The following is a 72,089-nucleotide window of genomic DNA, read 5'->3' as shown; positions in this document are numbered from 1 at the left end:
GCCATATTCTGTATTTGGAGAGGTAATATTGAGTCAGCATATGACTTTGACAGCATTCTGAATAATAACTCATTTAATTTGAGACTCACTAGTCAAATTGACTCCAGGAAGGTTGAATTTATTGATGTCAAGATTCAGGTTGTGAACAACAGACAAGAAAGTACTCTACATACCCTACATAGGAAAGAAACAGCAGGCCACAGTTTGTTAATTGCATGCATGAAGTAGCTAGCCAAGAAGCCTTATAAAGAACATTCCTTATGGCTAATTGGTTAGAGCCAAGCAAAACTGCATCTTTGTTGAGAGTTTTAAGTGAGAAGCAGCAGTGATGAAGGAGAGGGTTCTGGAACGTGGCTGTACCAAAAACAGCATTGAAGAGGCTATTAGTAGAATAACCCAAGTGGACAGACACTCTTTACTAATACCAAAGAAAGGGTTGGAAGAGGATAAGGAGCCGATTAGGTTCACCACTATGTACCATAGCAGGGTAACAGTTAAGTTAAAAAGATTATCCGCAAAAATTGGTTTGTATTGCAAACTGATGAGATATATTCCCGGATATTGGAAGATCATCCCAAATTCACATTTGGAAGAAGTCCCTCCTTGAAAGACTCCTTGAGCCAGAGCCCAGTACCCCAACCCAAAATGACTAACTGCATTCAAGAGTTCTTCATTTGTGGGTCTTGCAAAGCCTGTAAAAACAGCAATATTTGCAAGAATGTTAGTTTTCCATCTGCTCTGAAATTGTTTACCAAGAAAAACCTAACATGCAATTTGGACTATTGTGTTTATGCCATAAATTGTCCTGTGGGGAATACCCTGTTGGAAGTACCATCCATATAGCTAATAAGGGAGTCCTGGAACACAGGAGAGCAATAGTTCATGAAAATAAGGCTTACTCTGTGGTACATTTTTAGACCTATCATGAAAAGAAGGTCAGAGAGGAGGTAACGGAATCCTTGAGCTGAGAAAACCTGAATCACAAATGATTATAGAGTTCAATTCCTTACAGCCTATTGGATTGAATATGGATGATGAGTTAGCTGTACACCCGTTGTGAAAGGTGGTAATAATGCAAAGTAATAATGGTAGTATGCAGTATTGTATCTCTTTACCTGACAATTTTTCCTTCCAGGTTTAACAATGTCTGGTTTTAATTGTTTTTATTCGGGTTTTGATCACATGTTTTAGGTGAGATGTGCAATTTGAGACAAGCAGGAAGTTTCATCGTAGAGTTTGAATCCTGAGGTTTGCATTGATGAATTGAGAGTCAGAAGACTCAACAAAACTGCCCACTGAGGTCTTATTGATGATTCTATAGGATTGATAAAGTGGTTATTTTCTGTTAGGGATGGGTCCAAATATGCTCGTAGTTGTGGGCTCTGATATATTTGAGTAAGCTGTGGCCTAGTGCTCTAGGAAGTGTGTTACAGGCCAAACTGGCCGAATTGTGCTTGTGGATAACTGTCATATACTCATGTAGTTTACTCTCTCTTTAAAAAGCTGAGCTCATTTTGAAATGTGGCACTCTTTGGATTGGCAAATTGTAAGAGAGATGTTAAAAATATTGAAGAATATAATTGGAGGATTATAACTTTTGGTTTAACTCCTTCGGTGCCAGGGACGTAATGGTTATGTCCACCAGCACAGTGCTCCTGTGCGGAGGCCGTAACCATTACTTACTTGGCATGGAACTCAGAGGGAGCGCGAGCGCTCCCTCTGTGGGCTTTCCTCCCACCCCCCAAGACAGGGATAGTAGGGGAAGCCCTTCTCCTGTCACCCCCGACCCCTCTGACCCCCTCAGTGATTTCTGATGAGGTCAGTGTGCATTCATGCGCTGACCTCATCAGAGGCCACTTCCCCATTGCGCTGGAAACTCAGCTTTCCGTGCAATCGGAAGAGAAATGCTTTGCATTTCTCTTCTGATCATGTGATGGGGGCCTGAGAGGCTTCAAAGGGAAGGAAAGGAATTTCCTTCTCTTTGAAGTCTCTCAGAGCATTTCAGAAGCCGGATCGTAAATAGATCCGGATTCTGAAATGCCCACTAGCCACCAGGGATTTATTGTGAAAAAGAAACTGGCATAAGGGGAGCGAACCCTTGGGCAAGGGTCACTCCCCAGTGGGGAAATTTGTTTCATGGCCTTCCCTGCACCCCCGGGGGCAGATTGGCCTATTGTTATTAGGCTGATCTGCCCCGAGGGGGGCAGAAACCACTAGGCGCCAGGGATCTTTTTTTTTTTTTTTTTTTTTTTTTTTTTTTAGAGGTGGGGAGCGACCTATTAGGCAAGGTTTGCTCTCCTGGGGGGCAAATTGGATTTAGACCATTTCTGCCCCCCTTCAGGGCAGATCAGCCGATTTTTGTTAGGCCAATCTTCCCCTAAGGGGGGCAGAAACCACTAGACACGGGGATTACTTTTTGAGCCAATTTCATACAAGGGGAGCGACCCCTTAGGCACGGGTCGCTCCCCGGAGGAGGCAAATTTATTTTAGGCCATTTCTGCCCCCCCTGGGGGCAGATCGGCCTATTGTTATTAGGCGGATCTGCCCCCAGGGATCATTTTTTTTTTTAAAAGGTGGGGATCAACCCCTTAGGCAAGGGTCGCTCTCCTGGAGGGGCAAATTTAGTTTTGGCCATTTCTGCTCCCCTTGGGGGCAGATCGGCATATTTCTATTAGGCCAATCTGCCCGGGGGGTAGAAACCACTTAGGCACCAGGGATTGGTGTGTGTGTATGTGTGTGTTTTCTTTAGGGCACATTACTGTTGGCCATATCTGCCCCCCCCTTGGGGGCAGACTGGCCTATTTTTGGAAGGCCCATCTGCCCCCCTAGGCGGGGAGGCAGAAAGCCCACCAGAGACCAGGGACATTTTTTTTCTCCAAAATAAGAGGGTGGAGGTATGGACATACCCCCATGCCAAATAAATGGGGCAAAAGTTGTTCTGCCCACCAGTGGGCAGTTGGGGCAATTACCCCTGATTCACACCCGGGGGGCGAAAGTCTACTAGATGCCAGGGAATGAAAAAAAAATAGTGGGGTGGTGGCTACCAACCAGTATGGGCCTGGTTATGCCCCCACCCCAACTGAAGTGGGTAACAGTCTTTCATCTCTCCCTCGCACTCTAAAACAGCTTATCCCACAGCAAGCAAGAAGACATTTGATTATTTTGGGTTTTGGTTTTACATTTGGCCCATTTGGAATGGTGAGGGCTGCACTTTATGGACTTTGGGATGCTGCCATGTAGAAAAATTAATCTGAAAACTAAACATCTAGGTGATTCGAGGGTGGTGTGTTTCACATGTACCCCGCACCATTTTCTTACCCATAATGCCCTACAAACCTCCAACTTTAAGTATAATTTTTACAGGGAGACTGAGGAGAACGTTGAGTGGCATGAAATTTGTCCACACTGAAACACACTGTCTGTTTTTCAAAGGGGGGGAGCCATGCAGCCTACCCCTTCCCCACCTCATTAGGCCCTGAGGACCCCAGGGTCATATTTTGTTGAAAAGGAACAGGGGCCAAACAGCCCGCCTCTTTGAGTCAATTTTGACATCAGGGACCTCACTGCCCCTGGGCCTGCATTTAATATAGGTGGGCACCTGGGTACCCACCTATGGCACCCAAACACATCACGTTTGGAGCCTTGAGGGGAACCCAAAGGCCCTCACAACCACACTGGGCCTTTGAAGGCTCAAAAAGGGGAGTGCATGCCCCTTCCCCTTACAGAATGAGACCCCTTGGTGTGCTCCCCAAGGCCTATAATGGCTCAGGGAGAGGGGCCACACACACACCCCACACCCTACCCTTAATTAAAAAATGTGGCCCCAGGCCACCATTTGTTTTAAAATTCATGAGAGTTCTACATGATTGTGGCATAAAATGTAATTTTGTTTTAGTATTTTGGCCCCAGGGGATCTTTCCTTTGGGTCCCCCCATGGAGCCAAGGGGAGCAGGCTATCCCTATCCTTCCACCTTGTGGTATTGTGTTTGCTTTACTTCAGGACAGTAGACTAAGGCCCTGATTTATACTTTTTGGCGCAAAACTGCACTAACGCAGTTTTGCACCAAAAAGTTTAGCACTGGCTTGCACCATTTTTGTGCACCAGCCGAACACCATAGTTATGGAATGGTGCAAGCAGGTGCAAAGGGTAGGCTAGCATAAAAAAAAAAATGATGTTAGTTGTTTTGGGGTGGTAGAATGGAAGAAGGGGGTTTTGCACCAAAACATGACTTTAGGCAGGTTAGAGTAAAAGAAAATGACATCATTTGACAAAAGAGTCATTTTCTGATGCAAAACCATCCATACCACATGACTCCTGTCTCAGAAACGACAGGAGACATGCCCACCACCCCAATGGCCAGCACAGGGGACCAGAGTCCCCTGGGCATGGCCATTGCACCCAGTACCATGTAGGAGGGTCTATTTCAGAACCCCCAATGGCACTTAAAAAAAAAAAAACTTACCTGTACTTACCTATACTTAGCTGGGATGGGGTCCTCCATCCTACGCTGTCCCTCTGGTGTGGGTGCGGGTGTCCCTGGAACCTGGGGAGGGCACCTGTGGGCTTATTCCATGGTGTTCAACCATGAAAATAGGCCCACAGGTCCCCTAATGCCTGCCCTGACCCAGGCGTTAAAAGCAAGCTTTGCACCATTTTTTGATCCCCTCCTCCCTCCTGTGCATAATTTTAGCACAGGGGGATAAATATGGCGCTTAGGCCATAGAGTCCTTTTTTTCACAGGAATGCCTAGTTTGCATCTCATTGACGCAAAGTAGGTTGCCACGTCCAAAAAATGACTTTAACTCCATAAATGTGGTGCTAGACAGGTCTAGCCCCAAAGTATAAATATGGAGTTAGTTTTGCATCGAATTTGAGTTTAAAAAAATGATGCAAATTTGGCACAAAACAAGTATAAATATGCCCCTAAGTCCCCTAGTCTAGTAATTGCTGCCAGCTACATTTTCCTGACAGCCAGTCAGAGCACTCGCTCCCATGGGAGTGCAGCTCCTACTGGAGCGAGATGGTCCAAGGGAAAACATCCTCCCTTGGCCAACAATCAGAACACTCTAATTTTAAACTGGCATTCCTGTGAGACTCTCTCAAGCCTCTTGCAGACCCAACCATCCAGATATACTGTTATATTTCAAACATAATTTCTCAAAAACTACAGAACTGATTTATACCAAATCATAAAAAGCACAAAATACAGACCAAGATCTAGCTTCTTATCAAATTTTGTGTCATGTCATTCAGCAGTTTTTGCTGTAGCCCTGCCTAAAGAAGTCAACAGAAAATGCATGGGGATTTTGCGTTTGAGACCCCCCTTTTTTCTCAGCCCACACTTGATGGATCACCCTGAAATGTGCCCAAGCTAGGGAAAAAAGAGCATATTCTTTGGAAAGTTTCATGTAGATTTTGTGAATGGTGCCATAGAATTAGCACCACACAAATTGTTTTTTGTATGTAAACACTGGCCTAAATATAACTACCCAGTGGTGGTCCAGTAGGTTGTTATAGCTAGGACCTAGTTTCCATAGGAAAAGCATTTTTTGTTTTGCTAAAAACTTAGGCATCATATGACAAATCTCCATACATTTTCAAAACAAATTTTACACGTACTTCAGCTGCTGTTTTGAAAGTTTGGGGTGATTCATCAAGCATGGACCCAGAAAGGGGGGACCAAATGGGTCCCAAAACACGTTTTCCCCAGGCAATTACCCATAAGGATTTTAGACACGATTACAGCCCAAACCTCTGTACAGAATTACACTAAATTTGGCAGCAACCTAGATCTTGGTCCAGAAAGATCTCTTTTTGTAATTTGGTGTAAGTCCGTTAAGTAGTTTTGGAGTTATTAAAGAACAAATGTTTATGTATATTTAGAGACACAGATCCATGCACCAACAACAATGCCATGATTGGATGGCAGCAACCCGATGGGAGATTTTTGACTGTCATTTTGTGAATCAAGACAACATTCCTGGGGGCAGATTAAATTAAAATATAATATAAGGGGTGAAGATGGAGGTATCTTGATTCGATAAGACTGATGGAGGTGTCTGTGAGAGAACCCTCATGTGCAATAAACAGTCCAAAAATGTTTTTTTTGGTGGGGGAGTACAAGAATATGCTGACCCTCTGTGGTGCTTAGCGTGGCCCCTTGAGTGAATCCACAACAGATCCACAGATCCAGACCCCAAATAAAAAATAATAAACACACTCACAGACCCACTCACACACTCACTCATTCACCAATCCATATACTCTCGCAACTACTCACAGACCTACTACCACACCCACTCATAGACCTACACAACCCACACACACACACTCTCACACACTCATTTACACACTCACACATCCACTGACAGACCCACAAACGCACTACCAGACCCTCTCACAGACCTAAACAGCCACTCATACACCCATTCACACACAAACCAACTCACAGACATGCAGAAACCACTACTGCACCCACTCACAGTCCCACATAGCCACTCACATACTCACTCACATACCCATTCACACACTCACACACCCACTCACACATTCACTCAAACAAGCATTCACACAATCACTCACAGGCCCACAAGAACTCTACAGCACCCCCTCACAGACCCATACAGCCACTCACACACCCATACCGTCAACAATATATCCACTCCGAGACCCATGCAGCCACTTACACACCACTCACAGACCCACAAAGGCACTTACACACCAACTCACACACCCATACAGCAAAATCAGACCTTTTGCAGATCCTCCCACAATATAACAGGCAGATCCCTTATTTAGCAGGGGATCCAAAGCGAATCTGTGGATTCGAGTGAGAAATTTAAAAAAAAGATTTAAAAAAGAACCAGTGTTTGGGAAAATGGTTGGATCTGAAAAGAGCCTTTGTGTCTATGACGTGTAGATGATAATTACACTTAGAACAGGATGCAGTCTTTTAAGTTGTTGAGGAACACCTTATTCCCCCCATCTGTGAAATGGACTCTGTCTTTACAATAAGTTACATCCATATCAAAGTGTAGGTTGGTATTGCATATAGAGCTCATGCTGTGGTCTTGCAGAAAAGCAGAAATAGTTTTATTGACATGTATCCTGGATTTCTCTTACTGCAGACACAATTTGTTTGACCACCGCCACTTCTGTGTTTGGCAGATGTTGGAGAACACCAAGGCAATATGTGGAAAAAGTGACAATAATGTACCAAAGGAAACCTTCAGTAGAATTTCCAGGCCTAACCTAGTAATTTTGCCTAGGTCATTGTCACGACAGTGCACTATCATGCAGTCTTGATGTTGACAAAACTTTCAACCAAAGACAGTATTGATGCCACCTTTAACCCTCTCTGGCCAACCCAAGTAACGTCTATGTTAGGTAAACTAGCTCCCTGTCACTGCCACTCTTTCTAGCACTCTCTAGGTCAAAAACCAAAACTATGGCCCACAATCAAGACTGTTACCATTTTGGAGACAAGCAGGAGTGTCACACAGTAGAAGGATGCAGCAGAATGAGGCAGGTTTGAAGGTGAAATGCAGTTAAAAAGGAGGACAGCAAGTAAAATATATTTAAAAATTGATCTAATAGTGGAGATGTGCAGAGAAATAAAATTAGGTAGTGACTTTCAGAAAAAATGTAACTAACTCTGTGATTGGCTTTAGAAAAATACAAAAATGTTTTGTTATTTGAGATATGCTTGGACTTGCAGTCAACCACACCTGCTACAGGTAATGTGAATCTAGTATGCCATAAGAGTAAGTCTTGTGAATGTTTAGCCTACTGATAGACAGAGACTATTGGAAATATGTTCACTATGGCACTGAGCTAAAAGAGTGTGGGGAAGGGAACAAAAGACACTGCAGTGTGAAACTACAAACCAGACTGGTGTACAAAAATTGCTCAGTATGGAGTGTAGGTCTTGTAATTGACATTTATTTTACAAAATACCATATAAATGAAAAGCATTAACAGCAGATTTTTGATTGTTTTTAAGGGCTTCTATGTGGATCTAGGAATTCATTGCGAGCCACACAGGGGGCCGCACTGAGCCCAGCAGTGTATATCTGTGGATCCAGAAGAAAAACAACCAAATTGGGCTTCCTTACAGGAAACATGCTAAAGGTTAAATACAACATTGTGACAATTTAAAAGTGCTATAACAAAAATAAAAGATGAAAGTTGCTGAGTACAGCAGTATGAGTGAGAGCACCGTGGGAAGAGTAGCCATTATTGATACTTTTCTATTGAGAGTGGAGGAGGATTGCCATATTTTATTTGAGATTTACAGTGGAAAACAGATGTCAACTGATATTAAAATAAAAGTTGGATAACAGCAAATAGATTTTACCCGTATGTGAATTGATCATACTATAAAAAAGTATATTTTAAAAAAAACCTACAAGTGTATAAGCTGATATAAATGTGTAGCTTCTAGACACTACAGTAAAAAGAAAAAAAAGGAGGGAGGTTAGATGAGAACATTAAGTAAAAAAGTAGTGAGCAACAAAGGAGGAAGACAAATTGTTACATTAAACAATATAATTGCTTTATTAAGCCAGTATAAAAGAATATGTTTGATATTAGAAGTGGGTGCTTGTTTATAGTATGTAATTTCATAGTATGTAATTTGCACCCACTCACACATTCAGGCAGGCACTTACACACCTAGTTACACTCCTACAAAAGCACCTATGTTCCCACTAGTCATATAAACAAATGGGTACTGACACACTCAGTCACACATCCATAAAGCCATTCACACACTCATGTACTCACCTACACATCCACTTACATAGTCATTCACACACCCTTGCAGGCACTGTCATACCCAGTGACACACTTATATAGCCATTCATGTACCCAGCACACACTCAGACAGTCAGTTACACATGCACTTACACACCCATAAACCGAATTGTCTACCCAGTCAGCCACCCATACAGGCACTCACATACCTATTTACAAAACCATCACAGATACCAATCCATACAACCACTTACATACAATTTAGACACCCATATAGTCACAAATATACCTAGTCACACTCTCACACAGCTACGTGCACATCCAGAGACACACCTACACAGAGAGGCACTGATACACTTACTCACTTATCCACTCAACCACTGACATGTCCAGTCACACACCCATGCAGCCACTCATATGCCCATTTCCAATACTTAGACACTTACGCGGCCTGTTGCACACTGACATAACCACTTATGTAGCTACTCACTTGCTTATAGTATGCAATGCAGTAGTATGTAATGTATAGGTTGATGTATTCTATATTTGCTTTTCAGATATGTACTTTTGTTCAAAGAGGAATGGAAGATGGAATGGTGAGGTGAAAACAATATGCTTGTCGACAGCATCCATAAACTGGGCAACAGATGACATTTTGATTGCAATTGGCGTATGGCATTTGCTACAATAAGTGACCTTGTCTTCAAGTTTTGGTGAAGCAGCAGGTTTGGTAACCGTTTGGGCAAGAGGAAAGGGTCCCACAGATGGCCCTGCTGCTGAAGATGATGCACAACCTTCCCCCCTCATCATATGATGCCCTAAGGTAACTATACCTTGTGCCCCCGCCATGCACAGTTTGCTCATCTATAATTTTAGTGCAAATGTTGCAGTGATATTATCAGTGTTTCCTACAAGGTGAAATGAGTGCCACAATATGTGGGGTAATTGCCAGTGGATGGCGAGGGTGTGAGTTATAGTTACCTTAGGACATGAGTTATAGTTACTTGCAATAACTCTAACTACAACTGCTGAATTTATATAGTTTTGTGTGTGTAAAATCTGAAGGTTATTACAACGTCCCTTTAACCACTGATTTTTTAGTGAATTTTCTAAAGTTTTTTTTTTTTTAAATTCTATTTAATAACTATATCATCCTTGTAACCTTTGTTTTTTTAGTATATTTTCTATGTGTTTTAATGCTATTTCCTAACTATAATGTCTCTGCAACATTTGATGTTTTTCAGTGAACTTCTAGGGTTTTTAAAAATATAAAGTAATATTTAATTACCTAAAGTTAATTCAACTGCACACATTCTTCTGGCATACACGACAGGGGGTTGGCCGCAGACCCCTGCATGTTGCCAACCCCACACTGTGCACAGCCTTCATCCGTGCACAATGAGGGTCAGGCCACGAGCCCTAGCCTGCAGCCAGGCCCTGTGACCAACCCCCCAAAGACAGACAACCCAGGAGTGGGGCATGCAGCTCCCCTCCCTGGGCTGATTTAGGCTTTGGGGATCCAATCCCTCTTGGTCTGACACATTTTGTGGGAGAGGAGGACATGTGCCCCCGTCGCTGTGCTGATCTTGGTCCTGGGGACTCCATCCCCGGGGCCTGGCACATATTTCTAGGAGAGGGCAATGTTCCCCCCCTTCCCGTGCCTATATGGCCCTGAGAACCCCATCCCTGGTGCCCTCCACCTTTTTAAATGGGGAGGGGGCCATACAGTCAGTCACCCTCTCCTGGCTGATATCGGCATCGGGACCCCATGCCCTGTCTCCCACCCAATAAAGGGGGGTGCCATGGGTGGCCTTCAGGGCACCCACTATACTTTTTTGGGGGGCTGTGGGGGATCCCAAGGCCCCAGTCAGCTCCCTACCTTCAGTGGGGGCTGGCATGGCTCCCACCCATAGGGAGCAGCTATAAATGCTGCACCCTGGGAGTGGGAGCAATACTTTCATCTGTTTCCCTACCCGCTTCAATGTGGGCAGGGAAAATTATGAAAAGTCTGCTCTCACCTGCTGGCTTTGTGTTTGCTCTCACTTGGCGTAAGCTTTGAAGTTGCTCCCGCAAAGCAAGAGCGACCAGATGTTTCCCTGCCCGTGCCTGTGCAGACAGGGAAACTGCTATGTCCTATGTGTGGCTTCAGGAGATAGCAGGAGCTGGCCCTTGGGGATGGAGCCCCATGTCCATTATTGACTCCAGGAGGGGGGCCACGTGGCATCCATCACCATTTAATGCACGGGTCACATCTAATTCGCAAAAGTTTCCTATCCTCTTAGTATCAGCAGTCCACAGTGGGGTTCGAACCCCCAATTCTCCAATAACAGGCTCTCTGGTAGTAAGCTCCCTGAGTCCGGGGACTCACAAAAAACCAGTAGCAGTTCGAATTATTATTGCCAGCAGTACTTTATTCTCAAGTCTTATGGTGACAAACAAGCCCAAAGCATCTCCTTGGTCATGGGTCAGGAAAAGTATAGACCCCTCGTATTTTAAACTCAACACAGTGCTCTACCTGCATACATAAAAAAGGGAAAACGGGCTGTGGATCATACCAAGATAACAAATAAAAATGCAAATGTCCGCCATCTTATTAGAGAATTTTGGAAGCAGTTCTACCTATGCCAAATAGAGTTACGTTCACCAAGATTGTTGGGAATACAAATAATACTGTATCAACCATCTGCAAAGAAGAATACTCATAAAAGATATTAATAAAAATTGCATTTTCAGCTCAATACACATACCATTCTTAAAATGGTAACAATCTCCCATCGAGGAGGAACAGGAGGAAACACAAGAGGTGCAAGAAGAAAAGACAATGTAGGAGGTTTGATGAGAAAGTAGATAAAGGGCGAAATGTCTCCAAAATAATGCATCAAAACACTGTAGTAAATCTTTTGTACTTTTTTTTTAGTGATGTTCAGATAGAAGTACTCTCATTAGGCCTTTCATTCTGCCCAACTTTATTTTTTGATTATACACAAAGCCACATTGACTTTTTCACTTTACTTGAAAATTGAAACTCCAAAGATGGTTTGCCACAAAGCCTCTTCTTGGTCAGCCTAATATTGATGGAAACCCCTCTAATTTGAGAATAAGTGAGATTGATGTTTTTGTGCACTTTGAGTAGAAGGATAATGAGAATGTCATACTGGATAGCTGCAGAAAACGCAACATGGAAAGATCAAATATTTCCACCTAAAAATAGACCCTTTTCTGCAATGTTTATGGCTGTGGAATTTGCCAGCACCCAGGGAAACCTACAAAACCTGCATATTTCTGAAAACTAGACACCCAGGGCATGGTCAGGGTGAGAATTCTTGCGGGGCTTTCACCAGTTTTCTTTTTATCCAGAAGCCCATGCAAACTTCAAGCGCTGCCTGAAAACTCACATTTTCCTCAAATTTCTGTGACTGAATGTTCTCGGATTTGTGAAGAGCCACAATTTTTTTTGCACCTAATGTTCTTCCAAGTCTCCTGATAAAAACGGTACATCACTTTTGTGGATGGGCTTAGTGCTGTGACAGGAAAGGGCCCAAAAGGTAATATGGACAAATCAAATGTTTCCATTCAGAAAACAACCCTTCTCTGCAATGTTGGTCCTTTCTGCCCTAGCTCTGCTGACCCCAAGGGAAATCTCCTAGGCCTGTACATTTCTGAAAAGTAGACAGGGTGCCATCACATGCGCGGCTCTCATCTATTTTTTTTACCCAGAAGCCCATGCAAACTTAAAACTCTGTCTAAAAACTCACATTTCCCTCACATTTCTGTGATGGGAGGTTCTGGAAATTGTGGGGAGCCACAAATTGCGTACAACCCAGTGTTTCCCCAAGTCTCTTGATAAAAATGACACCTCACTATTCTGGATGGGCCTAGTGTCAGCAATAGTAAAAAGGTGCAAGAAGCAACACGGACAGATCACATTTTTCCACTCCACAAATGACCCTTTTCCGTGATGTTAGTGGCTGCTGAATTTAGGTTTTAGCTCAGCCAGGTCCCAGGGAGACCTTCTACAACTGCACACTTCTGTAAACTAAACACACGGAGCAATCCAGGTTGGTTTGATTTGCGTAGATCCCACCAGGATTTGTTTACTCAAAAACACTTGCAAACTTCAAAAATTGTCTAAAAACGCACATTTTCCTCACATTTCTGCAAAGGAAAATAGTGGAATCCACAAATGTCCTACCACTCAGCATTCTACCAAGCCTCCTGATAAAAATGGTACCCTACTTGTGTGGACTGGCCTAACGCTAGCAACAGGAAAGGACCCAAATCCCAATATGGTGACATCAAGAATTCCTGTCAAAAAATGACTAGATTTGGCCATTGAGGTAGCTGTGTTGTTGAGACCTGGGTTCAGCGGCCACCCAAAGAGACCTAGCGAGGGCTCCCATTGATCCTGGTTTGATCCATTCCTGTCACTGACACTTGACCTAGCCAGTCAAGTTGGGTAGCATTTATTTCAGGACAAATTAGGGAACACTGGGGTGTGGGAGTTTGTGGTCACTGCAAATTCCATAACTTTACATCCCAGAAATGGACGAAACATGTGTAAATTCAGGCAGAATTTGAGATTTGGAGGACATTGTGGAAACCATGTGAGGCACATCATCCTGGACTCCCCCAGGTGTCTAGTTTTAAAAAATATCTTGATTTGGTATGGGTCCCTGGGTAACATCCAGACCAAGTCCAAATACGATCGCCACCTCTATTGTCAATTTTGCAAGGTTTGAATTTTAGGGCCTTTTAGTATTGAGATTTTAGTGTGAGCCAAACACCATATTTATCTAGACAAGTGGTGGTATGCTGGGTGGTAGGAAATGTATAATTCCTCACAGATTCTGCAACTTTCTTTCACAGAAATGTGTGGAAAATGCATGATTTTAGGCAAAGTTTGAAGTTTGGGGGGCATTGTGAGTATGAAAACATTGCTGGGTCCTTGCAAGGTGCACCTTCCAGGAGTATCCTTTGTGTCTAGTTTTCAAAATGGCTGACTTTAGATGGTTTCCCTGAACGACAGAGCATGGCCCTGAGTACTGCAACCATTCACCATGGCAAGTAGGAGGAAATTAGGACTTTCTTCAACTCTGCTGCTCCATATGTCAAATATGCAGCCAAAAGAATCTACTTTTCCTCTTGCTTGCCATGGGAAAGGGGCTCTGCACCCCATTTGGAGAGCAGAGGGATTATTGGGGTTTTAGGGCTGGAGAATAGCCCCAGCAACTGGCTGGTCCACCTGCACACATCTTTCCTCTACAATAATAAAATATATCCCTGGTGTCTACTGAGCTATCCACCCCATGGAGGGAGCAGATTGGCTGTGAACACCTCATCTTTCCCGCAAAACTGCAGTTCCTGAGGTCTAGTGGGCTTTCTGCCCTGTGGGGGCGGGAAGAGGGTGACAGATTGTGGTGAATATCCCCATTCACTCCCCCAGAATGCGCATAAAGTCTAATTGGCATAGGGTGAGTACAGGCCCAAAAATAACAATGTGAAATTGCTGTCCCTTGTGTTTAGTAGGCTTTCTGCCTCTCTGGGTGGAAGATTGAGGGTGAATATTGCTACCCAACACCGGAGGAGGAAGTTTAATGGGCTTCAGGCTAGGGGGTTAACACAGACCCATGCCCCATGAAGCTGCTGCCCCTCCACAATCCTATCCATTGTGGCTAGTGGGTGGATTCCTGCTTGGGGATCACCCTCCTGCAGAAATCCCCAAGCAGAAATCCACGAGGGAAAGATTTCATTGAAAGGGAAGATTTTCCACTTGCCAGTGGTACTACCCCCATGCAATTCAGTGCACGTGGGCCGGAGATGTGCCTACAATTACTGATCCATTGAAAGTGAAATGAGCCAATCTGCTCATTTCATTTTCACTTTCAGTGAAACTGAGTTAACTCTCCATGCGGGCTGAGCACCATTTCCCTAAAAAGAAAAGGACTCTGGCTGCTGAAAAGCTCTTCCCCAGCAGCCTGACCTTAAAAACGTAAAAAGGAAATTCTCTGGTGCTCACACTACAGGATCCAAGTCAGCCCTCTTCAGCATAGGCCAATGGACATCAGAATACTGGGGAGGGAATGTGGTTGTTGGTTGCACTTACAAGGTTAATACTGGTTTTTAACAATGAAATAAATTATAAGAATTGTCTGTAGGTTGGACAACATTAACTGCAGACAAGATACAGTCAAATGGTTTATTGTATGCAGTTATGTTTCCACCATCACTCTGATTACACTTTCTGGGTAGCAAGGGTGCAGTCAGTTGTAGCACCCACTTACCCGATATATTATTCTAACTGTAAATCGCTAGCAAAACATGCTAAGGCACTTTAATTGAGGATGTGCAGTTAATATTTACCACTACTACCAGGGTAAAGGCTGGTGTATTTTAAAACTGCCTCCTTACTATTAATAGAAAATTTTTGAAAAACCTCCATCAGAAAAAATATCTTCATTTGCCAAACGACTATTTCACTCAGAAGAAGCCAGCAAAAGTTTCACACAGGCTTTGTTTTAAGGATGCCACTTAAAGGTTGGAGGGGTTTCCCCATTATGACAGCAGATTTCACTGACAATTATTAACCCATTAGCTGCTGGGACTTACGCCCCCCCCCCCACCCCCAGGCCTGAGCCCTTTTTTGGCTATTTGGGCTAGTTCACAATTAGGCCCCCATAACTTTTGTGTACATAAGCTCTCCATGCCAAGGTTGGGTCCTTTTTCTCAACATTCTCAGGATTGTAAAGGTACCCAGAGTTTGTGGGTTCCCCGTAGGAGATGAAGAAATTAGCCATAGTACAGCTAAAATGTGTGGGTTTTTTAATGGGAATGAAGTGCTGCAGAAGAAAGCATCTGTTTTTTCCCTCCAAATGGCATCAACAAAGGGTTTGTGGTGCTAAAATCACCATCTTCCAAGCTTTCAGGAACAGGCAGACTTGAATCAGAAAAACACATTTTTTAACACAGTTTTGGTGTTTTACTGGGGCATACCCCATTTTTACTATTTTTTGTGCTTTCAGCCTCCTTCCAGTTAGTGACAGAAATGGGTAGAAAGCCAGTGCTGCATCCCGGACAGCTAAACATTTCTGAGAAGTAGACAGAATTCTGAAGTCAGCAAGGGTCATTTGTGTAGATCCCTCAAGGTTTTCCTACAGAAAATAACAGCTAAAATAAAAAAAATCTTGAGATTGAGTTGAAAAAAACAGCCATTTCTGTCCACGTTTTCTTCTGTAACTTTTTCCAGCTATGTCAGAGTTTTAAAAGCAATATACCTTTATGTCTGCTAGACTCTTCTGGTTGCAGGGATATATAGGGCTTGTAGATTCATCAAGAATTCTAAGTACCCAGTGACAATAAATGATCTGTACCTTGCAATTGGTTTTCATTGTATACCGAGTGTACAGCAATTCATTTGGTAAAATATAAAGAGTGAAAAGTAGGTATAAAGGAAACCTTTGTATTTCCAAAATGGGCACAAGATAAGGAGTTTAGAAATAGTGGTTATTTGCACATCTCTGAATTTGGGGGTCCTCATACTAGCATGGGAATTACAGGCTATTTCTCAAAATGACTTCTCTCTTACACATTGCCTTACAAATGGAAGGCAGAAATGTAGAGAAAAACAATTGGCAATAACACTTGTTCTTCTATTCTGTGTTCCCCCAAGTTTTCCGATAAAAATGGTATCTCGCTTGTGTGGATAGGCCTAGTGCCTGTGACAGGAAACGCCCCAAAACGCAACATGTACACATCACATTTTTCCATTGAAAAATGATGTGTTTTTTGCAAAGTGTCCAGCTGTCAATTTTGGGCTGTAGCTCAGGCGGCACCTGGGGAAACCTACCAAACCTATTCATTTATGGAAAGTAGACACCTAGGGGAATCCAGGATTGGGTGACTTATGGGGCTCTCACTGGGGTCTGTTACCCAGAATCCTTTGCAAACCTCAAAATTGGTCTAAAATAACACTCTTTCCTCACTTTTCGGTGCTACAAAGTTCTGGAATCTGAGGGGAGCCACAAACTTCCTACCACCCAGCATTCCCCCAAGTCAACCAATAAAAAAGGTACCTCACGTTTGTGGGTAGGCCTAGTGCCCGCAACAGGAAATGCCCCAAAACACAACTCTGACACATCACATTTTTTTAATAGAAACAGAGGCATTTTTTGTAAAGTGCCTAGATTGGATTTTGGTCTCTAGCTTAGCCGGCATCTAGGGAAACCTACCAAACCTATACATTTATGGAAAATAGACACTTAGGGGAATCCATAATGAGGTGACTTGTGGGACTCTCACTGGGTTCTGTCACCAATTATGGGGTCCTTTTGCAAACCTCAAAATAGAACTACAAAAACACATTTTCCTCACATTTTGGTGCTGAAACGTTCTGGAATCTGAGGGGAACCACAAACTTCCTTCCACCCAGCATTCCCTTAAGTCTCCTGATAAAAAAGGTACCTCACTTTTGTGGGTAGACTTAGTGCCCACAACAGGCACTGCCCCAAAAACACAAAGTGGACACATCACATTTTCCCAAAGAAAACTGACCTGTTTTTTGCAAAGTGCCTAGCTGTGGATCTTGGGCGGTAGCTCAGCCGGCACCTAGGGAAACCTACCAAACCTATACATTTATGGAAAGTAGAGACCTAGCGGAATCCAGAATGAGGTGACTTGTGGGGCTCTCATCAGGTTCTGTTACTCCTTTGCAAACCATACAATTTGCTAAAAAAACACATTTTCTGCACATTTCGGCGATGGAAAGTTCTGGAATCTGGAATCTGAAGGGAGCCACAAACTATTTTCTACCCAGCATTCCCCCAAGTCTCCAGATAAAAATGGTACCTCACTTATGTGGGTAGGCATAGTGTCCGTGTCAGGAACGGATCACACAATAGTCAATGTTAGTCCTTACATGAGGACAACTGTTGACTCTGCGGTGATCCATTCCTGATGCAGGAACTATGTACAGGCACTCCACTGAGTAATGTTTTTATCAGGACAGGTGGGGAAACACTGGGTGGTAGGAATTTTGTGGATCCCAGCATATTCCTGCAGTTTGTGTGACAGAAATGCAACAACAATAGAGTTTTTCTTCAACATTTCACCTTTGCAGGGTATTCTGGGTAAGAAAACTTTGAGGAATCCGCACAAGTCACACCTCCATGGACTCCCCTAGGTGTCTAGTTTCCAGAAATGTCTGGGTTTGGTAGGTTTCCCTATATGGCCGCCGAGACCAGGACCAAAAACTCATGTGTCTGCCTTACAAAACCAGGTTGTTTTGTGATAAATAATTTTGATGTCTCCACAATACGATTTGGGCGGTGGAATTTTGGGCTGAACTAAATTGGGGAGCTCCCAAGAGAGCACTCTCTCTGTGCTTGCCGCTGCATGCACCTGTTCTCTGGGTTGGGCTAAACCGCTATTGTCCCACTGCACAGACTGTGCTTGAGAAGGGACAGCGGGACTGTCCTCATCACCTCCCTCAGAATCACTGTAAGAGGAGTTGTCCGATGGGAATTCTCCGACTGCAAAATCACTCCCAGAGTCTGCGCCATTGTCCTGTCCCTCAGATGCTGTCTCAGTATCTGCTGTCTCAGTCTCTGATCCTATGTCAGAGCTGTTTTCTATAACCCGAGTTAGGGCTTGAGCAGCAGTCATCCAACGAGACGCCATCTCTGCTACTGGCTAAACTGTCGCTCTAAAACACTAACGTACGTAGACAGTCACAAAATTGCTGGTGGGTGTGTGTATGATGCATACAACAGTAAAGGTCACCTTACCTTTGCTTCTTCCCTCAATCAGCATGTTCTCTCAAGAGTCTCAAAAAACTAAAAAGACACACTATTACGTCACCTTGTCACATACCAATCCTCAACGTCTTTAGCACCTCTGGAACCCAGTTCGACAGTCAGTATTGATCCTAACTCCCATGACTTCCTCCTCGGATTCCCTCATTACCACCCAGCAAAAGTGCCTCTTCATCTCTCCACAGCCCCCCTTGCACATACATTTCATTTGTATTATAGTGCAGGTAATGGCTGGCTTTACTAATCCACTCAGCTATTCACATAAAATACAGCTTTGATCTTTGCAGTAAGCATTTAAACCTTCTGCGCTAATTTATGGCACCAAAACTACCACTAGACAAAAGTCAGATCCTTATCCAGCAAAAACATAATCACCAGAGTTAGCTTGACTTTTTTATTGCTGCCTAAAAGCTACAGTTGAAACGCATCGGTTAGAGTATGTGCATTGCTTTGAAGAAACGGGCTGCGAGACGACTGGTGGTGAATAGATATATATAACCTAAATATATCTATTTGTATATGTAAAGAAATCACTTTTATATGTAGGTGTGGTTTCCATTGGGGCCAATTGAAGACCCCAGGGAAACCACACACGCATTGACAAAAGTAATCTCCATATGGATGTATATATATATATATATATATATATATATATATATATCACCATAAAACTTTATTACGGCATCCAGTGCCATAAAAGTCGCATAGCGCCACAATAAATAATGGGTTAGAATTCATAAAATAGGTTGAGTTTAAATAAATAAGAAAAATAATAGTGCACGAAATGCAGTACAATAAAAAGAATATGGCATAACACAGTTCCAAGATACAATATTGGGACAAAGATAGACATGTATAACTACAAAAACTTGGGGCTAGACTGTCTTAGTCGATTTACTTCTGGTGCGCCACATTCCCCAGAGAAATTTGGCAACTGCAATGGCAATGGGCGGACTGGAGTCTGATTTTAAGATTCTCGTGGCCACAGCATGATCTCGGGTCCCAAGCCATTTGCAAGTTGGCGTGAGCCATTTCCTTCGTTGATAAGTGTAGGATGGACAAACAAAGAAAACATGGGCAGTTGACTCGTGGTACAGGGTACAGCAGGGGCATAAGTTGTTGCTTGGGGCCTTGATTTGCCATCTGCTGATAAAGGTATTAAGAGGGAGGGAACCAAATCTGAACTGCATATAGAGCTTGCTATCGGTGTGATCTAAAATGCAGTCCAGGTAAGGTTCTAGTGACCAGGTGGATTTAAAGTCCAGAAACTCGCTAGATAAACGCCCTAGTGAGAGCGAGCGAGATATGGACTGGGATACCCACTCCCAATAGTAGGACTTCACTCTTTCTTTGGTCAGTGGTGGCCCTGTGTGTGGAAAATTCCTCGAGTTTCCCATCCCAATGGCAATCAATGCTAACTTAACTGAGTGGATCAACCTGATCTTGTTGGAGGTATCCAAAGAGCAAACTTCCCTAAATGCAGTGGCAAAGGGAGAAAGTTTGGTAGTTGCCATGATTCTCCTCCAGAACAGCAGCAGCCTAAGACCAGCTACAGCGCCTAGGGGTTTGCGGGCCAGATCCATGTGCAGAGGAAAAAGCGGGATTCCTGGGGGCAGAGAGGTGAGTTTTCTCATAAACAAATTCTCTATATGGGTGAGTTCCCTTACATTCTCAGGGATGAGAACCAGGCCTCTCAAGGTGCCCCAACCACTGTGACTGTGGAGAGTGGGGGGCGGCAGCCCTGAGTGCCAGGCACCCTTTAACCACTTCCACCAGGGCAGGGATGACAGTCTGACCCTGGTCCTCCCCTTTGGGGGTCTGTACCCTCCCTCCAGGAGTGGCACCCCCAGAATCCAACATTGTCAGGGTGCTTGTAGAAGCAGTCCTGCACAATTCTCCCACCAGTGCAGGGATGTTAACCTGCAACTGGTCTTCCAACCTGCGGTCTGTACCTTCAGGTTGGACCAGGGGAAGGGGTGAGGCTTCTCTCCCCTGCCCTCCCTTCTGGGGTCCTGCACCCCCCAACTAGGAGTAGTCCCCCAGAAGACAACATGGTAGGGGCACTGTTAGCAGTAGCCCCTTCCTCCAGGTCAGGGGGGACGCCCTGAACCTGGCCTTCAAATCTTGGGTCTGTACACTTAGATTGAATCGGGGTCAGGGGTGAGTCGCTCCCTCCCCTCCCACTGCACTCAGGGTTCTGCACCCCCTCAGGGAGAGTACCCCTAGAAATCATACCGGGGGGATGATTGGGAAAACCGCCCCCCTTCAGGTCAGGGTTTACTCCCTGCACCTGATCCTCCAGTCCAGGGTCTGTACCCTCAGACTGGACCACTGCCTGGCAACCCAGACCTTCCTGGGGGGGCACACCTACTCCTCACCAGGTCAGAGTTTTCCCTCTGAACCTGGACATCCAACCCAGAGTCACCACCCTGCGGTTGAACCATTGCCTGGCACACCAGGACATCCCACAAGGGACACATCATCCCCAAGGGCCACCCAAGAGCCTGGCTGGCACAGGTCTCCTGAACCCGGCCCATCTGTCAGAGTCTGGATTCCCAAAACCCAGAAATGGTCCCACCAAGGTCATTCCTCGGGGCTCTGCTCTCAGAGCTGATCCCTGACCCTCCAGTTTCTCCACTGGGGTCCGCAACCCCCTCTCAACCCTCTGTCTAGACTTCTGCATCCCCTCACTAGGAGTGGTACTACCAGACACCAGAACTGGTGGGACGCTGACTACAGCTGCCCCTCCAAGCTCTCCTGACACTGTGGGGTCTCCCTCAACAGATGGCCTTACGGTACAGGCCAGGCTCCCCTCCTGGTGTTCCCTCATGGAACCCTCCAGGACCTGGGACAGGATCTCGGGCACCCTGGGCCTCAGCCCATCCCCATTCCTTCTCTTCTGAGACTGGACATGGGGTCCCTCACCCATCCCACTACACTGGGACCTACCTGGGACACTGCAATCCATTCCTACCTCACCTGGTTGGGAAATATCTAGACCACTCCCATCAGGAGCACCCTCAAATGCCTCTTCAGACTCTCTGTTACTCACCCAGAGGTCTGCCTCCAGTGTAAGTTCCCTGGGGTCAGAGAACTCACACTCCACCTGGTGTTGGCGTAGCTCTGGAAAATAAGGACTAGACATATGCTCTACAACAATTACATCACTCAGCCCCTCACATGAATTAACCAAACTACCCTTCACCCAACCATCCAGTGACTCGGCCTTGAAAAAGTGCCCCACATCACCCTCCTGAGACTGATGAGACAGTACCTGACAGTCCCTGACACTCAACCCACAATCTTCTGGGATGTCTTCACACTCCATAACCAGGACTTCTACCTGGGTGGATCCCCTCTCCCTGTTATCCTCACCTAGAGCCAGTAGAGTGCCCCTCCCATCACTAGGAATATGACTTCCCATGTCAGTTCCCCAATACACCTCAGGGATCCTGTTCATTACTGGAGCTACCTCATACCCCTGAACCTCCTGGTGTGTGTCAATTCCCTCCTTCAAGTAGGGCACCACATCTCTGGGCATGTGCACTTCTTCAGCAGCACTGAATATACAATTGTTGCTGCCACCATTCCAGCTGGACTCAGCCCTCATGACTTCCAGCTCTTTCACCGTTAGCTCATAAGCTAACCTCAGCTCTTCATCTCTTAGTCCCTCCTCATCTTGTTTGATTCCAATTAGTGAGCCCTCTCTGCCTGTCTGTCCTGCAACTCTTCAGGAGTCAGACCCTCAGGGGACCTACTGCTACCTCTCCTGGAGGCCCTCCCCCAGGGGTAACAGGTACTTCCCCTACACCACTGTGTAGGCTCTGCACTTCCACATACTCATCCTCTGTGTGCCCCCCAGCCTCCTTGACTGTCACCCAGGCCCTCAAAGCCTGTTGCAGCTCCCCCTTCCTGGCTGAGCTCTTAACGGGACAGGCAAGATCTTTACAGAACTGTTTCAATTGAGCAACTGAGTACATCTTCAGTTTCCCTAATTCAAACACAGCTCCAGCTGTTGCATCTCCAGATTGAGGCATGACGGCTCTCAGGTGCAAAGTTCCAAAAATAGCAAAGAGGTCACCAAAAATATGGAAGTAGAACAAAAAGGAGTCCCAAAGAAAAAAAGCTAAATCACAAGACAAGTAGTATTTGGTCATGTAGTGGTCTGAACTCAAAACAGTAGTGTACACTTAATCACTGTATGTCAAGTGCAAATACAAGTCCAATCCCAACCTCTGATCACCACTGTTAGAAATTAGGGGGGCCATTCCGACCCTGGCGGTCATGGACCGCCAGGGCCGGGGTTGGAGGATGCACCGCCAACAGGCTGGCGGTACATCAAGGGCAATTCTGACCGCGGCGGTAAAGCAGCGGTCGGAAAAGGGAAACCAGCGGTTTCCCGCCAGTTTTCCCCTGCCCCTGTGAATCCTCCACGGCGGCGCTGCAAGCAGCGCCGCCATGGGGATTCCGACCCCCTTCCCGCCAGCCTGGTTCTGGCGGTTTTCACCGCCAGCCTGGTTCTGGCGGTTTTCACCGCCAGAACCAGGCTGGCGGGAACGGGTGTCGTGGGGCCCCTGGGGGCCCCTGCAGTGCCCATGCCAATGGCATGGGCACTGCAGGGGCCCCCTAACAGGGCCCCACATTGATTTTCAGTGTCTGCCTAGCAGACACTGAAAATCGCGACGGGTGCAACTGCACCCGTCGCACACCAGCAACTCCGCCGGCTCCATTCGGAGCCGGCTTCCTCGTTGCTGGTGCTTTCCCGCTGGGCGGGCGGGCGGCCTTTTGGCGGTCGCCCGCCAGCCCAGCGGGAAAGTCAGAATGACCGCCGCGGTCTTTTGACCGCGGTACGGTCTTCTGGCGGTTCCCGCCAGGCGGGCGACTTCTGCCGCCGGCGGGGGTCAGAATGACCCCCTAGGTCTTTGATTGGCAGTCAGGTTACCCACTGTCCAAGCAAGGACCCTCACACTAGTCAGGGTAAAGGGGGATCACCCTCAGCTAACCCCCACTCACCCCCTTGGTACATATACTTTACACCTAGCACTATGAAGTTAAGCCTTCCTGCTCGTGCTCAGCTATCAAGGGGGTGAACAGGGGTTAGCTGAGGGTGCTTCTCCTTTACCCTGACTAGAGTGAGGATCCTTGCTTGGACAGGGGGTAACCTGACTGTCAACCAAAGACCCAATTTCCAACGAAAGAAAAGAGATCCACATGGTTCCTGTGGATCTTTTAATTCCAATGAGGCCAGTGGCTGCTGTCAATATGGGCCTTACTACCAAGTTGGGGTATTTTATAGCTAGACAGGAGGCTAGCATTTTACATAAACCTTTTATTCTATTCCTCTGAGCAGCAAAAGCCTTCAAATCTTCATGAAATAGAACACAACCACATCACAATAAAATAGAACTTTCAAGTCCACATAAATCCCCTCATCCTCCATGTTCCTCTTTTGTTTGCTGTTTCTAGGAAGATAAATATATTCAGTCGTTTTATCATTTATATATATTGGATTGTTTTGAGTGTGAATCTTTTTTCTTAGGATGTATAGAATAGAATAAACCCAATTTATGGGTTTACAGGGGTTATTGGTATAAATGTAATCTGTTGACTGATGTTTATTTATTTTTTGTTAAAATACATTTCATTGATATAGCTTAATGAATATTGAGTACATTTTTCAGATGAATTGTTTGAGCGCTCTTCAGAGACTGTAATAATTAATATTGCTGTAAGGTGAAAACCTATTTTGTTTTTAAAAGCATAAAACTATTGGTAACTTGTCATTGCCTTCAGCTTGTGTGTCAGCTTCAGGAAGATGTTTGAATTTGTGCAATGGAGTTGCAGAGCAGAGGAGTTCAGACTGCCTCATGCGATGCAGCACCATCTTGTGTGAGTGGGATGCATTGCATGAGTTTTCAGGAAACACAAGGAGCATTACTTATGACATGTAGGTTTCATTACTCAATAGGGTACGTTGTGCAGGAGACATGCTTGAGAGAAGCTTGCACGTCTCACTGAGCTGAGCTCTTTAGTCAGCTGTTGCCTGTAATCGAGTGAGTTGCTTGTGAGGGGATGATTAAATATTGATAAATAAACAGGTTTTTTTTTGTTGCAAAAACGACAGTGAATTAAAATAGAAAAATACCGCAATATTTAGGGGGTCATTCCGACCCTGGCGGTCATGGTCCGCCAGGGCCGGGGTTGGAGGATGCACCGCCAACAGGCTGGCGGTGCATCAAGGGCAATTCTGACCACGGCGGTAAAGCCGCGGTCAGAAAAGGGAAACCGGCGGTTTCCCGCCGGTTTCCCGCCGGTTTTCCCCTGCCCCTGTGAATCCTCCACGGCGGCGCTGCAAGCAGCGCCGCCATGGGGATTCCGACCCCCTTCCCGCCAGCCTGGTTCTGGCGGTTTTCACCGCCAGAACCAGGCTGGCGGGAATGGGTGTCGTGGGGCCCCTGGGGGTCCCTGCAGTGCCCATGCCAATGGCATGGGCACTGCAGGGGCCCCCTAACAGGGCCCCACATTGATTTTCAGTGTCTGCCTAGCAGACACTGAAAATCGCGACGGGTGCAACTGCACCCGTCGCACACCAGCAACTCCGCCGGCTCCATTCGGAGCCGGCTTCCTCGTTGCTGGTGCTTTCCCGCTGGGCGGGCGGGCGGCCTTTTGGCGGTCGCCCGCCAGCCCAGCGGGAAAGTCAGAATGACCGCCGCGGTCTTTTGACCGCGGTACGGTCTTCTGGCGGTTCCCTAAGGAGATAAAACACGCAAGAAGCAGAGTGGTGGCCACTGGAACATGTAGCAGGCTACTTTGTTATGATGGAGAAGACCTTTAGAAATGGAGGCGAGGAGCTTCATGAGGGCAGAATGTTCAGACCCCTTATTGAAGAGAAAGTCACAATGACACCCAATATAGATCCAGAAATGCTCACACACTTGTTTAAGCTAGGTAAAGATCCACGTAAAGGGCTGAAAAAGTCCCTAAAGCCCTGTCAGGACAAAATGTTAGATATTCTTGGATCGGTGGCAAGAATTGGTGATCTAGTAGAGGAAGTATATCTAAAGAGGACAGATATGGACATACATTTAGTAGGGGATGGTGCCAAAGGGCTATATTTTTTTTGGTAATGCCAATGCTGGCTTATTGGCTGAAAGGTGTAAAACCAATCTATTGCCTATTAACCCTACATTAGGAGACTTTAGTCTCAAAGAATCCTCTGAAGAGGCAGAAGGTCTCTTATTCAGTGAAGGAACGGTGAAAAACATTGGCAGGTATATTCAGACTTTGATAGGGCGCAGTTTAACATGAAAAGAGTCTTCGCTAGCAAACGTTTTTATGGACGGGCTAGGAGGAGAGGGCAACCTCCCGGGTGGGGATATTATAAGGCCCATTATTCAGGAAAATAAACAGAATTTCAAGGCGCAGGATATTACAAACAAAATACAGAATTTTATACCCAGGAGGTCAAGCTAAGGCATCAAGAGATAGAGGACAGGGTCAATATTCCACAGTTGAGGACAGAATTTGGTTCTAGCCAAGCAAGAATTGGAGGAAGACTGACATTGTTTGTAAAACAGTGGGAAAAGATCACAGATGCCACATGGGCTATTCCAACTGTGGGATATTATCAGGCAGATCTGGATATGGAGCCTTATCATAGCAAAGAACCACAGGAGTTTATTTTTCAGAAAGATTTCAAAGAGATTGTGACAGAGAAAGTGAGGCAAAGGTTGGCAAAGAATGTTATCATACCCTGTTTGTAAGTACCCTGTTTCTGGGAGAGAAAAAAGACAAAGGGTAGAGACCAGTAGTGAATTTGAGATATCTGAATCAGGTAGTAACATATGGGTATTCCAAGATGGAGGGCATCCATCTTTTAAGAGACATCCTGTTGGAGAAAGATTGGATGGTAAAACTAGATCTTAAAGATGCCTATTTCGCAAGTCCAATTCATTCTGTGAGCTAGAAGTTATTGCAAATCAGGTGGAAAGGTCAATTGTACCAGTTTCAATGTCTTCCTTTCAGTTTATTATAGGCCCCGTTGTGTTGTACAAGGATGATGCTTGTTTATTTGGACAGCATTCTAATAATGAAATAGAGTTTGCAAGATTTGATGGAGCATTTGAATCTAGTAGGACATCTTCTAGAAAGTTTAGGTTTTATAGTGAACATGGAAAAATCAGTATTTGTTCCAAACCATTCTATGGGATTTTAAGGTTTCGTAGTGAATACACAAGAGTGCCAATTGCAGTTACATGTAAAAAAGATTTAAAAAATAAGAGAGGAAATAAAAAAAATAATGGAAGAGAAATATATAACTCTGAGAGATTTAGCTTGTGTGATTTGACTACTTACATCTTCAATTCAAGCAGTTTTTCCATGTCTCCTGCATTACAGGGCATTGCAGAGGTTAAAAACAATTGTACTAGCAAAGGGTTTATGGTATGGGGACAGGATACTGTTGAACATAGAGTTAATGGAGGAGTTGAAGTGATGGCTGGAAAATTTAAAGCATAGAATGGCCATGTTATTTTTGGAACAAAGCCAGACTTTGAATTAGAGACAGACGCTGGTATGTTAGACTGTGGAGCAATTTATTGAAATCAAGAGAAAGGAGGGTTTTGGAGTATGTTAGAAAAGAGACAACATATCAACTGTTTAGAGGTAAAAGCAGAATTATTTGGCCTTCACAGTTTCAAGCAATTGCAAGGGAAATCAATACTTTTAAAGATGAACAATGTAACAAGAGAGGCTTATATCAACAAACTCAGGAGATGCAGATCAAAGACACTGGAAGATCTAGCATTACAGATGTGGGATTTTTTGTTTGGACCACAAGATTGTTTTGAAAGCAGAGTATTTCCAGGGGATTGCAATCTGATTTCAGATTGGAATACACAGCAATATGTAGATTACAGTAATTGGAAATTGGAGAGCAGTTACTTTGATAAAATAAAGGAATTGTTAGCCCCATTAGAAGTGGATCTTCTTGCTTCCAGACTAACTTTTCAGCTGGAAAATTATTACAGTTGGAGACTGGATCCAGGAGCAGTGGCAATAGATGCATTTATGCAGGATTGGACAAAGGAGAAGAGATGTGTTTCTGCCTTTTCCAATGATTCAGAGGGTTCTGTTGCATTGGAGGAGACAGAGTTGTTAGATAGTATAAGTGATGCCTTTTTTGAACACTCAGGTAAGGTTTCCGAAAGTTTTGGAAATGGCTATAGAGTGGGCTTATTTGATCAGGTCCAGGAAAGGTTTGTCATAGGGAAAACAGGAGAGAAGCATTCGTTAGTTTTGGATGGTTTGCTTAACTTTCTAGACTGGAAAGTATCAGGGAATCAGGAAGATTCGATAAGCTTTCTGACACAGCTTCAGGATTCTTCAGTGAATCTTCGGTGCCAGGGACTAAGAAAAGGTACAGCAGTGCATGGGGAGTAGGGTTATGCTGGTGTATGTCAAGGAATTTGGATCCTGAATCCTGATTAGGTAGAGGTGGCAAATCTTTTAGCAGATCTGTTTGACAAAGGGTTTTCTTACAGAACTGTTAAATGTTATCATTTGGCAGTGGCAGCAAGACATCCTCTCATTCATGGAGTCTCTATAGGAAGATGTCCTTTAATTTATAGAGTGATGAAAGGGATGAGGTTGACAATATGTCCGCAACCAAAGTATTAGTCACTTTGGGATGTAGAAGTTGTTTCAAGAATGGCAAATTAATACATTTTAGGTGTAAGGGAGTTGTCCTGGAAATTAGCGAAACTGATGTGTTTAATTTCTGTTAGAAGAGTGTCAGACATAAGGGCCTTAGACATTTCTAACAGGTTCTATCAACCAACAGGAGTGTTATCCAAGATCTGGAAGAGAACAAAAATTGTTCGCTTCTATATTTTATCCAATTGTAGATAATTCTCCAAAACTATTTGTGGTGAGGTGTGTAAATGAGTACGAATGTAGAATTTTGGAGTGCAGGGGTGATAGAGTGGATCAGTTATTGATTATATATGTGAAACCACTTCAAGCGGTCACAAATGCAACTATTTCAAGGTGGGTTAAATGTTAAATGTGCAATGAAAAAAGCGGGTGTTGATTTGACATAATTTTCAGCATATTCGGTATGGGATGCATTGGAGAGTACAACATACATGTCAGGTGGAAGGTTGGATGTCATTATGAAAGCAGAGGATTTGTGTAATGCTGATACATTTAGAAAGTTTTATTTCAGGCCAATAGAACATGTCTCTCACTGAGTTTAAGGGACTTTGAACATGCATAAGATTAGCCCCCTGTCTTGCCATAAAATGCCGATTCTTATAGGTTTACTGTGTAAAGAATCGTGATTTTATTAAAGACAAAGAGGCTAGCATTATCCCACCACACCCTCCCAGTTTTTCTTGGAGGAAGTAGAATATTTTGTTGCATCAAAAATAGGTAAATAGGTGTTAAGTTAAGGAAATATGCAATGTTACTAATTTACTAATGTTAAGTAAAGTGAATATATGTTAAAACATGTTCATATTTTTTTTTCAGAGCAGTAAAAGATGGAAGGTTCACTAGTGTAAAAGAAGAGTATATATTGTCAAAGAGAAACAAAAGAGAAAGAACACAGAGCACAAGGGAATTTCTGTGGACTTGAAGATTGTTGCTGCTCAGAAGGAGTGAATAAAAGGTTCATGCATAATGCTAGCCTCCTTGTCTTCAATACAATCATTATTCCTTATACAGTAAACCTATAAGAATCAGCATCCATTGTTACATATGATTGGTGGTCCTCACAGATGAAAACGAAGAAGCTGGGAACGCACATGCTCTGGTTAGAAAGACTAATGCACCTTGTACAATAAGACTGTTTTATGCCACATACAGCTGCTGAAGTAATGTTAGGAAAGTGCATACTTAATTAGCTGAGTGCCTGAGGGGAGTGCAGTTAAACTGAGGGGTTGAAGTCCGGTAATCTGATCAACAGAGTGATCAGTGACCTGTTGTACAGTAGAAGTGGGGTCGGTTTGGTCTACAAGGATGCTACTTTACATGTCACCAATGTATTCTTCTCCAACTCTATATCCTAAATTGTTCACGCTTATTTTCTAAAACATGTTTACAATTATTCATTAAAGGGTCACTGTAACCTGTGTTTGTCTTCAGAATTGTCTTATTCATCTTTGCTGTTTTACGATGTCTCTCGCTGTTGTTTAATAGTTTCTAATAAAGCTTTGTCTTGTTGATGATTTTCAAGGAGTTCATTTTCTCCACAAATATACCTGGTGCGTGGACTGGGTTCCTGCAGCTTGGCCACAAATCCGGATTAGAGAGTACCAGCTGAGACAGGGCAGAAGGTGGCACAGCTAAAGCCTCAGTCGCCCCGGGAGCTTACAGGCATTGAAATGCTACAATTAAAGATAACATATTTTTTCCTAGAAGTATCAATAATATAAAATTGACAAAATAGACGTTTCAAAAAAATCACAAAGAATAGAAGTATAGAGAAAATACATTGTCAATTTAAAATATATTGTTCAGGCCGGACAGTTTTTTGAGAGACTAGACAGAGAAAGCTTGCAGTTTGAACTGAATAGTGATTAAAATGTATTTTCGTCAGATATGAGTTGTGATGCTAAAATGTATGTCATTGCAAGAGTCACATGACATGGGTAAAATCGTCCTGGCTCAAACTCAGCCGCTTCCCTCAAGAGATTGTTAAATTAAGTACCATTGCGTGTGTGATATTGACGCCGAACATTACAGCTCACAAGACCATTCAGTTTTTTGGTGTGCGCTAAGTAAAAGTTCGATAGAATCACTAATCCTGTCATAATAAAGCCATTTTGTATGATCAGAGCGACACCATTAAATGAAAAATCGAGGGTCCGTTTTGTTTAATGCTGTCTGACTAACATCCTAATAATCTTCAGATGGACAAGCAGAATCTCTTCTTCTGTATCAAATGGCTATGGGCCAGATGTACAAAGCCTTTTGCATTTCTTTACAATCCTCAGTATTCCCAGCGATAAGAAATGCAAAACAGCCTTTCCTTATGTACAAAGGCCTTTAAAGAATTACAAATAGCAAATAGGGATTTCCTTTTTGGGATTCTTGTTCTGATGTACCATGCATTTTCTAAATGCCACTTGGGAATTTAGGAGATGCAGTTACCACAGACTTGAAGTTGGTGGTAACCAGGTGCAATTTAAAAAAAGCCTCCCAAGGTGCTTTTTTACATTGTAATAGAGCACACACATATCCCTTAGGCATATGTGTGCTGTACAGGTGCCCCTCTATTTTTGGAGTGTACCAAGGGGGGACTTTTGCTCTTTGCCATCCATGTTTTTGCGTTTCCTAAATAGCGATTTCTTAATAGAAAATCACAATTTAGGAAATGCAATACTGGCCCATTGACTAAAATGCAATGGCATTTCTTAATACCGATTTCCTGATAGCGAGTCCTACCTAGTAGGAATGGCTGTTTGGAAATTGATATCTCTGTACATAGCATTCTGAATTTCTTAAATAGCGATTTCCATGAAGTCGCTATTTAAGAAATGCAAAATTGCATTTTTGAACATCTGGCCCTATGTTATTTGTTGATTTTGCCAGAGACCTATCATCCCTGTTTTCCCAATAGATTTTGTTTGTCCGTCTGCACCCCTATTTGCATTATGAGGGTTGGATGTTGGATGTCTCATGTGTTTTTGATTTCAGAACCAATAACGTACTGTACTGGATCTACACTGGACACATGGGTGAGGTCCTGAGTTACTGATAAACTACAAATGTAAGTGGTGCATCAAATGTACATGTAAAGTTTTGCAAAATGAGTCACAAGGATAATTTTTGCATGGCTACACTTTAACTTTAAAGAAAGTGCCCTGGAGAATGATAAAATCTTTCTACTGCTTTCATGTACTTCAATGTTTTCTGCCCACAATAAAGAGTCTTTCATGCCATGTTAAACCATCACTTTACAAACATACACATGATTTTTTTATCTTCATTTTGCCAGTTAATTGTTAAGGCACACATTTAGCATTTTTTAAGCCTAATGACAGCCATTTACACATCTTCTTTGCATTAGTGACCGTTATGGTGATTAATGCATCATGTGGTTCTCACTTCCCAATGTTCTGGGATTTGTTCTTGCAATCACTCGCAACACATGTGTTCAAGATCATTTCGAGGTCCTTCTCTCCCTGCTCCGTACCTGTGTCCCTCATTTTCATGTCATGTTGATAGGGATTGCCTTTCTGGATGGCTGTGTCTACCCATTCATGTTTCCTTTCCTAATCCACTGTAAGCATGCCTGTGTCTCTCTCTGTTCCAGTGGCTGTGCCTGTGACTCCAAATACCTGATTCTCCCTCTTTTAGAGCACTGGACCTTGGGCCAGATTATGACCTTGGCGGAGGGGATTCATCTGTCCCAAATGTGACCGATATCCTGTCCGCTGTGTTACAAGTTCCACAAGATATAATAGAACTGGTAATATGGCGGTCGGGCTATCCATCACGTTTGGGACGGCGTAATCCCCTCAGTCAAGGTCGTTATAAGGCCCTTTGTGTCATTATCTCCATCTCAGTGTCTGTGTCCCATGCACCTCTGTTTGTGCTACCCTCCCCATTGTCTTGTGTCTTTCTGTACCTAATGAATCTGTTTGTGACTTCCTGGCCAAGTGTTCTCTTTGCCCAAGCTTTTGTGTTTCCCTGATTCATTGTCTGAGTATTTCTCTCTACGTCCCCCATTCCGGATATCTTCAAGCGATGGAGTCTGTGTCAATGTCTTCCAAGCCTCTTTATCTGTGTTTCTCTTTTTTAATCTATAGTGTGGTTCTCACATCACCAGTGTGTTTTTCCATCAATCTCTACTCCACTGTTTGCGCCTTTGTATAGGTGCTCTAGTTTCAATATCTACAGCTTCTAGTAGCGGCATCCACCTCAATGTCCAATTCTGTGTATATCTCTCCCTGCTCAGTGTCCATGTCTGTCCCACTCCTTAAGTCCATGCCTACCTGGGAAAGGGTACGTATTAGACCTGGCAGCCTTAGGGTGGTCACCTTCAACTTTTTGCCTGCCTCCCTCCACTTTTTGACACTGTTTTTGCTGGTTTTAGGACTCTGCGCACTTTACCACTGCTAACCAATGCTAAAGTGCATATGCTCTCTTCTTTAAAACATGGTAGCATTGGCTCAAACCACAATTGGCTTGTTTAATTTACTTATAAGTCCCTAGTAAAGTGCACTACATGTCCTACTAGTGGGACTGCACCACTGATTGTGCCACCCACGTAAGTAGCCCCTTAACCATGTCTCAGGCCTGCCATTGCAAGGCCTGTGTTTGCAGTTTCACTGCCAATTCGACTTGCCATTTAAAAGTACATGCCAAGCCTTAAACTCCCCTATTTCTACATATAACTCACCTGTAAGGTAGGCCCTAGGTGACCCATAAGGCAGGGTGTTATGTAGATGAAAGGCAGGACATATACCTGTCTAGTTCATATGTCCTAGTAGTGTAAAACTCCTAAATTCATTTTTCAATGCTGTGAGGCCTGCTCCTTTTATATGCTAACATTAGGGCCACCCTCATATACTGTTTGAGTTGTAGATTCTGATATGAAAGGAGCAACAGGGTCATATTTAGTATGTCCAGAATGGTAATACAAAATCCTGCTGACTGGTGATGTTAAATTTAATATTACTATTTTGGAAATGCCACTTTTAGAAAGTGAGCATTTCTCTGAACTTAAATTCTTCTGGCTGGGTTAGTTGACACCTCCCTTGTGCATTTCACTCAGACAACCCCAAACACAGGATGCTCAGTCAAACCTGCACAAATCTGCATACTGAATGGGTCTTCCTGGGCTGGGAGGGAAGAGGGCCTGACACTTACATTTGAAAGGACAGTGGCTTCCCCTCACACAATGGACTGACAAACCCCCTACTGGGACCCTGGCGGACAGGATGGGACTGAAAGTGGACCTTGTGCACTTCTAAGTCACTCTTTGAAGTCTCCCCCACTTCAAAGGCACATTTGGATATATAAACTGGGTCCCTGACCCTACCAACTCAAACACTGCTGGACAAGATACCTACTGGGGAAGAAACTCTGAACCAGAACCTGCAACCTGCCAAGAGAAGTTCCTGGCTGCCCAAAGGACTCACCTAACTGCTTTGCTGAAAAGGAGTGCTGCCTTGCTGTTGCCCTTCTACCTTGCTGCCCTTTGGCTCAACTGAGTTCTTTCCAAGGGCTTGGATTGAGCTTGCCTCCTGTTTTCTGAAGTCTCAGGGCCAAAAAGACTTAGGGGGTCATTCCAACCCTGGCGGTCAATGACCGCCAGGTTGGAGGACCGCGGGAGCACCGCCGACAGGCCGGCGGTGCTCCCAAGGGCATTCCGACTGCGGCGGTAAAGCCGCGGTCGGACCGGCAACACTGGCGGTCTCCCGCCAGTGTACCGCCGCCCTTTGGAATCCTCCAAGGCGGCGCAGCTAGCTGCGCCGCCGAGGGGATTCCGACCCCCCCTACCGCCATCCAGTTCCCGGCGGTCCGCCCGCCGGGAACCGGATGGTGGTAGGGGGGGTCGCGGGGCCCCTGGGGGCCCCTGCAGTGCCCATGCCACTGGCGTGGGCACTGCAGGGGCCCCCGTAAGAGGGCCCCTACAAGTATTTCACTGTCTGCTTGGCAGACAGTGAAATACGCGACGGGTGCAACAGCACCCGTCGCACCTTCCCACTCCGCCGGCTCGATTACCAGCCGGCATCCTCGTGGGAAGGGAGTTTTTCCCTGGGCTGGCGGGCGGTCTTTTGGCGACCGCCCGCCAGCCCAGGGAAAAACTTAGAATACCCTCCGCGGTCTTTCGACCGCGGAGCGGTATTTCGGAGGGGGGAAGTCTGGCGGGCGGCCTCCGCCGCCCGCCAGACTTGGAATGACCCCCTTAATCTCTGCAAAGAACTCCTTGTGCGGTGAAAAATTGACACACAGACTGCAGGTATCGACGCACAGCCTGCATCTCAGTGAGAAAATCACTGCACGCCGAACCGGAATGACACAGCTTGGCTCCCCGAGTGGAGATCGACACAGCGCCAGTGTTGCAACCGGAACGCACTGCCCATTGGATCGACGCAGAGCCGAGCTGGAACGATGCAGCCTGGCTCCCCGAGTGGAGATCAACGCAGTGCCAGCATTGCAACCGGAACTTTGATGCACGGCCCACTGGATCGGCGCAGCTCCTGTGACTTCTTTCTGCACGCCCAGGATTTCTCTGCATCATCTCCAGGACATTCAAATACCCTGCAACCCAAAGAGGATCCAAGTCTGTGCTCCAGAAATCAACACAAAGCCCTTGTTGCATGGAAAAGCATTGACGCATCATCTGTGTGCGCCTGGACAAATAGACGCACACCTCCCTGTTTTTCAGTCATCACTTCCTCTGCGGTCCTGTGTGGATAATATAGACGCAAACCAGGTACTTTGTGCTTGAAAGAGGCACTTATGGTTTTTAAGAGCTTAAGACTCTTTTTATCCTTACTAAAGTGATATTTCAACGTGTACTAATCAAATCTTGATCGTTTTGACCTGCAGATAATCAGATAAATATTCTTTATTTTTCTAAACCTGTGTTGTGTATTATTGTGGTGTTTATACTGTGTCATTGCATAATTTATTGAACATTGCCTTCTAAGTCAAGCCTGACTGCTCAGTGCCATGCTACCAGAGGGTGGCCACAGGATAATTTGGATTGTGTGTGACTTACCTTGACAAGAGTGAGGGTCCTTGCTTGCACAGGGTGTAACCTGACTGCCAACCAAAGACCCCATTTCTAACAATATGTCTTCTTCTCTCTGCCAAGTTATCCCTTTTTTTGGTTTTATGCAGCGGTGTCCATAGTTGTGTCTGCCCCAGGTAGTAAATAAATACTTAGAATGAAACAGCACTACAGTTAAGACATAACAAAGTTAAAATCCCAAACCAATTTGTCAAAACGTAAAATGTATTGATTAAAATTACACCAACATAACAAAAATGTATTTTGGGATAAAGAAGTATAAACGTGTTAAAAAAGCAAAAGCAAGAGCAATCTATAAAGTCATTGTTACCCTGTGTGGTGCAGTTGACTAACTACTTGTCTCCTTCTCCTTCTGACTCGTGACAAAGTGGGCCCTGGCAAGGCTTTGTACCAGGGCTCTAGCTGTGTTTCTGAAAGACAAAACCCTCCAGTGAAGCAAGGTGGGAAGCCATGTCCACAATGGGCTCCACACTGCCGGATCCATTATTTTACAGGCCTGCTTAAGTTCCAAGTCATGCAGCAAAACACTCCAAGGGGAAGAACCACTGAATGCATGCCCACTAAGGCCTTATTATGTCTGCTAATTTAGAAACTTTTGTGGAGGACAGAATCCATAAGAGGGACAAGGCTTCTAGGCTGTAGCCAGGCAGAGTTCCATGATGTTAGGTATTATTTTTGTGAAATTCCACTGAAGCATTGCTTTTTGCAGCAAAACGCTCAAGAGAGGGGAAAATCCAGTAAACCCTCTCCACCAAGTCAGTGTCTTCACCAGGAAGTCTCTGCACCTTGTTCTACTCCACCAGAGTTGACAGGCTGCCAGCTTTTAGAACTTTAGCAAACATTCTGAATCGTTGAATCTTTAATTAGGGTGCTACAAAATCACCACATGTTCGGGCAATGCTGTTTGACGATTAGGTCACCAGTTAAAGTGGGGAAATTACATATTTACACTTCTGCCAGACCCACATTCGAAACTCATTTTCTAACTAGTTTTGTTAGTTTTTCTTCCAAATATGTCATAGACCTTCTCCTCATATTCCACTGAGCCTTCAAAAGACCAACTTCGTTGACCCTGGGATTAGATTTGTAGATCCAAGAGGGAGCAGGAATTACATTCATCCTTTCTTGCCAAGTCAGACTGAAAAGGTGCGTGTGAATTGCACATAATTTAACTTTCATGTATTTTTTTATTTTTTTATTTCAGTAAAATTATGCGTAATTTAGTGAAAAATGGTTCCTCTATTCAATTTTGGCTCGAGGACGCATTTAATAAAACCACTGTGAACAACACCCCCTTGCATCCTGTTGTTTGTGTGTGTTTGCTGTAAATGTTTACAGTGAATGGCATGTTTTGCAATACATTTTTATAGTGAATGGCATACAATCATGCAATGTGGCATCATGTTATCATTTTTGGAATTCTGCTTAGCTTGAAATTTCTAAAATTATGCAAATTATGTCAGCATAATTAAAATTATGTCAAGGATTAGACTGGACTCCCCCAAAAGGTAGTCTTCTTCTTGCCATCTCAGAAACAAAAATACTCTGAATTGACAATGGTCGGTGGCAGTACTGAGAAAAGACTAAATTGCTCAGAAAAATAAGGCTCCACAGAATTTATTTCTGCTTTTCTCAATAGGGTAACCCATTTCCAATGATTTACTTTAAAATGTATTCTTTATGGCTGTGTTCTCCCGATTTTTAATGCGGCAAATAGGATTTGCATCCAAAATTAGTTTTCTCCTTTTTATAGATCCAGAGTTCATTCCTGCCAGCCCCATCTATGATCAAATAGAAGAACGCTTTTTTAGGTACCCATCTATTTACTGATCTTGCTATCTGTGAAAGGATATAATGAGGTGCTTCTGTTTTCACATACCTTACTCAAAACAGAAGGTTTGATGCCACATTGTGGTGGCTGCCCTTTTATCAATGTTAAATATCCTTGAAACAATTGATGAGACAAAATGCTTTAACACCTGGCTAGGACTCTGAGCAGTGTTTTGAACAGCAACATTTTGGTTTTGACAGTTGTTCGTCAAATATTGAAGAAAGCCGAGGGCCCAGGAAGCTTACTGTTGTAGGGATCCCCATATCTGCAGACCAGTCACTCAGAAGCTAAATATTGATGGATTGAGAGCAGTCCAAACTGGTTACTGAAGGGCAGTAATATAATCACCAGATCAAAGGAAGAATCGTAGGTATAAAATAAAAAATGGGTAGCGCTGTCACAGCCGGGAGGCCGGGAGGAGAGTCAAGCAACAGGGCAGGAGCCCTTTAAATTATCTTCGCGCTCCCGCCGTCGCGGGTAGCGCTGTCACAGCCGGGAGGCCGGGAGGAGAGTCAAGCAACAGGGCAGGAGCCCTTTAAATTATCTTCGCGCTCCCGCCGTCGCGGGTAGCGCTGTCACAGCCGGGAGGCCGGGAGGAGAGTCAAGCAACAGGGCAGGAGCCCTTTAAATTATCTTCGCGCTCCCGCCGTCGCGGGTAGCGCTGTCACAGCCGGGAGGCCGGGAGGAGAGTCAAGCAACAGGGCAGGAGCCCTTTAAATTATCTTCGCGCTCCCGCAGCGCGGGACGCGCGCGGGCGGCGCCCGGGCGAAGCCCGGGCCAAGGGCGGGCCCGTCCCTAGCCCGTCAGAGACCGGAGGAGGCTGGGCTGGGCCCCATCTCTTTCACCTGTAGTAAGAGAATTACCTGTTATCTAAGAGTTGTCTAAGAGAGTACAGATTATAGCACCATCCTACTATTCCTAAATTGAGAAGCCTATTCTTCACTCAGCCCTTCCCCCATTAATTCCTCCTCTAAGCTACCCCACTGCGGGCATCTTCCCAATATGGGGAAAAGGAAGGCTATAGATTTACCAGCACAATCCAAGGGTACTAAAATCGCAAAAAAACGCCCAAGTAGACCTTTGAATCCAGCTATACCCAATGGGTTAAACCCATTGGATGAAATAGATCTCCTAGTTAAAGAAGTTGAGTCTATGTTAGGTACACAAACAACTCTAGGGGCAACTAATTTAAAGAGAGGCCCCCCTAACGATAGGAAAATCCCAGAGTTATTTAAAAAGAAGGGGTCAAGGGATCCTACAGATAATATAATAGGGGTAGATGGAGACGGGGGACCGCATAATTGCAAGGGCCCCCTACCGTTACCCACTTATAACATAGCGAGCTCTCCAGTATCCCAGCTGGGTCTCCCACACGTACCACATACACCAACCCTTCTACCATTGACTCCGGTGATCAAGGTGGTCCCTAGCCTATTCTGTACTAATCGTTTTGAACCTCTATTGGCAACAGAGGACTCGCCCGTGCCCACGAGTGTGCCCAAGTGCAAGTCAGTAGTTAGAAAACCCAACCCTAGTGTTATTTCACCGATCCCCCAGCTCGAGCCAGAAGGCAAAGAACCAGCAGCTAGTAGAGACAACCTGGCTACAGTTCTCCAGAGAGTTGATGAAGTTAAGGGACTGGTTTTAGTATTAATAGATCTTATGAAGAGCAATCGTGCTTGTGCTGGACTTTGTAAAGTCTGTGGGGAGGTCAGGGGGGAAGAAGTCTTCCCATTATCTGCCCCACCAATGGGGACGGAGCTAAGGGACAATTGTTGTCTTCCCACTAGAAGGGGGACAGCTCTTCCAGGGAGGGAAGACTACCGTTGTGAACCCAATATCGACAACATGAGACCCAGGAGGTCTACAAATGTACCCAGGCACAGAGACCATCAAGGTAGTTGGTCAAGTAATCTTACTAGTGACAGGGCCAGAGGTAGGACTAGCAAATCCGACCCACCGGAAACTGTCCAAGATTCCAGCCTTACACAACCCCCCAACAAGTCACATAAGACTCCCTCTAACAACATCACTCTCTCCCGATACAATACTGAGAGTATAGTTAATAAAGAACAGGACCTGTTTATAAGCCAGGGAACAAATAAAATCAATTTGACTAATGTCCCAAAACTATCGCCAGGGTTAGCTGAGAATCAAGCTTCCTTGATCAACAAAGTCATACATTGGATACGTTCCCGACGAAGTTGTCTCTCTGTTATTCGTTCTGACATAATATCGGCCAAGAGAAGCAGCATCACAGGGACCAATCTTGACATAATAACTATCTATTTTGAAGACAAGTATATGGTGACACAATTAATGGATTTTGATCGTCGTACCCACTTGGAACATGCAACAACCAGGGAGGGAATTAGACTCATGTTACACCCACTAAATACTGGACAAGCCATGGGACTGGCAGGATCTGATGGTTTAACTAATCCCCGCGGAGGTGCTGCACGAAAGGAAGTTAATCCCAGGCTGTTGCCCAATCCTGTATGACTGACTACTGAACTAGTAACTAATGTGACGGCCTGCTCCAAGGCCTTACATTTTACGGGGGATGACAAAACATTATCCCCAAACACTTGCAGTACTGACTCGAGTGTGGTAGACGCTGGATGCACACCCGTGGTGACAATCCAAGATAAATGTACATTAGAACTTATGTCATGGAATGTTGCCGGCCTGGCAAAGAAAGTAGATGATGCTGAATGGGCCTCTTTTATTAAAAAAACAGACATATGTTTGTTTCAGGAAACTTGGGCGGAGGATGCCACCAACATAGATGGATTTCTCTCATTTAGTGCACCTGCTATACCCCCAGAGAAGGGGAGGGGCCGGGCAAAAGGTGGGCTCTTATTACTTGTTAACAAGAATTTGCAGTGTGACTACAAGCTTTTGGGAATTGATTCTGTAGATCTAAAAGCCATGTGTATTACGTTTAACAGAAGATTATCAATTGTTATTGTTAATGCTTATATACGATCGGTCCCAAATGGCTCCGAGTCCCATACCCTGGCTATTCTGTCTGAATTTGTAGGCAGCCTCCACCCCTCAACTATTCTAATCATAGCTGGAGATTTTAACTGTACCTTCGAGCCTTCTATTCTCACAAGTGGTTTAACTGATGAAGAAGATGAGCAGTGGGGGATCCCACAACTATCTATTACCCAGCCTTGCAAAAAATCTCGGGTGGCCATGCAATTAGCCACATTATGTTTAAATCATGGCCTTAGGGCCTGTAACGGTAGAACTCCATCTGATATGAACAGCGCACCTACTTTTAAAAGGGGCATGTCAACAAGCACTATTGATTACTTCTTGGTCGATGTTAGGTTGTGGCCCCAATTGGTAGATATGAAAATAGAAGTAAGATGTGACAGTGACCATTTCCCCTTGCTCCTTACTCTTTCTGGAGAAACGTTCAGGAGAACACTTAATAACCATGTCACAATCATTCCGCCATCTTGTTGGAATAACAAATTCACCAAGATTACATGGCCAAAAGTGGTGTCCAACCCTCATCATATCAGAGCAATATATCAGATTTTTTTAAATAATTTGGCAGAGTATGAAGACCAGGCAGTGGGGAATATTCCGATTCTCAAAATACATGACAACATGTATACCCAACTACGGTCTTTTTTTTTATAAAACAAGGCGGTCAAAGACACATGAAGGGAAAGGGGCAAGCAAGGGATGGTTTGATGAGAGGTGCTCAAAGGCTAAGTCTGGGTTAAGAGTTGCAGTAATGTCTGGTTCCCAGGGGGAAATTAAACAAGCCAGGTCTCTATACAAAGCAACTTTGTCTAATGCAAAAAAGCAGTGGGAGGATTCCCTGTGGCAGGAATTATTAGATGCTTCCAGAGAGAAGAACAATAAGCGTTTCTGGGAGCTTCTGTCTAAAAGAGAAAATGGAGGTAGGAGTTGTCCCAGCAACCATATCCAACCAGAAAGCTGGGTAGAGCATTTTACTACTCTCTATGCCCTACCAGAGGGCCCAATGGACACCAATGTGGTCCACTCTCCAACAGAATTGTTGGAATCAAATTCCCGTATGGCCCCCCAAGTGGAGTCTCAGTGTGCCCCTGAGCGTTGCCTCTTTTTTAAAATAGAAGAGACCATTGAGGCTATAAATAGCCTAAAACCAGGCAAAGCACCTGGACCAGATAAGCTCCCTGGAGATCTCTATAGATCAGAACCACATATCTGGTCCTGGTATATAAATGCCATTTCAAATAGTATAGCGGCAGGGGGGCACATTCCAGGTACATGGAAGGGGGCAGAGATCATACCCATTTATAAAAAAGGGAATGCTAATCTCCCAGCCAACTACAGGCCAATTAGCCTTATAGACAACCTACAAAAGATCTTTGCAAAACAAATTTTACAGAGGTTAATCAATTGGGTTGAGGAGTACCAAATCCTTTCCCATCTACAGGCAGGGTTTCGTGCAAAAACAAGCACGATAGACCAGGTTTTTCGATTGGCCATATTGCATTGGAAATATGTACTTGTGGCCAAACAATGCCTGTATGTGGTATTTATAGATCTGCGATCGGCTTTTGATTTGGTCCCAAGAGCCAAACTGTGGGAAGTGCTGGGTAGATTGGGAATCCCAGAGGATCTATTACTCCTGTTAAAACGACTGCATGAGAACACTTATGCCCAAGTGAGGTGGGGTGAACAAGGCGAACTGACAGAACGGATTCCAATCAGAAGAGGAGTTCGCCAAGGCTGCGTGTTAGCCCCCCTACTGTTTACTATATTTATCAACGAAGTAGTAAAGGCTGTGTCCACAGGCCAGAATGATGCCCCTTCCCTGAATACACAAAAAATCCCTATCTTGCTCTTTGCCGATGATTCACTCCTCATTTCTAAGACACCAATGGGGTTGCAGACCCTTGTTGACCGGTTTAACCAATTCTGTAGCGATTATGGGCTGGAGGTTAACATTAACAAAACAAAATTGATGGTCTTATCCAAGGGACCTAGGAAAAGATGCTCCATTCAAATTGAGGGAGTACCGCTGAAGGAAGTAAGCTCTATAGATTACTTGGGAGTTAGGTTAACCAGTAAACTACTATGGGAAGAGCAGATTACGAAAAGTGCAGGGCTCCTTCAACATAGAGCCTCATCCATATTGCGTTTTTATCAAAGCTCCTTTACAAAGGTTGTTTCCCCAGCAATAAAAATTTACACGGCTAAGGCTCAAAGTGCAGCCCTGTACGGAGCGGAGGTATGGGGTTACGCTAACTGCAATAAGATCAGTGTGGGGGAAAACAACTTTGCAAGGGCTTTAATTGCATGTCCACGCACTACACCCTTGCTTCCAATATTTCTAGATCTGGGGCTAAGCCGAGTAGCAGATCTAGCTACTCTAAGACCTCTCCTTTATTGGATTAGATTATGGACAACCCCCGAACTAGATATATATAAGACCGCATTACTCGATTTACTGAAATGCCAAAATGCTAATACTCTTCCCTGGATTCGCCATGTGGCCCATTGGCTTAGGCTTTTGGGCTTGGGCGACTATTGGGAAAATCCCCACAAATTAGAGAGACGGCACAAAAATGTTTTAAAGTTAACCTATTGGTCTTATGTTAAGGACAACTACATAATCCATAAATCCCATGGTCGCTTAACTAATTCCTTTACTGATATTAAATGGTCCCCAAAGTTTGAATCCTATTTGGATGTGATACCGGACTTGCAAGGCAAGAGCTTATACGCAAGGTTTCGTTTTGGCTCACTGCCCTTGATGTCATTGATTCATAGGTGGGGGTCGATTAATCTTCCCAATACATGCCCTGCCTGTGGCAGTATTTTTGAAACCATTGAGCATTTTATGTTCTTCTGCCCAGCCTATGCGATTCCGCGAACAAAATGGATCCGCAAGATTTGCAGGGACATGGGATTTAAGAATTGCTCCTTGGCTCTACGGGTTCTAAAAAGCCATAATTCAGCTGATGTAATTCTTTCAGTAAGTAAGTATTTAGCAACAGCTTGGCGCATACGTTGCCGTCTTCAAAAAGTTATTTAAGGTCTTATCTTTATATAGGTAAGATTTAGAGCCATATGTGCAAATCAAGTTATTGTTTTAATATTTTACACCTATTTACAGACATGCAATTATTTATTTACTTAAGAATTATTATATTCTGTTTTATGTGCTTTTATGGTCATTGATGAACTAAGTTGATGATGAAGTTGATCTGGATGAAGTGGGTTGGATAGGACTTGGAATAGATTTTTCAGACATTATGTAGGCAATCATTATGTGTTTCTGCCATTTTAACACTAGTTTTAGCCATAAAGAGCTATTTTTTATGCATCTGTCTGGCACTTGTGCCATTTTAACATGAATCCGATAACCATTTTAAGTTAATATATAAGCTTTTTATCACACTGTGCTTGTGTCTTAACGACTTGACAGTGCTTAAATTTGCCAAATGATTGTGCCGGTAGTAAGCTCTCTTTGTTAAAGTATGCCATCTAAATTATTAAGGAATTATATTATTATGTAACATCAAATCAGCACTTTAAATTTTTACATCTTGGGTCGGATAGTTTGTATTTATCTTGATGATGATACCATCTGGGAAATATGTATTTTGAAATCACCCCATACTGTTTTAAGAGTTTTAAATATTTGTACTATTTTAACGTTATGAAGTAATTGTCTTAGAAATCCTGGTATCTAAATGTTAAGTTATGTATCGGGACTAATGGTGGATTATAGTAGGCCATCGCCTATAGAAGCTTTTCCTATTCTAAACCTTACTATTTTCAGCCAGTGTAAAAGTATAATGAAGAAAACGTACCATTTTTGTACAATTTAATATGTAACTTTTATGACCTATGGTCGAATAAAGTATATGATGATGATGAATAAAAAATGAATACTGACCAATGATTTTTCTCCTTATTCAATAATTATATGCTCAATAAATGGCATTCTTGGAGTTTTCTAAGACAAATTATCTAAAAGCAGAATTATAAACTGTACAGGAGTACTAAACTGCTACCACTTCACTGGTGTTGTGACACTTTCACCCCCTTACCGTTTTAAAATGTAAATGTTGACAGTTTACATGTTTTCAATTTCACCATTATGCTGCTAGGCTTTACTTTCAGAAGGCACCATGATAGCTGAATTTCAAAATATCATATTTACTGATTTTATGTCAAAAACATATTGCCAGTTCAATACTGAGCCATGGACCACAGTGAGCAGGGCTGCTTCTCAGTGCCGAAGCTGAGTTTTGCCACCCACACAAAAAAAGACCGCCACATGGCACACAAGTGTTATTGTGGTTTTTATTTGGGGGGGTTACAGCTTTGGATCTCAGTTTTATTGTCTTTCATTTTTTTAGATTTCCATAAGTATCTACCTGTATATATTTTATTTGAAAATAGAATTTTCATTTCCTGCACTTCCACAGATGTTTAACTTAAAAATACACACTTACACTTGGATGCCGCTTGGGATTTTGACACATAAAGTAGAACTGTTTACTCATTCGAAAACATAATCATTGTGTTGCAAGCAAATGTACACTACAGCTATTCAAGCTTCATTAAGCAGTCTATTCATTCTTTTAAACCCCCATGCTGTTAAGGTACTGAGATTTTGAGCTAGCAGCCATCATTGATATCACAGACAGTCACTCAAAAGAAGACCCATTTTTCATTTTTATTACGTTTTCGAAAAACAGACATTGACTTTGAGTCAAACGTTTTCCATCTTTTTATATGTGTAAAATAATTTAAAATGAAAAAAATGTGAGCATTCTTTATAACAGCAATTAGTCTTCCAGTGTGGACATTGAACTTTCAGTATCAGTCCATTTTGCAACACAAGCACTTCATTATCTTGCATTACTGCTTAAGTATTGGTCAGATGTTTTACTGCTGCGACTCTTGATTAGCTGGCAGCTTTTGCAGAGTTTGTTCTACTAGAGCAGTACTTTTGCGTTTTTCCAGCAAGGTCAGTAAACGTAGCAGGAGGTGTAATAAAAGAGATTTAAAGTGAGAAACATGATGCTCATGATGCTCATCTGCCTGTAATGGCAAGTGTGCTTGCTCTGAAAGGGAAATGAGAGATTTGCCAATGATTATGTGTCAAAATATCATATACAAAATATCGGCTGTCATAAATATTGTCTCCTAAATATCATTTACAAATATATTGTTTAATTCGATTAAGATTTACTAAAATTAACTTCCACGTGGTGATATTTTCGTAAATAATATTTAGAAAAGAATATTTATGTCAGATGATATTATGACAACAATATTTATATACTATAAATTGGCAACTAGATGCTCCTTCTTTAAGACCATACAAGGCAATATATTATAGCACCAAAATCAACACAACACAACAATGAGAAAACAAGATCTATCTAAACAATATGCTATAACTATATGTCATGACAACCGGAAATATTACACTCCAAAACAGCAAAACAATACACAACAGTACAAACATAAATTGTGATTGTGACGTAAGTTGTTCCATGTGTTTGTGTAGAGTGAATGTGCGTATGTCTTCATTAATTATAGAGCACAAACCTAGCTCAAGAGGAACGGAGTGCTGAGCACAGGACATGTCCCTCCAGGAGATGTAATTACTGGGAGAAGGTCAGGGATACACTGTGGAGTCAGGGAAGTGGCCCTTGTAGGGTTTTTATTTTATAAACAAATTCTGAATTGTAACAAAATTGGTTCTAATCAAATATCAATAGGGATGCTGTCCAGATCCTGGGAGCATGAACGGAGATGGCTTGCCTTCTTTCTTTTTCTTCTTGTAGTGATTAGTCTGCTCTCTGGTGATATCTAGGCTCCTGGTATGGCACTGTTCCATAGATGAGGCTAGACTGTTTGCCAGGTAAGTGGGAGTCTTTTTCTTGAGGACTTTATCAGTGATGTATATTGTCTTGAAGATGGTCCGGCTGGGATAGGTAGCACGATTAAGTCTTTTAAAATGGGCTGATGTTGTTGAATTCCTTTGAGTTCTTGATAAGCTGTGCCACTTCATTAGAATATGTTTCAGGGATGCTACGGTGGTTTCCTGTAGACCACTGTTGTGTGAGTGTGTTGCTTTATGTTGTGTTGTGATTGTGGTTTTGTTGTGTTTTTTATTTTGTTTATATGGTGTGTTGATATTGGATGTGTTGCTGTATTTTGGTATTGTGTGATAGAGAATTAATACTCTACATTGTGTTGTTGTTTTGTTGCACTAGGGCTTTTTCTTGTTGTTATTGTGTTAGTATTCTGTTAGTGTTATGATTGTTTTGTTATATTGTGTTTTATTTGTGTTGTTCTTTCGTGATTTTTTTGTCTTGCATTGTGGTGGTTAAAGTTGAGTCGTGTTTTGTGTGATACCATCAGGTTATGTTATATTGTCTTTTTGTGTTGTATATTGTGTTTTTTGGCAATTTGGCTAACTTTTGTTGTGTTGGTGGCACCCTTGCATCATTTTAGTTTTGCTTTGATGTGTTCTGTTTTCTGATGTGTGGAACTGTTTTGTGCTGTGATTCTGTTGTCATTGTATTGCTGTTGTGACACATTTTGTGTGACTTTTTCTTCTGTGTCTTGTGTACCTTGCCTTTGATGTTGTTTTGAGCTGTTGAGTGATGTTGTTACTTTGCAGACTTAAACTAATGTTGCTATGGTTCATCACAAAACTGTGCATTTCATGTAAGTTTCCTTTAAATCTACCATTTACTACTGCTTATGTTGTTCATTTACCACAGTTGCAGCTCTACAACTTTGTATGGTATCAGCCAGTGTTAAAAACCATCACAGACTGCCTTAAATAGAATATTCAGAGATTACATTTGTGAGTAATTCATGATCATTTTTAAAGGCGGTCTAATCAGTAAGGTGCCTCGCTTGAAATGTGTCGGTCTCTAAGAGGCAGGAGACGCTTGAGACACAGTACCTCAATCAGTCCAGAACACAGGGCTCGTGTGGATTCTAATATTGGGTTTCAGTCTGGGTGCTGGTTTTAAACAGTGGCAGCCTGCAGCCCAGAAAGAACATGTGTTTACTGAGCTCAGTACATTTCCAGTGTTTAAATCTTAATTTAGTGTTTAGTCATAGAAGTAGAAATATGTATCACAGTGCAGTATGCTACAACACCAATGTTACATTGGCAGTCTTTGGGGCACAAAGGGATGCTGGGAACTGGAGGAGATGTTGGTGTCAGGGGGGGGACAAAGGTTTGGCAAGAACAAACACTGTTTTCTCCAGCCACGTCACAAATGTCTCTGAAAAACAACAGCACTGAATCACAGAAAGCAAGTAAAGGAAGTGCAATTTTACAGTTTTTGGATGGCTGGTGTTTCAAACATTTGAAGACCTGGCATAGAAATACGAGACAATGTGTAATATGAAGCAAAATAGCATACAACAATAACAAACAGGGTACAAAAAACAATCCAAACAAAATATTAAACACAACTGTTAGACCTGACAGTCTTAGGGTAGTCATCCCCCAACTTTTTGCCTGCCTCCTTCCAACTTTTCTGATACTGTTTTTGCTGGTTTTAGGACTCTGCACACTCTACCACTGCTAACCAGTGCTAAAGTGCATATGCTCCCTCCCTTAAACATGGTAACATTGGTTCATCCCTAGTTGTCATATTTGACTTATACATCCCTAGTAATGGGCAATACTTGTTCCCAGGGCCTGTAAATTAAATGCTGCTAGTGGGCCTGCAGCACTGATTGTGCCACCCAGATAGGTAGCCCCTTAACCATGTCTCAGGACTGCCATGGCATTTAAAAGTACTTGCCAAACCCTAAGCTCCACATTTTCTACATATATACCACCCCTACGGTAGGCCCTAGGTAACGCATAGGGCAGGGTACTGTGTATGTAAAAGGCAGGACATGTACATATGTGTTTTATATGTTCTGGTAGTGAAAAACTTCTTAATTCGTTTTCCACTACTGTGAAGCCTACTCCTTTCATAGACTAGCATTAGGACTGCCCTCATATACTTTTTGAGTGGTAGATTCTGATCTGAAGTGGGCAACCAGGTCGAATTTAGTATGGCCTGAATGGTAATAGAATGTCCTGCTTATTGGTGAAGTTGGATTTAACATTATTATTTTAGAAATGCCACTTTTAGAAAGTGAGCATTTCTCTGCACTTAAAACCACCTGTGCCTTACAGCCTGTCTTCAATCAATGTCTGGTCTGTGCCGGTTGACAGCTCCCTTGTGCATCTCACCCAGACAACCACAAACACAGGACACTCAGTCACACCTGCACTCATCTGCATATTGAATGGGTCTTCCTGTGGTGGAAGGGTGGAGGGCCTGATATTTACATTTCAAAGGCTAGTGGCCTGCCCTCACACAATGGACTGCGAAACCCCTTACTGGGACCCTGGCAGACAGGACTGTACTGAAAGGGGAACGTGGGCACTTCAAAACCACTCTTTGAAATCTCCCCCACTTCAAAGGCATTTTGGGGTATTTAATCTGGGTCCCAGGCCCCACTCAGACACTTCTGGACCTACACCTGCACTCTGTCAAGAGGAACTTCCTGGCTGCCCAAAGGACTCATCTGGACTGCTTTGCTGACAAGGAATGCTGCCCTGCTGTTGCCCTCCTGGCCTCTGACTTTGCTGGAGGGACTCAGCCTTCTCCAAAAGTGCTCTCCAAGGGCTTTGCTTGAACTTGCCTCCTGTTTTCTGAAGTCTCATGGCGAACAAAGACTTCACCTCTTCTAGACATTCCCTGTGCGTTGGAAAATCAATGCAACGCCTGCAGAAATTGACACGAAGCCTGCATTGTGGCTGAGAAATCACCGCACAGCTGACCGAAACGATGCAGCCCGACTTACTGACTGCAAATTTGATGCAGCACCTACCTTGCGACGGAAAATATGACTCATCACCTACCGGATCGATGCAGCACCTGTTCATTCTTCCAGCGCTTCAAGGATTTTCAATGCATCGTCCCTGGGTGTAAAAATATACCCTCATCGCAGTGAGGAACCAAGGCTGCGTCCCTACTTGGACAGAAGTGTATACCTCTGCCAGCTAGAGACCCCATTTCTAAGAACAAACACAGCACAGCACAATATAATCAGTACTGCAAAACAAAAAATAACAGTACAAAAAACCACATCACCGCCTCAACACAATGAAACACAAGAGCACAAAACAACACACCATCACAACTACACAACAGTACATTAAAAATACAACACAAACACAAAGAAGCAGCACAAAATAACACTATGGCACATTACAAAGTAACTATTACAAACTTAAGACAATAACAAAACACCAGAACACAGCAACCAGCAACAACAAGTACACCTACATATTGCACCACAAAAACAAAGTAGCATTATTTGACAGAAGCAGAACAATGTGCAATAAAGCACTGAAACAAAACACATCCAGAAAGTAACACCATACCAGAACCTCAGAACACACAAAAAACATCCTGACACAAAACATTTGGGCCCATACTTAAACTTTTTGACGCAAACCAGCGCAGGCGCTGGTTTGCGTAAAAATTTTTACCGCCGGCTAACGCCATTCCTACACAGCATGCGGGTGCCTTATTTAAGGATTGACGTTAGCAGGCTGGTCAGAGTAAAAAAACAAAATGACTCAAACGAGGCAGTGCCGGCATAGGGGAAAATGGGGGTTGTGCGTCAAAATATGGCGCAAGTCATGTTTGAGTCAAAAATCTTGGCTCAAACCGGACTTGTGCCATTTTTTGACGCACAACCCCCATTGAAATAACTCCCATCTTAGCAAAGACAGGAGTCATGCTCCCTTGCCCAATGGCCATGCCCAGGGAACTTCTGTTCCCTGGGCATGGCCATTGGGCACAGTGGCATGTAGGGTGGGCCCAAATTAGGCCCCCGATGCCACTTTAAAAAATAAAAATAAAATATTTACCTCAACTTACCTGTACTTACCTTGGATGGGTCCCCCATTCATGGGTGTCCTCCTGGGGTGGGCGAGGGTGGCAAGGGGTGTCCCTGGGGGCAGGGAAGCACACCTATGGACTGCTTTCATGGACTGAGACCATGGAAGTGAGCCCCCAGGTCCCTTAACGCCTACCCTCACCCAGGCGTTAAAAAACATTGCACATCAGGCTGTGCGCTGTTTTTTAAGGCTCACCCCCTCCTGTGCGTCAAAATGACGCAGGAGTATAAATAAGGCGCACAGGCCTTAAAGTCATTTTTTGGATGGGAACACCTACCTTGCATGTCATTGATGCAGGGTGGTTTCCCGCATCCAAAAAATGACGCATACTGAGGTTTTTTTACGTCCGTGGGGTCAGGCGTCATAGTTTAAATATGGGGCAAGGTTTGCGCCGAATGTGCTCCAGAAATTTTTGACGCACATTCAGCGCAAACAGAGTATAAATATATAAATATGCCCCTTGTTATTTTGTACTTTTGTATACAGTAGTTTGTGCTGGAGTATTTTTGAATTCTAGAGTTGTGTTGTTGTATTTTTTACTTGTACTTTTATGGTTGTCATCATAATGCCATTGTGTAGTTGTTTTGATACACTTTGTTGGTGCATGGTATCTGTTAGAATAAGGTGCAGGGCACGATTGCCTCTGCTCACAAGTCCCAGGCAGCAGGATACTCCAAATTTCCAGAGCATGTGTTTCTTCAGAACAAGAAAAGGATGGAGAGGTACACAGAGTGTGGGCAGTACCTGGACAGAAGCCTAGCATCTCAGAAGAACATGATACTCCATAACCATAATTAAAGCTGAGAAGGAGTACATGTCCCATAGGATTCTCATAAAACTTGCAGATGATGGTGGCCATCTTGAAAGCTTAGTGTATAAGTTCCTCGTGGATCATAGCGTCTTTGTTAGGCAATTGTGTTGGGAAGTTGCTGAAGCTGAGTATTGCTGTTTGGAAGTTGGAATTCTCTTAGCCAATTATTTTGAGTGACAAAAGACATCGTGTAATCAGAGAAGTATTCTCACACCCCACTCATGATATAGGGTTGCACTTGTTTCCTACTTTCCATTAATGTACATTATGATTTGAACTTGGTTTTGCAATTTGCTAGTTTTCACAAGGAGTCATGATCATAAACTACTATTTTGCACTTTGCTATTTTTCACAATGACTCGTTCATTAGGATTACAACTTCTATTTTGCATTTGTTTATTCCACATGAAGACATACATTAAGACTGAGAAATTAACATTAATTTATATTTCTTCTACAAGCACAGGGTTGTGTACTCACATCGGATATTAACTATAAACTGTTTTTTGTTCTTAGAACAAGTATGGTATTAAACTATTGACTAGATTTAGCATCTGATTGTTGAAATATGTAGCTAAACCATGTGATATTAGAGAATGCATTTTCATATCATAAATATCAACCATTACATTGAATATCATCAGAACCACAGAAGGCTACTGCATAATACTGAAGGTAGCTCTTTTAGCAAACAATATATAATAAAGTAAAGTGTTGTTCACAGTTACTATTTCCAAATTTAAATATTTAATTATATTGCTGCTAAGGAGAAACATTGAGTTTCATCCCGGAATAAAAAGAGGAAAATACAGAGAGGGTCAACAGATATATCAGCTATATCAGAAGTCAGTTACCAGTGCCAATAGCACAGCCATACTGAAAGTCTTCTCTTATCTTTAGATAGCTACCAGTACTTCTCTAGTACTGAAGCCCAGCTGTACACCCATGCAATGCGATGATATGCAGTCTCTCTAAACCTTAGGTGATACTTATCAAAACATGACATATCCAATCAATTGTATTTCAAATGCCATAGGCAACAATACACTTGTGATACAACAGACAAAACACATCCAACACAATTGTGACTGAGTAGTCTACCAAACTCTAAATAAGGTCCACTGTTTCTCTCATTTGTCTTATACCCCTTTCACTGGATCTAATTTTAACATACATAATCTTAGTGTAAGGTTGCCTTTGGGTTCAGAGAGGAAGTTATTGTTGCTCCTGCTTGATGTGGAATGCAAGGTTAGTACCTCTTGGACGTTTTGTGAAGTTGTGTTGTACATTTGGTATTGTTTTATTGTGCTTTGTTATGTCATTTTGTTATTGTGCTGTAGTTTGTTATTGTGGCATTTTATTGTAATATGGTGTTCGGTTGGTGTTATGTTTTTGTGGCTTCACTTCAACACAACTTTTAACTTATTTGATCAAATATGTATAGATATTCTAAGCACATTTCCCCTTTCATCATGCGGTGGTAAAGTTGTCTGCCCAAGCAATGCCATATTTACAGTCAAAAACATATAATATTGCTAGTAAAACAATTTTTTTAATAAACCAAAAGTGTTTTGCAAGGTGTTTGGTAAAATTAGAATCACTTTTGTAAATACAATATTGTGAATCAAAGCAAAGTAATAAGTAACATCAAGCTCCAACAGTCCATGTTCTCATACGTGTTCCCCATAAATAGAAGTAGAACAAGCCTACTCAAAAAGTCTCTCAGCAACAGGGAAGCCTTGCAGAACTCTTATGTTACCTGTTTCTTGTATGAGTAGCTCATCCTGTTGAGTTTTTTTCACATTCTTGTAGCCCTAAACTTTAAAATTGGGCTAAACAGCCATGCAATCCTCTATGTTGTCTCTCATTAGCAACTTCTTAGACACTTCCAGTGTGTATGTAAAAATCAGATCTACAGATTCAATATTTTTTACACACACTTTTTTTCTTCCCATTTGCAACGTGACTACCCTTACGTTATCCAGAAAGGTGTAAAGCTAAAGAGAGGGGGTATAGGTTATACAATAGCATAGCAAAATGTGCATATGTATCTCACAATAGTTTTGTTTCTGTGAATCATTTTGTGCTGGAGCAAACTTTTTTATGGCACTAGAAAAAGATCTTTGCAAATTGGTGAATAGTATGCATATAAACTATAAAGAGACTGTACTTGTGGTAATGTACAATCAGCCAACCTGGCAGAAGTTAAGTATGGCCAGATCCAACCATCTTGCCAATCCTCTGCTCACTCTTGACATCACAGACATTACAGGGTCTTCAGATTTCAAGGTAACATTCCGTCCTAGTATCCATCCACACCCTTTTTATCGATGCCATCTCTGCTTTCACATTGATGTTGCACCTTTTCGATGGAAATATGTGTTCGGAATCTATTGTTGAGGTCTCCTCGGATTCTCCTCCAGTCTCACACTGTCTCCTCGTTCCAAGAGCAGGCATCTCATGAAAAAAGCGACTGCTTCTGATTGCTCTTGTAGTTCCTTCCTCTAGTGGTGTTAACACCCCTTCGCGGGAGCCTTCAGTATAGGTGCAGGAAGGTGAGATCCAGGCCAGATTCTAAGACTAACCACAGACTAGGCATACGAAATACATTTAATTTCACGGTTTCTATATTCACTATATATGGAAAGCTTGCAAATCAGACATGGATCCGGACTATCAACATACGATGCATACCCATGGTATATTGTATCACTGTCAGCAACTCATTCATCCAGTTTGAGTCTGCGATGCTATGAAACGCCTAGTGTCATTTCCACTGCATGGATTTGGAGGAATTCAAATCTGGAGCTCCATCGATAGAGATGGGTGTGAGATTGGATGAATATAGGTGATTCCCTTGCCTAATATTAAACCCTGAGATGTTGGTGCTCTACTCATCGATTTTTTAAATCAACTGAGGATTGACTGTGCGGTCTTAGGCAATCGCTCAAACGGAGGCCGACACAAGAGCAGAATTTGCCTGCAACTGTTGGAAAGTGGGGAGCCTGTCAAGCTTCGTCGTGTCTTTAAAACTGCCCAAAGTTACCTGGATATTTTTCTTAATGTTAAAAAGAGTTTTAATTTGATTTATTGCGTACATCTCATAGTTAACATTGGGCCTCTGCTATTTTGAATAATTTTACCATGTTTAAAAAAAGCAAATATTTATACAAATAGGGCAACCCCCGTCTGTGCCATTCTCGGAACGCATGTAAATGGGTTAATATAACTCATTCTTTTAATTAAGTTTTTTCTAAAACATATTGCTAAAAAAAATAAAGCTGGTAAAGTAGAAATCGCTAACATTTTCCATGATTAATTATACTTCTTTTGTAAAATGTATTATGGGATGGTACCATGGCAGCTTGTTAACACTGCTTAAATGAAGATGAATTGATACGGTGGAGACCGAAACCTCAGGGGCCAACTCCTTTGCTAACTACCTGAGAGTCAGGCTATTTGATCTAGTTGACAAGGACAGTGCATCTTCTCCAAATGGTCGTGCAGAAGCCATTTACAGTTAGAGTCTCATTCCAAGTTGATGGTAAATCCAGATTTGCCTGGCAACTGCAGTACCAGGAACTTTGAAATATGAGGAATTGCCTGATGCTGTATAGCTATCCCTCTTGTCCTTAATAACATGTCGCCATCCAGTCATGCTAAGCTGTGCAAACTTTTAAAACGCAGCTGTTTACTGGCACGCAATCTCAGTATCCCCTGTTTATTTGGTGCGGAGAGTGCTCACAAAATTGGGTGTGCTTCATAAATGGGTTGAGGTCTGCACCAAATGTAATGGCCAACCTATATTGCCCGTGATGTATATCTCTATTAATCACATTTATTTAAGTTTTTTTTTTAGAAATTATGGGACAGTTTTATCAATATTTTGTGTCGTCGCAAAGTAACGCAAAGGTATGCAAAGCAGCACAAAGTCTTGACTTTGTTTCCAGCACAAAACTTTTTATGCGGAGGAAAGTTTCCCTTAAAACAGTGCAAATACCACACGGGTGTTGGATCGCCTCCTATGTTTTTTGATGTCAAGCGATTCCTGCAACGATTGTCTGACCTAGCTTTGCGTCAAAAATAACTCTCAAGGAATCAGAATATGCCACGCTCATGAGAAGCACGGCAGCACCACATGCACCTAGAATTTATACTCCATAGCTTAATGCTGTTTCACACTGATTATTGCAGTCCACTAGAGGAATTGCGTTACTTACCTAATTGAAGATATATGTTGACCTGATGCCACAGTATGTCCTCATGGAGTCACTGGGGTGCGCTCTCTTGAAGAAATACACATTGACCAAAGCAAGGTAACTTGTGAACACAGAAATAAAGAAGATCCGAACTAGACGAACTAAAGAAGAATATCTGCAGTCTCCTTCGGTGTGCTTGCGAGTACAATCTTACACCTCCACATTTTTTTAGCAGGAGAAATGCATTTATTTCTTCATACCGTTCTCTCCTTGTATTTCTTCTGCATTCTTCTGCTAGTGTGCGAACTGTTAAGTAAAACTATCTAAGCATAGTTTTTTGTTTGTTGTTTTTACTGGAAGGGTACCCTCCTAGTACAAAACCAATGTTAGATAACATGTACACACCTTTTGCCTATAGTGCAAGGGTGTGTGTGTGGTGCTAGGCAGCCTGTTTGTGTGCCAATGAATGGGAAGAGCGCAGCAGCAAGCCATATTTAATAAATGTGCGTGCTGACTTCTCCTCCTAGGGCAACACAGCACAGTAACTATGGTTGCTGTTCTGCATTGTGCTAAAATTTAGTAAAGTATGTCCTGACAAATCCTTTAGAATTTATCGTAGGTGAAGCGATTTCCGCTACCCCACATGCCCAAAGTCACAGAAATGTAGATTTGAATATAAAGCAACCAAAAAATAACAGATTTGGAAAATTCGCAAATGCAGACTTGAGCTGTTCATGTAAATGCATCATGCAATGATTGTGGTTGGACGAAATTACGAAAGACGAGCAGGTTTCTCATGACACAACATGGATCATATTTTAATACTCTACGGTAAGGAGAAAATTGAAGGCCTAAGTGTACTGTCTCATTGCAAGGATATTGGTTCTCTCCTTTGAAATCCTTTTGTGCAACGGTGTTAGAGGGGATAAGTCTTAATACCTTTTAGAGGATTGAAGAAAAACTGTAATTTGGTTTTAATAAAAGGTCACCTCAGAGACCGCAAGCTCCTCCTGGTGAGAGAAAAGGGTTCAAGGTCCTACGCTGACATCCGAAAGCTTTCCATGTGCTCTGCCACAGGGGATTTTTTGATTAGGTTGAGGAAACTTGCAGGGTTACATTTTGACCTTTCTGACAGCGCCCCATTCTTAAGGGTGTAGTCTCTGAACATTTCTCTCCGCCTGACATCGTCAGTTGTTTGACCATGTGGCTACTTTTCGCAGCCCATTGTGACCCTGGAAGAGAATGGGGCAAGGCTGTGTGCCTTGGTTACTGCGACCCACATGTAACCCGGAACTATTAGTTAGCTGCTTGTGTTCAGAGACTGGTCTTCACATGGAGAAAGTTTTGTCCTACTAGATTTGCTTGAACTACTTATATTAGGCTTGAACTACTTATATTATGAAAGGCACATTATTCTCAAGCAGTTTCTTGTTACTCTGATGCTTGCAATAGTTGGTCGTAAAACAAATTGTGTTAATTGTTTGGTTTTTGTGAAGCAGATAGCACACAGCTAGGTGAGATTGGGAGAAAACAGCTTAGTGATGTACAGCACAAGGAGAGACCGGCCGTGGGCATACCTTGTAGTGTGTATTCCCGAGAACAAAACGTTTAGGCACATATTTATACTTTTTGACGCAAATCAGCACCAGGGCAGATTTACGTCAAAAAGTTTACTGCCAGCTAAAGCCATTCCAACGCGCCAGCCGGGCGCCTTATTTATGGAATGACGTTAGCCGGCATTGCGGCCCGGTTAGCGTCAAAATAAATTACTTTAACCGGGCCGCGGAGGCGAAGGGAAGACTGGGGGTTGTGCGCCAAAGATTGGTGCACATCAGGTAGCGTAAAAAATATTGGCTCTAATGTGACTTGCGCCATTTTTTGACGCACAACCCCCATGGAAATGACTCTTGTCTTAGCAAAGACAGGAGTCATGCCCCCCTGCTCATTGGCCATGTCCAGGGGACTTGTGTACCCTGGGCATGGCCATTGGGCACAGTGGCATGTAGGAGGGCCCAAGTTAGGCCCCCCTATGCCACTTTTACAAAAAAAATATATACTTACCTGCACTCACCATAGATGGGTCCTCCCTTCCATGGGTGTCCTCCAGGGGTGGGCCAGGATGGCAAGGGGTGTCCCTGGGTGCAGGGAAGGGCACCTGTGGACTGCTTCTATGGTCTCTGACCATGGAAATTAGTCCACAGGTCCCTTAAGGCCTGCCCTGACTTAGGTGTTAAAAAATGGCGCAAATCCAGCTGGGCGCCATGTTTTAAGACCCGCCTCCTCCTGTGTGTCATTTTGACGCCAGAGGATAAATAAGGCGCACATGCCTTAGTGTCATTTTTTGGACGGGAACGCCTACCTTGTATGTCATTAGCACAAGGTTGGTTTTCACATCCAAAAAATGACTCAAACTCCATAACTTTGGCGTTGGACGGGTCTAGCGCCAAAGTATAAATATGGAGTCAAGTTTGCACAGAATTTGCGTCAAACAAAATGACGCAAATCCGGTGCAAGCAGAGTATAAATATGGGCCTTAGTGAGGTAGGAAACATGCAGAACTTAAAGTGGACAGCACAAAATTCACAGAGTTAGAGTCTCAGTGAGGTAGGAAGCATACAGGGAACCTACAGACCTCAGGGTAGGAGAAGCATATAAATATCACAACATTAAGAAGAACTAAGGCCCATATTTAAACTTTTTTCGCGGCTTTTGTGTCATTTTTTTATGGAAAATCAGTGCAAACTTACAAAATGTAATTGTATTTTGGAAGTTTGCGCTGCTTTTGTGTGAAAAAATGACGCACATGCGGCTCTAAAAAAGTGTAAATATGGGCCTTAGTGAGGAAGAGAGCTTACAGAATTCAGTAAGGTATGGTACGTCCAGTGAGATAGGGGGTTACAGACTTCTGTGAAATAGGGAGTGATTATAAGTGTAAACACACACATGTACTCATCTCTTAAACGTCTTTGGAGCACAAGTACATTTATGCAAAGCTTAAAGACATAAAGCTCTTTTGTATCCCGATTTACCCCTTAATCAATGTGTGAAGTGACATGCAGAGCGCAATGTTTTCCCCTGATGGGCTGCTGAGCATGGAGGTAAGGAGTGGCAGTGAGCAGATGCTCTCCTTAAGACTTCCGGCCCTGTATCCCAGCTAAAAGAAACTCTGACAAGAAACATTTCTGTTTTCCCTAAAAGTGAGGCATTTGAAGTTGAGATAACTGGCCAGTGGAACAAGAACCTTCAATTCCCCCATCCTATCTGGAAGTACTAAAGTACACAGTATATACTGACCAGCAACATTGCCGCAATTGCTGAATTATGCCTTGTGGTCTGTAAGTTGTATTCAGACAGAGCGTGACTCGTCAGACCCAAGATTTGTAAAAATAATAGCCTCTGGAAACGAAATCTGACCTGCTCCCACTTTTGGCGACTAATTTCACCACATTACCACTCAAAGGGATGTGATACTAGAGGTGGGTGAGCCACTCAAAGCTTGAGCCAGGTTCGAGCCAGATGTCAGGCACTGGGTCAGTGCAAGGTTTTCTTGGACCCTCAAGGTCAAAACGAGCCGAGCTTTAATGTGACTTCTGCCTGCTGCCCACATTGTAACCCAGGTGTCTCCAACGAGTGGCTTGTGAGCTCCTGGTGGCTCAACATCTGCCGGCAAGTAGCTCACCCATGTCAGCACAGCTTAATTAGAAGCTTTTGGTTTGGTTGACTTATTTTATGTATCCCAAAATGGAAAAGCTTTTACTCGAGATGAAAAATGTGTGTATTTTCAGAACCCATCAAGTGATGTTGGGAGAAAACTGGATGGACTTTCAAAGTATATTTAAAGCTGCTATATGAATGATAAATCAAGCTGCGTTGAGGAGACTTTCTATATTGCAACTATGGCTGTCATTTGTTACCTATGTAGCGGCATTGCAAATTAACAAAGCCTTGTTAACATTACTGATGGCATCCCTTCTTGATGCACAGAGGTGATCAATGCTGTTTGGCATGGGGTGGCCACTAATGTAATCTTGTCTGACATGGTCCATATTATGACACTAAGGGCCATATTTATACTTTTTGATGCAAAACTGCGCCGATGCAGTATTGCTTCCAAAAATTTACCGCCAGCTAATGCTATTTCTTTGCACTGTGCGGGCGTCAAGTTTATACTTTGACACACGGCGGCGCAAACCACAGGTGTGAGTCATTTTTTTTTACTCAAACCAATGCGTCACGTCATAAAGAAAAACGAAGTTAACACAGCGAAAATGACTGTCAGCCGGTTTACGACGTCGCAAACCGGATACGTGCCTTTTTTTGACGCAATAACGTCAAAAAGTTGTGCAAACACTGTAAAATGTGCTAAGGAGAGCCAAAATGGATCCCAGATGCTTGGACAGACCCCAGGAAGATGACAACAGACCAGGAACCAGCTAGGAGGACCCACACAAGACCCAGGAGAGGGAGAAGAAGAAAAGAACGTGTTTGTTCAGTGCAGAGGAGCAGGAAATACTGGTGAAAGAGGTGACTGAACACCAGCACAAACTTTTTGTCACCTCAAAAATGCCAATTAGTAGGAGAGAGGCAATATGGCAACAAATTGTTGACAAGATAAACAGTGTGGCAGAAGTACGGAGAACAGTCATCGAGTGCAAGAAATGCTGGCATGAGTGCAAGTGCAGGAGAAAGGAAAAGATGGCCAGGAACCGGAAGGCAGCACTGCAGACTGGAGGTGGGAGTCCAGCACCACAGGAGGCCCTGGACCACATGGAGGAGATGGTGGCAGTCGTCATCCCTGAGGAGATCATCACAGGGATTCAAGGACAGGACAGCGCAGACTACCAGAAGACAACACAAATGCAGGGTAAGTTGCATGGGGAATTAAAATGCACAACTGTTAACTGTAAGCCGGGGGGGTGGACATACCTACTACACAATGCATGTAAGTCATGATATTCAGGGAGTGGCATGGGTACAGGGGCACGGCTCGGGAGCATGGGCTATTCAGAGGAAACCTGGGGCACAGTGCTACACTACACCAACAACCTTTGCATGGGGTTATGCTGCCATGCCAAGGATGTTGGAAAGGTAAAGCCAGTCCAGGAGGGTAGGGTACACTGTACAACTGGTCTGCTGTCACACAACAGCTGGTATTCTCCCTACATGAACTAGGGCTCAATTAACAGTCTCAGGCCATATCCACAAGTGGAATGTAATATTGACAACAGTTGCCACTACCACCTCTGCTGTGTGTGCAGGTCAAGTAGTTAATGGCAGTTACGTGCCCATGGATCAAACACACCCAAATTAGAGTGTTCAGGATGACAACATTATCAATCCCCTGAAATCAATATGAATGTGCTAATCCTGTCAAATGTGAATGTTCATAGTTGCTACAAACATCAGCCATTTTCATAAACATTATGAGCTACACAGCACCAATGTCCTACCCATGCTGCATATGTCAGGGTCCACCCTGTGTCTGGTTCACAATAGCTCCAATGACACCATGCAACATTCCAACAGTTATACTGCTCAGACAACAGCGTTGAGAGGGAGGACATATGTCACCGGTTTGTGAAATACACACGCACAGTCAGAAGAGGAAATGGAACACTGCTAGGACCATTAGTGCAATCCAATGTAGCACACATTCCCCAACATCACCATTACGCATTACCAATGCTGACATATGTAGTGTGCCATGCCAATGCTATACATAGTTATGGTAGGTCTCAGAAACACATAGCTGGATGTTAAATATCAGACACAGGGGCAGTTCAAGATTTTTAAGTGAGGTGCAAGTGCCATCAGAACACCCACAGCCAGTGAAAGGCCTCACCATGAGAATGGAAGTAGACGGAGGGTTGAGTAGGACAAGAAGGTGGCAATATACAATTTGGGCAGAACCTACACCTAGAGGATGTGATGCTGACAAGTCCCCAAAATGACCACAATACATGTGACATGCAGGTGGGGCATAGGCCTGGGAGAATGCTAATATTATGGACAGGAACAATGAACAGGAACCTATATCACAATGTGCAACTAATAGGAAGGCAGGCACGTCACATTACAAATGCCACAACACAGACACACTAATTGTACAATATCTCATTGCAGAGGATGATGGCTCTCCTGGGGATATGCCTGACCTGGACTTCCCTGATGACATGGATGATGAGCTGACATACATCAGCCAGCAGACCCTCCAAGATGTCCTTGGAACCCTCCAGACCCCACCGTCAGTCGCAGGGAGGAGCACAGATACAGCAGCCATCACAGAGGACCCACCCACCACCCCAATTGTATGACCTGCCAGCTCCAACCCTGCTGAGGACTCTGACGACACTGGCACCAACTTTGAGAGAACTGTAGTTGGAGTACAGCAGGAGCTGGCCAAAGAGGTGCGGGAGGAGATGGAAAATATGGCAGCCAGCCTAGAGGGTGTGTGTTCGTGCATGATGTCAACTGCGGAACAGGCAGCAGCCATGCAAGGGCGAACATCAATCTTGCAAGAACTTGAAAAAAGTGTGAAGGAAATCAGCACAGCTGTAAGAGAGTTGACACAACACCTCGAACAACAAACCTTTCAATGTGTGCACAAATGCAATATTGACGCCCTCAGGGCCAACCTGGCTGCCTACCACAGTGATGTGGATGCTATTCTTAAGAAACAGCAGCTCCTCTTTACTGCAGTATTGCTCTTAATAGCCCCACAGTTGTCAGCTACCGGGATTTCTGAATCCACGTCTTCAAACAGTGAGGTGTGTGTTGCTCCTTCACACCCACCACCACCAAAGGCAGAGGAGACAACACACACATCAGAAGATGAAGATGTGGAACAGATCACCTTCACCCGTAAGAGTACCCGGTAGCACTAGTCCCTGCCACCTGCCCATTTATAACCAAGGTCCTGTGCTTTGTAACCTGCCAGTCTTGCAACAGCTGCTCTCATGCACTGTTCTCCAGCCCACTGTTTACCTTGTCACAATGCCCTGTGATTGTCTCTCACTACCTCATTGGCAATTCATGTCCCTCTGCACTGTATGACACTTCACCCCAGCATGTCCAATGACATGTCCTTTTGCACTTGTGTAGGATTACAATGGAAGGTGTCACACTAATGGACTCACAATCCTGGACAATGTAAATATAGCACAACAGCACTTTAAAATAAATAGCACTTCAACAACGACTTTGTCTCTGTGTAATGTGACACATCAACCGTGAGGGAGATTAGTGATGTTTGCCTCATGTCAATGCCCATAGAATGTCAATACAACTTCCCTGAAAGAATGTGGGCTGATAACTATGCACTGTGGTCTGGATTGCACCATCATCTACCTTTCCTGAAGGTTAATTCTGAGGTAACTCAAAACTATACAGTAAAATGCTGTGTTGGACAGAATAAGTCTTCTCCAAGGGATATCTAAGCTGAAATATATTGCCTTCAAATTATTGTACTAGACAATCTTTAAGTATGTGACATTTGTCACAGTTTGTTCCACCCACACCATACAGCAGGAATGGATGTGTATGTGTGTATGTACAAATAAGTAACCTGGCTGTACAATGTAACAAATGATAGGTGTGAGTCATGTATACCATACTACTTGAGATTATACCATCACTTACCTTAAAAGGCTTCACTTGAACATCAGCTGCAGGCAGATGTAACACAGTGTCTTCAATACCAAATCTGGCCCCAAAGTATGTGAGATTGAAAACATACATCAAAAATTAACAACACATTTGGATCCAAAGTAACCTTGAGTGGTGGGTGCAATGGATGGCAGATTCCTAGCAAAGTAGCCCTGCCAATGTGACAGCTCAATTGGGATTTGGTTGCAGGATGGGGCACAAATGCAAATACTAAAGAGACACTTTTCACCCATGCCAAGGCCCTGATCCCCAAGCATATGACACATAGGCCCGTATTTATACTTTTTGACGCTAAACTGCGCTAACGCAGTTTAGCGTCAAAAAAATTTGCGCCGTCTAACGCCATTCTGAAGCGCCATGCGGGCGCCGTATTTATAGAATGGCGTTAGCCGGCGTTAGCAGACCGGCGCAGCCTGGTGTGCGTGAAAAAAAAACACGTACACCAGGCAGCGCCGGCGTAGGGGAAAATGGCGTATGGGCGTCTCAAAATGGGGCAAGTCAGGTTGAGTCAAAAAAATCGCCTTAACCCGATTTGCGCCATTTTTTTACGACGCCCATCCCCCATTAACATGACTCCTGTCTTAGCAAAGACAGGAGTCATGCCCCCTTGCCCAATGGCCATGCCCAGGGGACTTCTGTCCCCTGGGCATGGTCATTGGGCATAGTGGCATGTAGGGGGGCACAAATCAGGCCCCCCTATGCCACAAAAAAAAATACTTACCGGAACTTACCTTAATGTCCCTGGGGTGGGTCCCTCCATCCTTGGGTGTCCTCCTGGGGTGGGCAAGGGTGGCAGGGGGTGTCCCTGGGGGCAGGGGAGGGCACCTCTGGGCTCATTCTGAGCCCACAGGTCCCTTAACGCCTGCCCTGACCCAGGCGTTAAATTCAGGCGCAAATGCGGGGTTTTTTGCCCCGCCCACTCCCGGGCGTCATTTTTGCCCGGGAGTATAAATACCACGCACATGCCTGGGAGTCATTTTTTTAGACGGGAACGCCTACCTTGCATCTCATTAACGCAAGGAAGGTGTTCACGCCAAAAAATGACGCTAACTCCATGAACTTTGGCGCTAGACGCGTCTAACGCCAAAGTATAAATATGGAGTTAGTTTTGCGTCGAATTTGCGTAAAAAAAAACGAGCAAATTCGGCGCAAACGGAGTATAAATATGCCCCATACTGTAAAGGAGTACCTAACTATTTATTTAACAGTAAAAAAGGATACTAAAACCAGGGGAAACACCGGTCACTCCAGTGAGTGATACACATATATCTGCACATATGCAGTGGCCCTAACTATCATGTGGTGACAAACATGCTCCATCAATTGGTTGCAGACTCATTTATGGAGTGTACTCCTCTCATCATTTGTAGTAATGAGAGACATGCAAAGCCACATTCCTGGAGCACTGCAATACCAGTCACTCAGGTATTGTGGCCTGTGCATCAAGGGACAATCATTTACTGTGTGACACACCTGTGGGTTGATTTAAGGTCATGATTTATCATGCTTACTATGGTCCTTTACATGTATAGCCTGTGTTGTGTGTAGGTTACATATGCTACATTAACAGTGTACCCTGAGCCACATATGCCCCGTATGAAACCATAATGGCAGGGATCCTGTGCGTTAATTCGTGACAATTTGAGGCAAGCCATGGATTGACCAGTTTTAATATTTTAATACAACAGGGAGATATATGCTGACAGTGTATATTGTTGTCATCCATGACCGACTGGATGGGCACAGGTGTAGTCATTGCACCTGGAATGTGTCACTCATTGCCCTGTGTACCCATTATGGGTTTTGGAAATCACAGTGAGCCACATTCATCATCTTACATTTGCCAAGTTGGGAGATCAGCGGGTATACAGCAAACTGACACTGTCATATTATTAACACATGGTTTAGCAAATGCCCTACTGTGTCAATCATGATGATGTATGTTTCAATTTGTATGTACCTTCGGAATGGCAGCACTCACAGGAATGCTGGTCTTCTGATCTTAGCATACACCCATGTCTGTGATAGCCTCCATACTGGAAAGTTAGTTATTGAACATATGCTGCACTAGGTCTGCAGGGGTGTACCAAACAAAACTAGCAAAGTATTTGGGAACTTTATATGTATGATGGAATTGGTCAGGGGTGCCTTGCACGACATCATGCAAGTAATACATTGTGACCATGCATTCCCCAATGTCAGGTATCCCATGATGATCCCATAACTTATGAGAAGTGCATGGCTATAGAGTAACACAGATAGGAAATGCATTAGCTCTGTTCCAGCTATTGTGCCCAAGACCAATTTAAAACACACAGGTACAATGAACAGAGGGACATGGATAGTTGTTGTCCCTCAATTTGTATCATTTGCTTCATTTTATATGCAACAGCTATGGAAAGTAGCACCAAACATTTAGATATGAACCCGTGTGCATTACTTTGGCATCCATTCCTAATTTTTATTGCGGCACAACCAAGTCAAACTATCAGCCTAAGATATTACCCGAGGTTAGAAAGAAATAGGTGCGTATGGGCCAGAACACAGTTCAGACATGTATTAGAAATAATAATTAGGGAACACATTAATTCTTGAAATTATCTGTTGAAAAACATGTATTTCCTGGTACACTCACAAACCATGGCTAAAACATATGTTAGAGCCACATTTGCATCATCTATTGATGTGAAGGCAGCACTAATTTACAGGCTCCAGTTGTGTTTTGTGACTTAGTGCAGCAGTTGCATCAGTTATTGTATGACTCAGGGCCACTGTATGTTTAGCTTGCATTCCACATGTCCAAATACATTGCCCGCAGCATATCAACAAATCTGCTACTGTCACTACAGAGCATTTAAATGTGCACATTACTCTGAATTGTACTCACCAACAGGGCCACCAATCACAATACCCAGATGGTCCAGCAGGTCTTGCTCCCTGGCAACAAGGTCAGCCCAGCGGTGGTTTAGTTGGTGGTCGTTGCACAGTGTGTTGTAGACGCATCGCAGAAGGTACAAGACCATTGACCACCGGAGCCTCCTCGCCTCTGTGTGAAATCCCTGTGTCACCCTGCCACCTGCTTCGATCATCAATGGGAGGAAGTGGCACACCAGCCAAATGAATCCCCCCAGCTCCTCCTCACCCATTCTCCCAGACGTGGCCTGCCCAACATGACTGAAATAATAAGGGAATTAGGGGTACAGAGGGTAATGAAGGGAAAGGAGGTGAGCAAAATGAAATGAAAATAACCCTAAAAATGCCCACAACAGACTCCCAACCGTACAAAGACAAAATTAGACACCAGAAATGACAAAATGCACTTACACAGGATACCACAGACACTTAGAAAACATCAAAAGATAATATAAAGAGCACACAGGAGACAAATTCACAATATTCACAGAGAGACAAGTCCAAACACAGCCACACAGTCAAGAAAAATCACAGACTGCAAAGTGAAATTGAAAGTACACCAACTGTACCAATTCTGTAAACAGGATATCCTATTACATCACTTTCTGCCTCAAATGCGGTGCGTTTTTATTATGATGCGTCCAAATATTATGACGCTTACAGTCTGTGTGTAGTTTTTTTTTATGCACATGCTTAGAAATTACCCCGCATCCATATTTCCAAATATTTTTCATTCGTAACCAACTTCATGGGGTAAAGTGTGGGAATTACCGTTCGGGCCAATGGATGTATCATGGCTGTGAGCGGCATTTTTCTATGCATAGGCAGCGTTTTTTGACACATATGCGTCTTTTTTTACCCGTCTGCATCAAAATTTATGTCTTTTACTGGGTTTGGGTCATTTCTCACATTTTTATAGTACATGACATCTGTAACAATACAGAGATAGGCTGTTTGTACCTACATTGTGCATTCCAGTGTTTGGGCACATGTGGCAGATCACAATACTGCGGATCATGATCCTCTAGTTGTTGTACCGGATTTGCACTCTTCACTGATGCAATAGATACCCAAACTTTTGGAATACAAATTGGTATTGCCCAGTTTGAGCAGGTTGAGCGTCAATAGAGGATAGCAAGGCTACGCACCTTAATACAGTAGCTCATTGCCTGTGTGTCAATGTCTGTGAATTGGCTATTTCAATTTTAGTTGTCCCACTGTGTGAACATCGCAAGATGTGTTTTCATAAATGTGTTTGTATGCATGTGTTGTCAATGTGGATAACCATCAGATGCTATTCAGTGTGGAAATGAGTAAGGAAATGTGTTTGTCATACACGTAGCAACAAATGCTGTGTGAACTTCCCTGAATTTTTGGACAAAAGCATCTCCCATGACAAACCATGCACAGGATACATAGAGGACGGTTGATCGTGGCAATGTTACAAGACTAAGCCATCACATGTACTGGAATGTTGGATACCACTTCCTGGTCATTTGCTTGTATACTATCTATGAGTCAGGCATTTGAAAATGCAATGTCTGTACAGTGTTTGTGACACAGAGTCCCAAAACCAATCCACAAATGTAATGTCACTCCACAGTTTGAGTCATATATATGACCTATGTTTCTCTTGTGGCAGTGGAGGACCAGCAGACCAAGCAGCATGTGTTCACGTATTTCCAGTGGTTAATTGCACAAAGGTTTCCAGTTCAAGTGTCTTGCCATGTGTACCCTGTGTCATTATTGGGGTCCATGTTGTCACAGTTACATGCAGGTCTAGTCATGAGTCTGTGGAGCCATTCCCTGCATTAACAAAGTATCCTTCACAGCTGAATTGAATGAAAGCCAAAGAGGAATTGAGAACACACATGGGGATAGTCCAGCTATGGAACTGCAGAAGTTTTATGAGACTGACAACAGGGCAACCTTGGTGTGCTCACAAAGTTAATGTATCAGTAATTTAAAACCAGCAGGTTTCCTCACAACTTTTGTACATAGAGTGGCCTCTAAAATTCCCACTGCAGCCGGGAACATCAGTGCCTCTGTGCTGATTAATCTCACAGCTATTCACCACGCAAGCCCCATCAACAGGTTGGGGCCAATGTGAATCAGTGTGTGGAACATCAGGGTACAAACATGTTTTGACATTTCATGCACATTATCAAACGTTGTTTGTTGTGCTGGAGGCACCATACCCAATCCATGCATACAGCCATGGTACACTGTCACTATTTGTCACTCATGCATCCATGAAACCCAGACAAGGGATGGGCCGTGATTAGGCTATTTGAAGACGTGTCCCACCACATGATACGATAAGTAAACTGATTACGCTATACAATGTATTTGAGTATTCAGTGTAGACCTACGTGACACAATACCCCAGGAGGAAAGTGAGGGCATGGAAAGCAACTATGAGACAAAAGTAGCCACATGGAACCTTTATGGTAACAGAAAGACAGGGACCAATAAGGCTAACAGGTTGGAGGCTCTGTCAGGAACTAACATGAACAAGGCAAATACACAGTGAGCAGACCTAGACTGGTCAAAGCTGGAACAACACTGTGGAAAATGAAAACAGTTTTTGTCCTGTGTGCTGCAATGTTACACCATAACCCAAGGCCTGTGTTACACGAGTGATTTATACGGCAATGCATAACAGGGATAGACATATAATGGCAGCTTCTATGCAGTTCCAGGCAGCAGCAATGGCAGTGCAGGTTCAAATGGCCGGTCTGCATGGAAGTGCTCACAGGTGTGTGCAGCTTCAGTCTCTCACAACTCCTGTAGGTGAGAATCAAGTTCAAAGGGCCAACAGTGCCTTTCACATGGGAAGCAATGGACAGGTGATTACAGGTCCTACAGACTACCAGGCTGTGCATTATCTGACCAGAAGTCCATGCAGACACATTAACTATGACTATTGCATGCCATACTAAAGAGGGAAGCACGCTGGAGTCAGAATGTGAGTCTCGGTGTGTGTAGATGAAGGATTATCTGGGTACAAATAGTCCATTTCCAGGGCCCCCTAGAGAAGGGTGGGGAGAGACTGAAAACATGGCAGTGGCAGGACTTATGACCTGGGATGGCATGTGCAGGGCATGTCTTTTGAGCAATTCTAGTCATACCTGGGGCACTCGTGCTATCCATTTGCAGCTTACATGGACTTCTTGTCACACATACTCCTTGCAGAGATAGCTGATGTCACACTTACTGCAGTCAAGGGTCTGGTCATACATTCCTGTTACCAATGCAATAGCACATCCACTACCTCATGTATGAGGCAGTTTTTTACCTTATGAATGATGGTGTCTTAGTTGTGTGCCATATGCTTCAATGAACCATTTTGCCTACATGTATGTGTGCCATAGCTGTGGTCCTCTGATATTGCCCTTCAAATGTGAAATGGACAGGATATATGTCATTTACAGTGTGTCTGAAGTTGGGTGAACATTCCTACCCATCAAATGTGATGTGGATTTTTCAGTATCCTAATCTGTATATCTGCAATGCTCCATGAGGCTACACTCTGATTATGAATCTTACGGATAATGTGATGCATAAATGACTACCCAAACCATGATATAGTGATTAGAATAGGTGTTTAATGACATATGGTAAGACAGTGGTGATGGTGAATATAGTTAAAAGAAGTTTTGTACAATGTGTTGTCTCCGACGCAATCCTTCTACAGACAACATCCGCCTCTTCCTCCTCTTTAGGCATTTGTGGGTCTGGTTCATAGAGGGAAATGTTCCTCCTTACACAAATTTGTGCAGGATGGCACAGGTCAAAATGATTTTGCAGACCATTTCAGGTGAGTATAGGAGGCTGCCTCCGGTGATGTTGAGGCACCTGAATCTTGACTTCAGGATGCCAAAGGACCCCTCTACTATGGTGCGTGTCCTCCGATGTGCTTCATTATAGGCACGCTCTGCTGCTGTGCTTAGGTTTGCAAATGGGGTCATGGTCCATGGCTGGATCCCATAACCCTGATCAGCTGAAAGAGAAAATGAGTGAGAAAATGTTGATGTTGCTTGCACCATGATTATCACTTTGCATGGCAGTTGTTCTCTTGTGTTGTCTGTGACTCATCTGTGTTTGTGTTATTGTGTGGAATCCTAGGCTTCTAGGATGTACCATTGGCATTGGGATGTTTCATTATCTGAACTGGTGTTTGGCTGATTGACCGGATGTCAGCGGTATTTTTGTAGACTTGCAGTACATTGTGTATTCCCATGCATTATGCCATGTGAAAGAGGTGTCCATGTGTCTTAACTGGGGGTGACATGATACTTCCATGCACAGAATCAATTCCACAGTGGTGGTAACACGGTTGCATCTATATGGCCTTGACATCCCATTTGATTTATCTTATGCAATAGAATTTGTTAAACATCAGTGAGGACCTTTGATTTGACTAGGTGACATTGTACAACACATCTCCATAAGTTGGCAGCACTGACATGTTGACAATTGACAATGCACAAATATCCCATGTGTGACAAGTTCTATGCAGACGTATTTATCTGCCCTTAACAAGTTGTTTCATGTTCAAACGTGTACCTACACGATTGAACCTGGTCCAGTTCAGCTGGCTAACTTAGTTGTGAGGTTGACAGTTTGAGTGTCAGAAGCTCCATATGCCTGTACATCTGTTGTGTATATGTGTAATTGTCTCAAACCGTATTTGTAGGAATGTGCACTTTCAATATTGTCACATCAATATGTGTTTTTAGCACAGTCCACTCACTTATTGGTAGTGGGCATTGTCAGAGCAGGAGTGATGTGAGATATTGGTACAGCCTCAATGATTCCATGTCCCTGTCATTAGAGTCATCATCACTGTGCTATGTGTGTCATGGTCTTATGCCTGCAGCGAAACACATTGCATACCCCTTACACTGTACATATTGTTTGGAAGAGTGTGTGATTGAGTGTTATTGATGTGATATTGTAAGAATAATCTTCCAAGTTGTACTGCCAGGTAAGGCCATTTCATTGTCACTGTGTGGTTTTAAATTGGTCCCTTGTGGCTCTGGAGTGCCATCTGTTGTTATTTGCATCTGTCATTTGTCCCTAGGTGTGTATCCAATTGGGTGAGGATATCAAACATGCCTAGCAGTGTCACAACCTCATTGTCTTCCTGGCCACGTCTCAATGTAGTGGTGTATGTGTTGTGTGCCCTACAGGGTTGCTGTGCTGTGTGTATATAAGTAGGTTTCTGTACTTACCAACAAGTATGCCATTGCAATATCATCAATCCTGGAAGAGTTGATTGATGGTGCAGTGGTAGAAGATGAATGAACCATGTACACTCACAGGATACTTTGCCACAAGGTGATCTATACCCGGTGATCAACAATGGCCTGCACATTGATGGAGTGTGTGTGCTTCCTGTTGCGGTATAGATGCTCGGTTGCAGCAGGTGGCACAATGCGTACATGTGTGCACTCAATGGCACCAAGCACGTGTGGGAAGCCGTTGATTTGGTAGAAGCCCTGTTTGGTCTCCTGCTGCTTCTGCTGTGTGTTGGGGAAGCTGATGTGGCAGGGTGTGAGGGAGATGATGGCATCCAATACCTTGGCTAGGAAGGCAGATAATGAGGGCTTTGAGATCCCAGCAACCAAGGCACCAGTGATTTGAAACAAGCCACTTGCCAACATGTGGAGGACAGCTAGCAGCTTGGTCTCTGGTGGAATGATGTGGAGTGTCTGCAAGCTGGGTGCCAACTGTGGTTCAATGTTGCACAGCAGCTGCTGAATGGCTTGCCGGTTGAGTCTGTACCTCTGGATGATGTCTTGTTGCCCGAGTCCTTAAAGGGTTGTCCTGCTCTGGAATAGCCTCTCCTGCCTTCTGCGTTGCCTTTGGGGTCCCTGCTGGTGTGGTGGAAGCTGCTGGTGTTGGTCCTGTGTTCTGCGTCTTCGTGCATGCTGGATGAATAGCACCTACGTGTCCTCCTTTCAGAGCTCTGCTGTTGCTTCTGTGTGTTTTCCTTAAGTACTGGTGTATTTGCCCCATTTTAATGCCTACCCTGACCCAGGCGTTATTTTTTGACGCAAATCGAGCTGTGCGTTATTTTCCACCTCCGCCTCCCGCCCATGTGGGATTTTTGCGCTATAGGATAAATATGGCGCGCAGGTGTTTAAGTCATTTTTAGACGGGAACGCCTAGCTAGCATGTCATTAACGCAAGGTGGTTTCCCGCATCCAGAAAATGACGCACACGGAAGAATTTTGACGTTCGCGGGGTAGGGCGTCATAATATGAATATGGTGCAAGGTTTGCTCTGAATCTGCTTCAATATTTTTGACATACATTTGGCGCAAACAGAGTATATATATGCCTCTAATAATATTAGTA

This window comes from Pleurodeles waltl, chromosome 3_1 (genome assembly GCF_031143425.1).
Source record: "Pleurodeles waltl isolate 20211129_DDA chromosome 3_1, aPleWal1.hap1.20221129, whole genome shotgun sequence".
NCBI classification, from domain to species: domain Eukaryota; kingdom Metazoa; phylum Chordata; class Amphibia; order Caudata; family Salamandridae; genus Pleurodeles; species Pleurodeles waltl.
The sequence above is the reverse complement of the archived record's forward strand: the minus strand, read 5'-3'. Positions refer to the sequence as shown.